General features: G+C 43.3%; 3 protein-coding genes across 13 annotated transcripts; 2 read left to right on the top strand and 1 right to left on the bottom strand.

Annotated features, from left to right (window-relative positions):
* Positions 1-17450: 17450 nt before the first annotated feature.
* Positions 17451-27552, top strand: LOC143512205 (histamine N-methyltransferase-like). 2 transcript variants are annotated; one of them, XM_077002243.1, is made up of 3 exons: positions 17451-17625; positions 20598-20691; positions 26346-27552. In XM_077002243.1, exons 1-3 carry the CDS (start codon positions 17557-17559, stop codon positions 26501-26503), a joined length of 321 nt encoding a protein of 106 aa, XP_076858358.1. In that variant the 5' UTR covers positions 17451-17556; the 3' UTR covers positions 26504-27552. The 2 variants fall into 2 exon arrangements, with proteins under 2 accessions (XP_076858358.1, XP_076858359.1); XM_077002244.1 differs by lacking the exon at positions 17451-17625 and adding an exon at positions 20009-20071.
* LOC143512204 (histamine N-methyltransferase-like) lies at positions 26113-33223 on the bottom strand. Of its 2 annotated transcripts, none has more exons than XM_077002241.1 (7): positions 33079-33223; positions 32251-32391; positions 32043-32095; positions 31822-31929; positions 29840-29970; positions 29595-29688; positions 26113-27959 (listed from the first exon to the last, which is right to left on the bottom strand). In XM_077002241.1, the coding sequence occupies exons 2-7, from the start codon at positions 32385-32387 to the stop codon at positions 27568-27570; spliced, it is 915 nt and encodes a 304-aa protein (XP_076858356.1). In that variant the 5' UTR covers positions 32388-32391; positions 33079-33223; the 3' UTR covers positions 26113-27567. The 2 variants fall into 2 exon arrangements, with proteins under 2 accessions (XP_076858356.1, XP_076858357.1); XM_077002242.1 differs by lacking the exon at positions 33079-33223 and adding an exon at positions 32839-33044.
* Positions 33224-41531: 8308 nt separating this feature from the next.
* LOC143512203 (histamine N-methyltransferase-like) lies at positions 41532-57758 on the top strand. Of its 9 annotated transcripts, none has more exons than XM_077002234.1 (8): positions 41532-41654; positions 54526-54560; positions 55513-55654; positions 55768-55820; positions 55916-56023; positions 56409-56539; positions 56666-56759; positions 57187-57758. In XM_077002234.1, exons 1-8 carry the CDS (start codon positions 41551-41553, stop codon positions 57534-57536), a joined length of 1017 nt encoding a protein of 338 aa, XP_076858349.1. In that variant the 5' UTR covers positions 41532-41550; the 3' UTR covers positions 57537-57758. The 9 variants fall into 9 exon arrangements, 6 of the variants coding, with proteins under 6 accessions (XP_076858349.1, XP_076858352.1, XP_076858350.1 ...); XM_077002237.1 differs by lacking the exon at positions 41532-41654 and adding an exon at positions 43231-43268; XM_077002235.1 differs by lacking the exon at positions 41532-41654 and adding an exon at positions 43983-44044.
* The last annotated feature ends 14331 nt before the right edge of the window (positions 57759-72089 follow it).

The following is a 72089-nucleotide window of genomic DNA, read 5'->3' as shown; positions in this document are numbered from 1 at the left end:
GAAAGGGAAAATAAAAAAAGAAAATTTAATGCCAAATGGCTGACGGGCCGTGAATGGCTAGTGTCCGACAATGAAAATGTGCTAATGTTTTGTCAAAATTGCCGCACTTACGGTAAAGAAAAGAATAAAACGAACAATTTTGTGGTTGGAACCAATCATTTTAAAATAGAATCTATAAAGGACCATGAGAAAGCACAAAGCCATCAGGAGAGCCTACGAATTAAGGCTGCAAAGACAGGTCCTATCGAAGAGAGCCTTGCTGGGAAAAGCCTCACTTTATTGAACGCATCGGAGATGGAAAAGATGCAGTTACTTTTTCGAAATGCCCACGCCCTCGGAAAAAAAGGCACGCCTTTCACCGACTTCGAATGGATGTGTGAGTAAGTAAATTAACGTTACTATTCATATTTCTATTCTTTACTATTCAGAGTGCTTCTATACTACATGCTACTATTAGTGGCTTCATTTACAAGAAAAATTATTTCAGGGTGGACAGGAAGAAAGGCTTGAACATAGGAGAGACATACACAAATGCCTACCAGGCAAAAGAGTTTATTCACTACATTGCAGAGGATGAGAGAAGAAATATGAGGGCAAGATTATCAGATGGCAAGTTCATCTCGGTCATGTCAGATGGATCCCTGGACAGTGCAGTGATGGAAGAAGAAATGGTTTACGTTAGGAGTTCCAGTGAGGGAAAGGTCAAAGTTGATTTTGTTGGGGTAAAAGCTGTCTCAAAGCCAGATGCTACAAATATAGCTGAAGCAGTGTGTAGTATAATGGAACGTGAAGTCGGTACTGATTGGAAGAACAAGCTAGTGGCAATCACCACAGATGGAGCATCTGTAATGACAGGAGTAAACAACGGTGTAGTCACAAAACTGCGTGCAGACAGACCAAATGTGCTGGGGATTCACTGCATGGCCCATAAGCTAGAGCTAGCCTTTGCAGACGCATTAAGGAAAAATGTGATGGCCAGGAAAGTTGAGGACCTGTTGAGTGGACTCTACACTTTATATCACAAGAGTGGTGTGAACAGAGCCAGTCTAAAGCAAAACTTCCAAGAGCTGCACATGAAGGCTTTGATACCAACCAGAGTAGGTGGAACCCGGTGGCTACCACATCTCTTCAAAGCACTTGACTATTTTCTCAGGGGATATGCTGGCATTATACACAACTTAGAGGAGAAGGTATGTAAATGAACAGCATACTAAAACCAGCAATGTAAATGGGTTATTTAATGTTTGCTTTCTTTATTCATCAGTGTTAAATGCTGTCTCATATAATACAGTTATTTTGTTGTAGTCCCAGGAGTCCACGAACATCAATGCTGTTCTGAGGGCAAAAGCCAAGGGGTTCCTTAACATAGGGAAGAATGGTGGAGTGCTCAGGTTTTGCTGCCTTCTCCATGACACCATCTATCAACTGAGCAATCTCTCCAAGTTACTGCAGAGGTCAGTGTCAACCCTGGCTGAAGCACAGAGCTGCCTGTCCTCCACTCAGGCTGTCATAGAAAAGTACAAGTCAAGGTATGATTTTAGGCTGTGTTGGTGTGTTTTTAACTCAGTATAAATAAAAAGGGAATGAAAAGATGCTCATTCATCCGTCTATCTCTGCACAACTGTAGACCTGGGCCTAAGCTGAAAGCAGTGCTGGACAGAGACACCTATGAGGGAGTCCTCCTGAAGTCTACTGATGCCGACCAGCATGACAAGGCAAAGAATAAGCTAATCGATTCCCTGTGCCGGTGCATCACTGCTAGATTTAGTCATGTGAACAGTGGCGTCCTGCAGGCTATGCGGCTGACCAGTTTCCAGTGCTGGCCAGAGGCAGACACAAGTTCAGGTTAGGAATTCAAATGTAATTAACAAATCATTACACATTTTATGTTTTAAGACAACTGCTTAACATTATGTCAATGTTTTCCTGTTCTGAGATTTTGGTGATGGAGAGGTAGACAAACTCATCAATCATTTCCGACCTCTTTTACTGTCTGCTGGAGTGGATGTGGAGTTGATCCATGATCAATGGACAATTCTCAAGACTGAACTGTACACAGCAGGATTTAGCCAAGGTACTTGGAGGATAGATAGATAGATAGATAGATAGATAGATAGATAGATAGATAGATAGATAGATAGATAGATAGATAGATAGATAGATAGATAGATAGATAGATACTTTATGCACATGTCTACTATTGTGTTTAACTTTACTTTTTCAGGAAGCAGAGTAAATGTCATTTGTTAAAGGCAATCCAAATTTGATGCCATCTTTTAATAACTAAAGTTGAATCAGAAAAGGTGTCATTGCAAGTGCATAATGCATATTGTCTGTCTCACCCTGCTACAGGAAATTATGAGAAGACCTGGCCTACTGTGAACAGAATGCTGCGACATCGGTGTCCTGATATCCTCGATCTTTTTGATGTTCTCCTCACAATCCCTGCAACAACAGCTGACTGCGAAAGAGGGTTCAGTGTCATGAAGCAGGTGAAAAGTGACTGGCGCTCATGCCTTAAAGATGATACCCTCTCTGACCTCTTGAAAATACAGTTGTGCTCACCTGACATAACTAACTTTGACCCGTCCAAAGCCATTGATATATGGCATGCTGATGGGGTGTGCTCACGCAGGCCTAACTTTGTGTGCGAACGTGCCGCAAAAAATCAGAGTAGCTCGGATTCCGATGCCACTTCTGAAGAAGAGCTCTGAATTCAAATAATATCTGATATAATAATATTTCGGTGTATATATTATGGTATGTTTTTCATGCAATGTTAATAAAATTATCAAATGCATTCAGTGGTACTCATTTCTCTTATTTTTATTGCATATAATTGGGTAGTTGAAGTTCTGATTGGCCGGTAACTTTAGAGAGTTACTAGCCACATTGGCTAGTGGTCAAAAAAGTAAATTTAGAGCCCTGCCGACAACCCCTGGTTCCTTGAAAACTGCAACAGTGCAAGTCAAAATGTTAAAAGGTTGCACACACACACACACACACACACATACACACACTTTATTTTTACTATTCCTAATAAAATTATTACACAAAAGACAAGAACCATATAATACTAGCAGTAATTACAGACATATAAATGAACAACATGACATAGACAAACAAAGGCACAAGAAATAAACATGTGCACATACACACCGTAAAGTGACAATGTAACGTATTGACCAGGCGGAGAGGGATCCAAATGCGGAAGAATACCGCTTTTATTTAAATGAAAGGTTTCGCAAAGGTGCAAAATATGGATGGACAAGTTTTTCACTGTCAGCAGGAGAGAGCATATCTCGGACCTTAGCGATGTTTCGAAGGTAAAAGTAAGCTGTCATGCATGTAGTCATGATGTGTGATTTGAAGCTGAGCTTATTATCAAAGGTGATGCCCAGGTTCTTAACACATTGTCTGGCATTCAGATTCATTTGATTTAAGTCTGGACATCATTAAGATATAAGTCTGGACATCATTCCTTTGTGAATCACTGCCAAGAACAGGAACCTCTGTCTTCTGTTTATTTAACTGCAGAAAATTGTCAGACATCCATGTCTGTATATCATCTATGCAGTCAAACAGTGAGCAAATTGATTTTAGGGCTTTAGGTTCTAGCGAAATATAAAGTTGAGTGTCATCTGCATATTGATGATAACTAATACCATGTTTATTAATGATATGTGGTAATGGAAGCATATATAGGTTGAATAGTAATGGCCCAAGAATTGATCCTTGGGGGACGCCACAAGTTATTTTTTGACGTGTGGAGGAAGAGGTACCTAATGCTACATAGTAATCACGCCCAGTTAGGTACGATCTAAACCAGTCTAAGACTAAGCCACTAAGGCCTACCCAGCTCTGTAGTCGATCAAGAAGTATTTCATGATCAACGGTGTCAAAAGCGACGCTTAAATCTAGCAGAAAAAGGACTGAGAGTTTGCCTGCATCCTTATTCAATCTCAAGTCATTTACTACCTTAACTAGGGCTGTTTCAGTGCTGTGGAGAGCTCTGAAACCAGATTGAAAAGTGTCATTTATTTGATTTACTTTGACATTGTCACGGTCACAGCTCCGAACCCTTCCCTGTGGGCGTGCCGCTACGTTGTCTGCGTGCTGTTATGTCCATATTAGTGCTTCCGTGGGTGTGGGTTGTCTGTGAGCGTGTTCGTAGTCGCACCTGTGCCTTGTCTCGAGATCACGAGGGTTTGTGTTAATCACCTATTTAATGTGCGTTCGCGCAGTGTCTTGTGCTCGTCTTTGTCTAAAGTTTCATGCCTGTGTGAGAGGTGTTGTACGTTTGCACTCCGCACGGAGCTTCACATGTCTATTTGTTCGAATTAAACGTTGTTGTTTGCACCACTTGACGCTCGTCATGCCTCCTCCGTCCAGCGTTACAGACATAGTAATTCAAATGAATTGACACTAATGCCAGTGTGCACCAGAATGCACAGGGAACTAATAACTAGAGCAGAGCAGGGTAAGGAGTACTCACAAACACACAATGACCGACATGGGGGTGAAACACCACGGGGATTATATACACAGAAAACAAGATGGTGAAATGAGATGCATGTGGCGTGGCAGACAGGGGGAGAAACCATAGGAACAGGGAAACTAGGCTGGACCAGGGAGGAGGGAGGGGCTGGACATGACAGCCTAACTCTTCCTCCTCTAGTAAAATGGTGTTGATGTCCTGCAGACTGTGGTGTGTGTCCTGCTTCTGAACTTCAGTCGACTGACTCAACCTACTTCTCAAAAAGTAGTTGTCGATGCAAATTCCCTTCTTTAGACACCCTCTTTTGCCCTGATGTATTTTCAGGCCTCAGATGGAAGTAACCTTCGACGTACACAGTTCTGGAGTTTATGTCCTATTGTAGCTGTTGGAGCCTCAGGTATGCTGATCATCAATCTCATAGTCTGTTCCGTTCCTGTGTTCGTTGCCGGGTTGTCTGCTGATGATTTGTGTAAATACAAAATATTTTGGCACAAAATAAGTAATATTTTCTTTGCAAAAAAATAGTGGTTCGACCTGCTGCTATCTTGAATAGGGCTATCTTGAATAGTGACTCTGCTATCTTGAATAGTAAATAGTGGTGTAATTATTATTATTTGATCCTATATATTTGTTCCTATATATCTCACTTGGCAGAATTGGAAAAGGGAAACCTACTCTCAATGTGATGGGGGTGGGAAGTGGTTCAGGTATAACTCTTCATATCTGCATTAGTTAACTCCATTATAACTGCATCATACAGTCATTATAAGTGGGTTATGCACATTCTGATGGCGTGTTGCATACCTGATTCTATTACCAGGTGAGATCGACCTAGAAATCCTCTGCCAGATACAGTTACAACACCCTAAGGCCAAAGTGGACAATGAGGTGGTGGAGCCCAACAGTGACATGCTGGACAAGTATAAAGCTGCAGACTGACACGCTGGATCATTTTTGACCATCTGTGCTCGGTTCTTGCTTTTCAAATTCATCTGATATTCAGTGCACCAAATTATTATTTTTTGAGTGTTATACAATTATGTACACAAGTGTACAATTAACCAAACAGCTTTACTATTAGTACACTGGGGTGTTTATATCTGTCATGTTGAGGACCCCGGCCCCTCCCTTTTGGGCGTGTGTAAACGTTGTCCACGTGCTCTGTTTGCGTTTTCGGAACTCCGTGGTGATAGCTTTGTTGTGTGAATAATGTGTGTCACCTGTGAATCGTCTCGTAATCACATGGGGCTAATGTGGTCTGTCTATTTAATGTGCGCTCGCACAGTGTCCTGTGCTCGTCGTTGTCTACAGTCTACATGTTGCTGTGTTAGTGTTTTCTGTTTTCCGTGCGCTATTGCACAATATCTGTTTATTAAAGTGACGTCAGTTGCTACAAGGAAGGATTCAGTGTCTCGTCCTTCACGCCGCACCCACCGTCACAATATCAGTATTAGTACACTGGGGCAGGGGCGCAGATGGCACTGGGGACGAGGGGGACATGTCCCCTCCAGATTTATACTGACCCCATCTGAAATCTAGCATCTACAAGCATATATATATATATATATATATATATATATATATATATATATATATATATATATATATATATATATATATATATATATATATATACACAGTATATATTGTACAGCTTGGTCCCCCTCACTTCAGAATTTCCATCTGCGCCCATGCACTGGGGTGTCTAGTTCTGTATTAGTACTGGGACAGCAAGAGTGAATGAAGGGACTTTATGGCCAATCAAAGAACAGGACAATATCTGGAGAGATATATTCTGTAATCTTTTCTTTGTTTACACTGTAAACCCGAACAGTATTGTTAACTTATACTCTTTATTGGTATAACACTCAAATCTTGTTATTTAGTTAACCCAGCATTAAGGTTTTGCGCTGTCTTTTAACTTTTTATTATGTTTTAAGTTTAAATGAGTACATATTTTTGAGTAATGACTGTCACTAACATTATAATTTATGAGTATCCAAAGTCACGCAGCGTCTGACGTCACCAACATGCCCGGTGTCCCGGATTTACTTTTTACAGTGGTCACAATGGCGGCGTGTCATGGCTTGGTGGTTAGGGAACTGAGCGTGAGACACACGCATTTGACTGTCTTCACCCGCTCACACACCATACATCTGATTTCTCACGCTTGTCGCTCTAGATAAGAGCGTCTGCTAAATGCCGTAAATGTAAATGTAAATGTCTTGTGACCGGAGGGAGTCACGTAGGGCAACGCCCCCTCTCGTAGCTGTCACTCTGGGTTCCCTTATGTCCGTGTTCCCTGCCTGTTCATCCCGCCCAGCTCGTTTGTCTTTGTGATTCCTCGTATGTTACCACGCCCCTGTATTATCGTTCACACCTGTCCCTCGTTTTCAGTCCCTTGTATATAAGCCCCTGAGTCTCCCTTGTCCTTTGTCTGGTATTTTGACTGTTTGGATGTTTGTACATGCTGTTAGTTTGTGTACCTGATCCCATGCTTTCGTTTTTCTGTGTTTCGCCCGTTTATTTCTTGTTCTCTGTGTCTCCCTACCTGGTTGTGTTTCCTCGTGTTCATTATGCCCATCTATGCCTGTTTCTCTGACTGCCCTCCCGTTATGGACCCGGACTGGTTTTCTGACGATGATGATGGAATATCCTTTAATAAATCTCGCTCTTCTCAGCGATTGTGTCCGCCTCCTCGCTCCGTGGCGCAAGCCACATTACAGAGGGTCATGGGTTCGATTCCCAGACCTGAGGCCATGACTGAGGTGCCCCTGAGCAAGGCCCTTAACCCTCAATTGCTCACTTGTATAAAAAAAAAAAACAAGATAAAATGTAAGTTGCTCTGTATAAGAGCGTCTGCCAAATGCCATAAAAAAAAAAAAAAAAAAAATGGTTAAATTGTGGGAAATTATTAGGGGTGGGCATAGATTAATTTTTTTAATCTAGATTAATCTCACTGAAATCTTGAAATTAATCTAGATTAATCTAGATTAGGCTAATCTATATTAAAATGGTTCATATGCGTGCTACCCAAGTAATGACTAAAAGTCAGTTTTTGAGATAGGGTTTCTTAATACAGGGGGTGCGTTAGACCAGGGGCTCATCTCCTGTTTCCAAAATGCATCAATGACTGCTTGAGGAAGCTGTTCTACTTTGATACTTGAAGAAAAAAAACATGCTCAAAATGTAGGCTACTCGTGTTCAATGGTTTATTCAGTTAAACATGAATTTGTAAGCCTACATACTGTACATTAAAAGGGGTTGATAACATGTTTATTCAGCTAAACATGATATTTGAAATGTAAGCCAACATTTAGTACATTTAACCTCACGGACGTAATTTGTAATTACGTAATTTTTTTCAAAAGCCGGTTTTGGTCCTCTGCAGTTTTAAACGGTTAAAAATAAATATTTAAATAGCGACGAATCTAGCGCTAGGACCAGAGGCGGACAAAGTACTCAATTTCATTACTTGAGTCAAAGTACAGATACCACTGGTCAAATGCTACTCCGATACAAGTGAAAGTTGCATGTTCAAAATCTTACTTAAGTGAAAGTACTGAAGTACTTGCTTTTAAAAATACTTAAGTATTAAAGTACACCTTCCGTCACATTTGTAAAAAAGTTATAGTTTAAAAGTATTATACATCCTACCAAATCCTCTTTGGGCATAATAATCATACAGTCTTTGATAATAATCCATAAGGCATATTCCAATGATGTACATCATTCAGGTAGTGGTAGCAGAAAAGTTTAACTTACACTTTAGTTTAAGGAACAAAAACATTTTCTAAAACCACAATTCACTGATTAGCCTAGCCTAACCTGTTTAAGCAAATTATGTTACCATATTAAAAGTCAATAATAAAATGATGGTTTTCTCTCTTTGCTAGTTAGGTATTCAGTCATCCAATACAACATTATGCTACAGTCAATATTAACAAAGACAAAGTAAAATTAGCAGTGTGGCATCTTGGTAGTCTAACCTTGCTACAACCTTTTGCAGTATGGCTAAAGCCCGCCAACTCCATGCCACCCAACATGCTAACAAACTCTTTTCAAACTAAAAATCACAGCCACATTAGAATTATTGACATTAATTCTACACTGACATTAGAATGGAAACATTATTTGACAAGATTCGATTAACCCACACGGTTTCCCTTATTGATGTTTCCATAGTTTGAATTACTTGCCAATATAATGTTAACATTATTTATAGTGATCCTAGCAGACCTAGCAGTGGACTGAGCAGGCAAAGTCATTTCACTAGCCTTACTGCAAAGCTCTTCTGACTACATAGTCACTTAACAAAACATTTAGGCTGCATACCGTAATATACTTCCCTAGGTGGGACGGTGATTTTTTGTATGCAGTGATATAGTTTGTTTTTGGCAAACAAAGCATGCATTTAAAACGATAGGAATGATTCATCCGTTCAGAAAACTGGAACATTTTGTCGAGATACGGCCATGGGTGCAAAAGAGCATGCCAGGGTTGCCAGCTCTCACGCATTGAGCGTGAGACACACGCATTTGACCGTTTTCACACGCTCTCACGCCACAGTTCCGATATCTCACGCCGAAAAAAAATCTATTTTATTTACCTCTGATCTATATCTATCAACCACCGGCGATCGCGATTTAATACTTAATTTGTGTCCATTTTTCACCGCCCCGGTAACGTTCGCCACCCCCCTGATCAACAATTTACACTCGCCACCAAGTCCAGGTTCAAATCTCCCTCCAAGCGATCTTGAAAAGTTGGCAACCCTGGCATGCTCCATCACCGCCATCTCCATGTTGCTGTTATTTAGGAAAAGAACGACTAGCGACACCGAACTTGATTTTACACCTCACAGACACATCCTTGTTTGCTGATAGGCTGTCACCTGTGAAAATACTATCGGGGGAGGAGAGGAGAGTTGTGTGTGGAAGTAACGAGTAACGAGAGCTGGACAGAAATGTAGTGGAGTGATAAGTACTGTATTTGTTATTCAACTGTAGTGAAGTGAAAGTCAAGTATTTTTTAAAAAATCAACTTAAGTAAAGTACAAATACTCAAGAACTGTACAGTTCAGTACTTAAGTACAGTACAGTACTTAAGTAAATGTACTTCGTTACTGCCCACCTCTGGCTAGGACCATGCAGAAAACGACCGCTCCGAGCTCCGCTCCGGTAACACTTTACGTTCCTAAAAATGAATTTTCCATGAAGCAAACCTGGCGACTTCGTGTCTGCATCCATGTAAACACACGTACGATTTGTAATTCACAGGTTTGAAAACTCGTTCTCGCCCCTACTGTGCAATTTGGTTAGGAATACAGCCGAGCTAAACTATCAAGTTGAAAGTCATCATAGATTGCTTACCCATTTTGACCCAGTTCCCAACCCAACTTTAAGAATAGTGTAACGAGGCTTGCGCCACGGAGCGAGGAGACGGACACAATCGCTGAGAAGAGCGAGATTTATTCAGGGGAATACCGTAATCATCGTCGGATAGCCAGGCAGGGTCGATAACAGGAGGGCAGTCCGTAAAACATGCAAAGACAGGCATCACAACACAGGGAGCACGGGAAACAGGAGAAACACGAAACGGTCAGGCACAGAGAACAGCGATGGGACAGACACGATCACAAATAAATTCAAAATACCGGACAAAGGACAAGGGAGACTCAGGGCTTAAATACATGGAAACTAACTACGAGCAGGTGTAGACAATGATACAGGGGCGTGGCAATAAACAAGGGAATTACGAGACAAACGAGCGGGGCGGGATGAACAGATACGGAACACAGACACGAGGGGTTTGGAGTGGCAGCTAACGGAGGGGGGCACGGTCATACGTGACAGTACTCCCCCTCAAGGCGTGCCACTCCGGGGCACGCAAGGGCAGACAGGGCAGGGGACCACGGGACACAGGACAAGGGACCAGGGGCATGGCAGGGACTGGAGACAGGGGAGCAGAGCCTGGCCAGGAGCCGGGTAGGGACTGGGCAGAACAGGGGACACAATGAGACCCGACAGGGCCAGGGCGAGGAATAGGGGCAGGGCCAGACGAGACAGGACCGGGAACAGACACGGGAGCGGGGCACGGGGACAGGGCGGAGGCAAACACAGAGGCAAAGACACCATGAACAACGGAGACAGGCACTGGCACAAGGTGGGTGACAACTTGGGGAACAGACATGGGGACAGGGACAGAGATGACACCACAGGAAACAGACACAGGAACAGGAACATGGACACGAACAGACACAACCACGGGGACAGGGACCAAAACAAAACCAGGGATGGGACCAGGGAGCAAGGGGAACACGGGCAACGGAACATAGGAGGCACATGGCGGAGCAGGGGGAACACAAAGTCCATGCCCAACAGGGGGCAGCACAGTCCCAAGGGCAACAGGCGGGGTCCGCTGGCGGGCAGCGGGGACAGGCGGGGTCCACTGGCGGGCAGCGGGGACAGGCGGGGTCCGCTGGCGGGCAGCGGGGACAGGAGCCGGCAGGCGGGCAGCGGGAACAGGAGCCGGCAGGCGGGCAGCGGGAACAGGAGCCGGCAGGCGGGCAGCGGGAACAGGAGCCGGCGTGGACTGCCGACGGGCAGCGGGGACAGGAACCGGCGTGGACGACCTCCTCGGGATCGCGGGAACAGGCCGCAGACGTGACATGACGTCCTCGGGGGGCGGAGTCGCCACACTGACGTCCTCGGGGGGCGGAACCGCCTCACTGACGTCCTCGGGGGGCGGAGTCGCCGCACTGACGTCCTCGGGGGGCGGAGTCGCCGCACTGACGTCCTCGGGGGGCGGAGTCGCCGCACTGACGTCCTCGGGGGGCGGAGTCGCCGCACTGACGTCCTCGGGGGGCGGAGTCGCCGCACTGACGTCCTCGGGGGGCAGAGTCGCCGCACTGACGTCATCGGAGGGCGGAGTCGCCGCACTGACGTCCTCGGGGGGCGGAGTCGCCGCACTGACGTCCTCGGGGGGCGGAGTCGCCGCACTGACGTCATCGGGGGGCGGAGTCGCCGCACTGACGTCCTCGGGGGGCGGAGTCGCCACACTGACGTCCTCGGGGGGCGTGTCCGCCATACTGACGTCATCGGGGGGCGTGTCCGCCATACTGACGTCATCGGGGGGCGTGACCGCCTTACTGACGTCCTCGGGGGGCGTGACCGCCATACTGACGTCACCGGGGGTCCGAGCCGGCCACTCCTGGGTTGAGTGGCTAGTACTCCCCCCCAAAAATTTCTTGGGGGGCCTTCGGGGAGCGGCTTCCGGGAGGACGACGATGTCATGCGCTGTGGCGACGGGGCTCTGAGTCGGAGGCGTGGTCTTTCTTCCCCGGTCTGGTCTGCGCCTGGAAGAACATACAGACACAACTGCTTCTCGGTGGCTTTCATTGTGACTCCACCTCGTCGGAGGTATCGGGAGCTCACAATGGCTTTTGAAAGCCAACCGAGAGCCAAGCCAACGCTCGTCTGCACATTCATTCCGTCTACCCGAATCTCGCGCTACAGGTTGCTCCTCCCTGTAGCGTGTGTCGAGTCGGGCAGACACGTAGCGCTTATCAGGGAGCTCATCGCTAAAGCTAGAAACCGAAAGTGATTTCGCCTTGTTTTTATAGCGACGAGACTCCCCTGCACCCACAGCGCAAGGGGAATTCCTGTCTCTGGTTCATTCACGCTGTAATACCGGAGAGTCGAACCGAATTAAACCAGCCAACATCTCATTACAGCGATTGAACTTACCAGAGTCTCGCTCTCTCGCTGTGTCCTTGTAAGGTCTGGTATTATGTAACGAGGCTTGCGCCACGGAGCGAGGAGACGGACACAATCGCTGAGAAGAGCGAGATTTATTCAGGGGAATACCGTAATCATCGTCGGATAGCCAGGCAGGGTCGATAACAGGAGGGCAGTCCGTAAAACATGCAAAGACAGGCATCACAACACAGGGAGCACGGGAAACAGGAGAAACATGAAACGGTCAGGCACAGAGAACAGCGATGGGACAGACACGATCACAAATAAATTCAAAATACCGGACAAAGGACAAGGGAGACTCAGGGCTTAAATACATGGAAACTAACTACGAGCAGGTGTAGACAATGATACAGGGGCGTGGCAATAAACAAGGGAATTACGAGACAAACGAGCGGGGCGGGATGAACAGATACGGAACACAGACACGAGGGGTTTGGAGTGGCAGCTAACGGAGGGGGGCACGGTCATACGTGACAAATAGATTAACGGCGATAATTTTTATATCGCCCGATAAGAGTATCAAATTAATGAACGCCGTTAACGGCCCACCACTAGAAATTATATTAATTATATAATTATTACTAAAAGTATTGTAGTATGCAGTACTTATATATATATATATATATATATATATATATATACAGTGATGCCGGTAACGCGTTACTTAGTTTACTGTAGTCGGACTACTTTTTTCAGTAACGAGTAGTCTAACGCAACTACTATTTAAAAACTAGTAGTCAGATTAAAGTTACTTATCTAAAACATCGTGCGTTACTATTTCTGCATTTCGGGGGAACGTAGGTTATATTTATTCATTCTTATTTTTTGGCTACACGTTTCTTACGCGGTTACGTCATCTCTGCTCTGCGGCGCCAAAGTCAGATGGAAGGAGAGGTTCGCCTTTAGCAGCTGGAAATACAGGCATTATTTTGATTTTATTTCGGCTAAGGAAGACAATATTAAGGTCCGTTGTACACTCTGTCCTGGCGACAGAGTGCTGTCTACTTTCAAAAACACAACGTCAAACATGAAAAAAAAAACCGGGGCTTGGCGGCGAACGTAAATTGTTACCGGGGTGTAAAATGGACTAAATTCAGTATTATATCGCGATCGATCGATCGCCGGTGGTTGGCCCCAGATCGAACTAGTAACTCATTGAATCATATATGTGGATCAGAGGTAAATAAACTAGATTTTTTTTCGGCGTGAGATATCGGAAGTGTGGCGTGTAAGCGTGTGAAGACAGTCAAATGCGTGTGTCTCAATGCGTGAGAGTTGACAACCCTGTAAGTGGGCGGAGTTGAACAGAAAGACTGTCTTATTTATTTATTTAAAAAACATGTAAGCCTATTTCAAGAAAAAGTTTACAAATGCCAGTGTCATTTTTTATGTTCCGGTTAAAATACATGTCAATAAAGTGAGTATTGGCAGAACTGGTAGTCATTTTCATGTTATAGGGGCGAGGGATCAGCCTCTGCTGAAAGTAACTAAAAGTAATCTAACTTAATTATCGCCGTTAATCTATTCTTAAAGTTGGTTTGGGAACTGGGTCAAAATGGGTAAGCAAACTATGATGACTTTCAACTTGATAGTTTAGCTCTGGTGTATTCCTAACCAAATTGCACAGTAGGGGCGAGAACGAGTTTTCAAACCTGTGAATTACACTGATAATAATAATTATAATAAAATTGAATTATTCAATCACACGAATCTTTTTTCATTGACTCAATCCAAAAAACTAAATTCATTTAGTCATGAATTTAGTTTTTTAGATTGAGTCAATGAAAAAAAATCGTGTGATTGATTAATTCAATTTTATTACATTGAGCCAATGCTTAATTTTTTTCAGTGAAGTCGCCAGGTTTGCTTCATGGAAAATTCATTTTTAGGAACGTAAAGTGTTACCGGAGCTCGGAGCGGTCGTTTTCTGCATGGTCCTAGTGCTAGATTCGTCCAAAACCGGCTTTTGAAAAAGTACCCCCCCCCCCCCCCCCCAAATTACGTCCGTGAAGTTAAATGTACTAAATGTTGGCTTACATTTCAAATATCATGTTTAGCTGAATAAACGTGTTATCAACCCCTTTTAATGTAGAGTATGTAGGCTTAACTGAATAAACTGTTGAACACGAGTAGCCTACATTTTATTGAGCATGTTTTTTCAAGTATCAAAGTAGAACAGCTTTCTCAAGCAGTCATTGATGCATTTTGGAAACAGGAGATGAGCCCCTGGTTTAATGCACCCTCTGTATTAAGAAACCCTATTTCAAAGACTTTTAGTTATTACTTGGGTAGCACACATATGAGCCATTTAAAGATTTCAGTGAGATTAATCTAGATTAAAAAAATTAATCTATGCCCACCCCTAATATATATATATATATATATATATATATATATATATATATATATATATATATATATATATATATATATATATATATATATATATTTTTTTTTTTAATTAAGATTTTCCTAAACTTATATATTTTATTTAAAGTTTTATTTTTTTTTAAGTTAACTGTTAACTTAAAAATTATATTACTGTAACGCTGCTCGCGGAGCGAGAGGACGGACACAATTGCTGAGAAGAGCGAGATTTATTCAGGGGAATACCATACTCATCATCGCTAAGCCAGTCCGGGTTCATAATGGGAGGGCAGTCCGAAAAGCAAGCGTACACAGGCATGACAAAACAGAAACACGAGAAATGAACAAAGAATCAATAACCAGGGGGGTGTTCCAGAAAAGGGGTTAAGTGACTAACTCAGGGTTTGTTAACTCTGAGTTCACTAAAACCCGGAGTTTCCTGTTCCAGAAAGCGGGTTAAAACAAACTCTATGTCAGTTGCTATAGCAACTTACGCTCTGAACCTAACCTGCTCGCTGGCAGGTTAACTTGGACCTGACCCAGAGTTACAAACACGTCATCATGACGTGTCCTTTCCTCGAAGATCATGTGGATATTGAAGCTCAGTTTATTCGCTGAGTTCTTCGTCGGGAACGCCTTATAAAACCCCGAATAGACATAGGCCTACTATCATTTTCGGATTATTTTTTTAATGAACGTTATCGTTTTCAGCACAATCCATTACTTACATCAATAACTTTATTATTATAATAACATTTCAAATATTACACATCGCGGATCAGCCCTAAATTCTCTCCAGATTGTTATATATCGGTCTTCGTTTTTTGCTAGTGGAAGTTTTCTTTATAGTGTAGGAGATGCGGAATCTGTCAGCAAAACTACTGTATGTCGGTCTGTCCAAAAACTATGTCCGGCATTAAAATGACTAGTGCCCGGTTTTGTGGTGTTTCCTGGGCTTAAGCCAGTTATGGACATCAAAGAGGAATTCCACAGCATCATTGGTTTGTCTTTAATTCACACGGACAATAAAGAAATTAAGCAAAGGAGAAGCAATATATAACGAACTTAATTCCATTTACATTTTAAGGATTTCCTAGAGTGATTGGCTGTATTGATGGAACCTACATATGCTACCTATTCCAGCATCATTAGAACATGAAAATTCATCCATAGCATTAATGTACAGGTACTAACCTTTATAATCCTTAATGAATAATGTACTTATCTTTAATGGTAACAAAAATAACGTAGCTATTGTAACTGACCGTTCTTCCCATCAAGATCATATGTGATGCTTCCCACCTTATCACAAATGTTGAAGCCAGATGGCCAGGATCCGTATATGATTCCACACTGTACAACAAATCTGAACAGAGTAGGCCTGCGGTAGTTTTGCTAGTTGTTCACATGCAGTGTAATAGTTAAATCATTGCAAACCCTAGTGAGATTGATAGGACATGACGGCCTCCTTCATGGAGACAGAGGGTATCCCTGCCTGTCCTATAGGCCTACCTTATGACTACCTATTCAGATCCTGCACCTGGACCACAGTCCCACTACAATCAGGCCCACAGCAAAACCAGGGCAAGAATTTAAATGACCCTAGGAATTCTCGAGGCCAGGTTCCAGTGCCTGAAGGGGCTCAGAGTAACCCCTGATAGGGCGTGCCACATAATAATGGCATATGTGGTATTACACAACATTGCAACCATCGAGGAAGAGCGACAGCCTACCATCTCTGACATGCCCACAGACGAGGAACCTTACATGCATGTGGGTGACAACAGAGATGGTGGAGTTGTCAGAGACTCCATCTGCAATCACTGCTTTCCACATTAAATCATGCACCATCCCCCACCCACCACACCATCCACCCTGTAACCTTTTAATATACATTACAGTCAAATTCACTGTTATGTTTCATTATTTCATTTTTCCTGTAAATAAATATATTTTATAATGTATTTTAAGAATAAGATATAGTACAGCCATACCACTTTGTACAATATTCTTATACTTCATTTTTATCTGATGCCATGTGTGATTCACACCACTCAGATTAGACCTGGAATTAGTAAGTGTTCAATAAAAAATATTTAAAAACTCAATACAGTATTATAAAGGTGGAGAAAATAATAATATAATCGCACCCTTCTGCTAAATATAAAAATATCATTTTCACTCACGCATTAACTCTGTTGGCAATTTTTTGACATGCTGACTGCCTTTCTCTAGCAGCTACCGCAGTATTACATTTACGTTTAATAATATCTAAATATTCTGCATACGCAGTCATTAATACTTCAAGCTACAGTGGTGTGAAATACGATGTTCGGCTGATTTTCGCGTTTAAGTCCATGATAAATCCTATTTATCTGCGTTCCATTAAGAATGCCTTTCATAGTTACGCGTGAACGCGCTTCTGTCTGGGTCAACCTACTCAGAGTTGAGCGACCCTGATTACTTTAACTCCGATCCGCCGTTTTGGAACCGAAAACTCTGAGTATGTCAGATCGGGGTAAGACAACTCCGAGTTCAGGGTTAAGTTTAGAGTTTGTTAAACCCGCTTCTTGGAATACCCCCCAGGAAACACACCACGGGCAATAGAAACAATGAAACATTCAAACATCCAAAACAATCGACAAGGGACACTCAGGGACTATATATACAGAACTTTAAACAGGGAACAGGTGAGGGCAATGACACAGGGGTGTGGTAACAAATGAGGAATCACGGAGACAAACGAGCAGGGCGGGATAAACAAGCTAGGAGAGGGGGCGTTGCCATAAGTGACAATTACATTAACTTAAAATTTCTTAGGTAAACGGTTACAACAAAACTTTTGAGTTTAATGAACTTGTTGGGTTTTACAGTGTAGATTTAGTGTCAAAGACATCAGACCTTGAACACGTGACCTTCACCTGGAATAACATGAAAGCATCTGAGTTTGAGAAGACCTGGGGGGGTGTTCCAAGAAGCGGGTTAAGCGAGAAAACCCGGGTAAGTTAACTCAGAGTTCACGGAAACTCGAGGTTTTCCGTTCCAGAAACCGAGCTTAGAGAGAACCGTAGTCAGTTACTATAGCAACTTATGCTCTGAAGCTAACCTGCTCGCTGGCAGGTTAACTTGGACCTGACCCAGAGTTACAAACACGTCATCATGACGTGTCCTTTCCTCGAAGATCATGTGGATATTTAAACTCAGTTTATTCGCTGAGTTCTTCATCGGGAACGCCTTATGAAACCCCGAATAGACATAGGCCTACTATCATTTTCGGATTATTTTTTAATGAACGTTATCGTTTTTCAGCACAATCCAATACTTACATCAATAAAATTATTAAGCGTCACATTTAAAATATTACACATCGCGGATCAGCCCTAAATTCTCTCCAGATTGTTATACGTCGCTCTTCGTTTTTTGCTAGTGGAAGTTTTTTTTTTTTATAGTGTAGAAGATGCGGGATCTGTCAGCAAAGCTACTGTATGTCGGTCTGTCCGAAAACTATGTCTGGCATTAAATTGACTAGTACCCAGTTTTGTGGTGTTTCCTGGGCATAAGCCAGTTATGGACATCAAAGAGGAATTCCACAGCATCGTTGGTTTGTCTTTAATTCACACGGACAATAAAGAAATTAAGCAAAGGAGAAGCAGTATATAACAAACTTAATTCCATTTACATTTTAAGGATTTCCTAGAGTGGTTGGCTGCATTGATGGAACCTACATATGCTACCTATTCCAGCACCATTAGAACATGAAGGCGATTACATAAACAGAAAATCCATCCATAGCATTAATGTACAGGTACTAACCTTTATAATACTTAATGAATAATGTACTTATCTTTAATGGCAACAAAACTAACGTAGCTCTTGCCACCAGCCACTTTCCCTCAAACTGGACATATATAGACTTACCTCCCCCTGACTATATCTCAGATTTGCCACCAGTCCAGAGACCAGTCCACCAGCCCTTTGGCACCATGCACCATGCACTTTATCCCTGTCCCATTTACCTACCTCACACACACTGTACATACTGTACTTATATTTTTATATTTCATACCTTATACTGTTATCTATTTTACATTTTTTACCTTGCTTATTTAATGTCTATTGCCTGGCTTGCACCATGACCGTCTTGCACTATGTTGTCCTGCACTATGTTGCATGTAATTGCTGCTGTGATATTTTGTAGTATGTAATTGCACTGAGGCCTAGCCTAAATGTGTTTCATTGTGCTGTACAACCCTGTTTCAGCATAATGATAATAAAGTTGAATTGACTTGAACTGACCGTTCTCCCCCATCAAGATCATATGTGATGCTTCCCACCTCATCACAAATGTTGAAGCCAGATGGCCAGGATCCGTGTATGATTCCACACTGTACAACAAATCTGAATAGAGTAGGCCTGAGGTAGTGCAGTGTAATAGTTAAATCAGTGTAATGCAGTGTAATAGTTAAATCATTGCAAACCCTAGGTGTGATTATAGGACACTATGACGGCCTCCTTCATGGAGACAGAGGGTATCCCTGCCTGTCCTATAGGCCTACCTTATGACTCCCTATTCAGATCCTGCACCTGGACCACAGTCCCGCTACAATCAGGCCCACAGCAAAACCAGGGCAAGAATTTAAATGACCCTAGGAATCCTCAAGGCCAGGTTCCAGTGCCTGAAGGGGCTCAGAGTAACCCCTGATAGGGTGTGCCACATAATAATGGCATATGTGGTATTACACAACATTGCAACCATCCAGGAAGAGCGACAGCCTACCATCTTTGACATGCCCACAGATGAGGAACCTTACATGCATGTGGGTGACAACAGAGATGGTGAAGTTGTCAGAGACTCCATCTGCAATCACTGCTTTCCACATTAATTCATGCACCACCACCCACCCCACCCCACCATCCACCCTGTAACCTTTTAATATACATTACAGTCAAATTCACTGTTATGTTTCATTATTTCATTTTTCTTGTAAATAAATAGATTTTAGAATATATTTTAAGAATAAGATATAGTTATATACAGCCATACCACTTTGTACTATATTCTTATACTTCATTTTTATCTGATGCCATAAAATATTCTGCATACGCAGTCATTAATACTCCTAAGCTACAGTAGTGTGAAATACGATGCTCGGCTGATTTTCGCGTTTAAGTCCATGATAAATCCTATTTATCTGCGTTCCATTAAGAATGCCTTTTATAGTTACGCGTGAACGCGCTTCTGTCTGGGTCAACCTACTCAGAGTTGAGCGACCCTGATTACTTTAACTCCGATCAGCCGTTTTGGAACCGAAAACTCTGTCAGATCGGGGTAAGACAACTCAGAGTTCAGGGTTAAGTTTAGAGTTTGTTAACCCCGCTTTCTGGAATACCCCCCTGGAAAGAGAGGAACCCTGATATAAAGATGGATTTCATCCACATGATTCAGGTTCAGATCAGTTGTGGAGTAGTGCTCCAGTGGTCTTACCACCACAGTTCAGTAATGTTTCACGTAACATTAGTCCAGATCAAAATGGCTGAGATGTTGCTTTCAGAGCATTATCCCAACATCACTAACTGTTCCTGTTACAGGAACTGTTACATCCGATTTATCACGCTGAAAAAAAATCTAGTTTATTTATCTCTGATCTACATCTATGATTCAATGAGTTACTATTTCGCTCTGGCGCCAACCACCGGCGATCGATCGCTTTAGGCGCAGCAGAGAGGAGTTTCCTTTTCATACAGAAAAAGGCAGAGAGGAGTTTCCTTTTCATACAACCCCCCCCCCCCCCCCCATCCACAAAAAAGTACAGAGGAGTTTCGTTTTCATATCCCCCCTGTCCACACACACACACAAAAAAACAAATCTCACTCCGAGTGATTTTGAAAAGTTGGCAACCCTGCTGTTCCACTGAGAAATGTACCTACATATCCTAATGCCACATGTTTTGTTTGTTTCATTTGTTTGCCAGGCCTTGTACTACGTGGATGATCCCGAAGCTGCCATTTTGTTCTTCCAGAGGTTATTACAGAAGAATGGCAAACTCCTCCTCATCCTGGTCTCAGGTGAGTTAATCATATTATCATAATATAATTATATTGAAGTTTAGGTCCGTCCCTGTGAATTAACTATGGGGCTTTTTGGGAAATAACTGACAAATGACCTCTGGGTGTTTACAGAATTGGATTATTAATGAAAATGTTTTTTATCACCAGTTCAGTGCTATGATAATGTATTATATTTGTTTGTTAATCCTGAATTATGCAAATTATTTTATCCTAAATTGGCACTGGGTATTTACAAGGTAATTGTTCAAATTTAAATATTTTGGTTTCTTGCTATGAAAGAACAACCATCACCCAATCAGGTGTCAGTATCATCTTGCTGCATGACTGTGACTGTTATAATAGGGGGGTTAAGGTCCAGATGTTCCTGGGGTGACCACAAGGTGGCAGCACCTCCTACACTTAATGGGTCCTTAGTTTGTTCATGCTGTTGGTCTGTTCCTGTTCGCCGTGAGTTCTGCCGTGTTGTTTGCGTTTTGGTTTACCCGTCCTCCGTGTGTTTTGCCTGCCCTTCCGTTGTTAGCCTGCCTCGTTGTTTCCCTTGTCTGTGATCATGCCCATTTACGTTTCATGTCTGGATAGCCTGCACGTTATGACCCCTGCCTGTATATACGACTCCGAGTTCGGTATTCTCATGAATAAATCTCGCTCATCTCAGCGTTTGTGTCCGTCTCCTCGCTCCGTTGCGTATGCAACGTTACACACAGTAGGCTACAGACTAAACATAGACACAGAACACAGACACAAATCACAGACACAGAACACAGACACAGAACACAGACACGGAACACAGACACGGAACACAGAACATAGACACGGAACACAGACACAGAACACAGAACAGACTAAACACAGACACAGAACACAGACACAGAACTCAATACAGACTAACTGCAGACAGAACACCGACACAACACAGTACAGACTAGACAGACATGATTCATGTCTACTTAACAGCGTGCTGCCAAACGTAGTTTAGGTTTTAAAACATCTTGAAAGCACCCGTTTTGTAGCAGGCAGCAAGTCCTCTAAAAAAACTTCATTTGACTTAGTTTTCTCTATGAACAACAGTCCACAGGTTGCATAATGATGGCAAATTGTTTAGCTGTTGTTGAGTGTTGGCCCTCGAGACATAACCTGCGTGAACTGTATAAGGGTGGGAACTCACTCTTCAAGTGGTGGCATGTGAACTCGTTAAGTCTGACTTTGTAATGTGCACCCGGTTCATTTGGTACCCAGATGTTTAACATTGCTTAACAAGTCATGCTTGACATGCTTTACAAGTCAAAAAGGAGAGATTTAAGTAGGGGCGGATGTGTCAAGGCCTATTCAGTGACATCCAGAACTGTGCTTGGTAAGTTGGCTGCATTTGTTTGGGTCTCTTAGTATATTCGGATAATTAAATATTTAGGTCCTAACAGTTCTGGTGGCGTGTGTTGGTTGGTGGTGGCGTGTGTTGGTAGGTGGTGGCGTGTGTTGGTTGGTGGTGGCGTGTGTTGGTAGGTGGTGGCGTGTGTTGGTAGGTGGTGGCGTGTGTTGGTAGGTGGTGGCGTGTGTTGATTGGTGGTGGCGTGTGTTGGTAGGTGGTGGCGTGTGTTGGTTGGTGGTGGCGTGTGTTGATTGGTGGTGGCGTGTGTTGGTTGGTGGTGGCGTGTGTTGGTGGTGGCATGTGTTGGTTGGTGGTGGCGTGTGTTGGTTGGTGGTGGCGTGTGTTGGTAGGTGGTGGCGTGTGTTGGTTGGTGGTGGCGTGTGTTGGTAGGTGGTGGCGTGTGTTGGTAGGTGGTGGCGTGTGTTGGTTGGTGGTGGCGTGTGTTGGTTGGTGGTGGCGTGTGTTGGTTGGTGGTGGCGTGTGTTGGTTGGTGGTGGCGTGTGTTGGTAGGTGGTGGCGTGTGTTGATTGGTGGTGGCGTGTGTTGGTTGGTGGTGGCGTGTGTTGATTGGTGGTGGCGTGTGTTGGTTGGTGGTGGCGTGTGTTGGTAGGTGGTGGCGTGTGTTGGTAGGTGGTGGCGTGTGTTGGTAGGTGGTGGCGTGTGTTGATTGGTGGTGGCGTGTGTTGGTTGGTGGTGGCGTGTGTTGGTTGGTGGTGGCGTGTGTTGGTTGGTGGTGACGTGTGTTGGTTGGTGGTGACGTGTGTTGATTGGTGGTGGCGTGTGTTGGTTGGTGGTGACGTGTGTTGATTGGTGGTGGCGTGTGTTGGTTGGTGGTGGTGTGTGTTGGTTGGTGGTGGTGTGTGTTGGTTGGTGGTGGCGAGTGTTGATTGGTGGTGGCGTGTGTTGGTTGGTGGTAGCGAGTGTTGGTTGGTGGTGGCATGTTGGTTGGTGGTGGCATGTTGGTTGGTGGTGGCGTGTGTTGGTTGGTGGTGGCATGTTAATTGGTGGTGGTGTGTGTTGGTTGGTGGTGGCGTGTGTTGGTTGGTGGTGGCGTGTCTTGGTTGGTGGTGGCATGTTGGTTGGTGGTGGCGTGTGTTGGTGGTGGTGTGTGTTGGTGGTAGCGTGTGTTGGTTGGTGGGGCACAATGTGTGCAAGCATGTGTTTGTTTTTTTAGGGATATTTGCATTTTGCATTTCTATGTCTATGAAACTCACGGTAAGGAATAGCCCCACAGGATTACAATCATTTTAATTGATTAAAATCACATTTAACTGAAACTTTCTGAAACTGATTTTAAAATCACATTAAAATATGTAATAATACCACAATATGACCTTTAACTGTTTCTGGCGACACTACTTTGAGATATGCAATGCCATCACCTTGACAACCATCCATTTGGAGAAAAGGCCTGTAAAAAGACTGTTGTTGATGTTATCATTAGTCATTTTCATTACAACTGAAATGGTTGCATGACTTCAGGGTGTGAGTTGTAGTCTCTAGTATTATGGAATTAATTAAGATGTCATAAAAGATGGAACAGGTAGCATTTTATGACCTTGTGGATGGAGCCAAATTATTAAATGCAGCTCATAAGATTGAGGTTAGAGGATTCCAAGGATAGAGGACTCCAAATGATGCTTGGAGATCAAGTTCTGAAGCAGCCTTCTATTTTTACACTTGTAAAGTTTGGATTTCTTTACTAATTCTAGGAAACTTGCCGCTGAGCTGTTATGGGGTCGACGTAAGAGTGGGAGTTTGGTATCCAGGAGATGCCAGGGAGGTTTAGAATTTGAGTTAACAGAAGATGAACACTCGTAGTCACTTTAGGGTGTCATGGTTACTTCAGGGTGTGGTTTTCGTCTGAGATGGAGCACTCAGGGTTGTGATGGAGGCACACAGTAGACACAGAGTGGTTGAGAAATGGCAGTACGTGGTTTACCCAGACAGTCCTGACATCCTGCAGGAGCAGAAGTGGAGAAGTGGATCTGTTATTGCATTAATAAAAGATAATAAAGGATAATAAAGAGTGGTGTGTAAGAGTGGGTGTAAGAACAGGAGAGGTGCTCGTCTACAGTTCACTGTTGTCTATAGGTGTATGTTTGATTTGTTTCTTGCATGTCTTCCATGGACTCTGAGTTGGTGACTGTAATAATTTCATTAATAATTGAGGCCATACTGGCTGCTGCTACTCACACTATTGTGGGTTTGTTTTTCTATATTGTAAATGTTGTGTATTCAGAACAAATAGGTACCTTTGTCAAAAAGGCCCACCTGCTATGGATTATTGTTGCACAAGGTATTTGACCAAGGCATAAAAAGTTAGCGTATGGATTCTGAGTGGATAGAAGAGTGTAGGCTGCTCACGTCAGGCATGGAGAACAGTAGAACTAGAACAACAAGACACTCAGCACGAAAGGAACCGCAAAGTCAAGAGGGGAAACCATGACGCCAGCTGAACACCTGTGGTCAAGCGCACTAGCTGTTCTGGTCGCTCTTCCGCTGTTTGTGTTGTGTTGATGTTTTTGTTGATGCTCTTCTGTGTTTACATAGTGGACATATTTACATTTAACATGTTACTGTTGTATGTAATGGTAACAATAGATAAGTGGATCTGTCAGTAAATACTGGCAAAATTTAAATTAAAGAAACAAAGTAGTAGTTTATTAGCAGGTCGACTGGTCACCAGGGGAATATCAGCAATGTAAGAGGAAACACTGGATCAGTCTCTAATGGCCTCTGAGGTAACCTGGCACTTTATACTACTGTAAGCGTTGTGTGTAGGAGAGGAATGGAACATCAGATAGTGTAGACAGGTGATGCTTCATAAAACATAATAATGGAGAAGTGATCTTGCATGAGTAGGAACAATACAGGCAAAAACTCAAAATCTAGCGATGCTGACTGAGCTACTGCAGCTGGTTAAGGAGAGAAATACCCACATGATAATTGTTCTGGGAGCTGCTGCAGCTGGTTAAGGAGAGACATACCCACATGATAACTGTTCTGGGAGCTGCTGCAGCTGGTTAAGGAGAGAAATACCCTCATGCTAACTGTTCTTGGAGCTTCTACGGCTTGTTAAGGAGAGAAATACCCATATCCATCAATCAGGCCAGGGCGCTACTAGAACACACGCGAATATTCAGGGAGTCCGGAGGGTAAGAAGAACAAAGAACCCTCTATGTTCGACTTGTACAACCTGATAAATGAGACGAGTGACAGAGTCCGACCCAAGGTGCCGTGTAATACAGCCGTAAGGTCTCTGGGAGGAAATTCAGTTACATTCTCAATGAAGTGAGTGACATCCGTGTTGAAGTTGGTGAATTAAGGCAGAAACGTGAGACCCACAGGCAGGAGTCTGTAATTAAAGAAGAAAAGAATGCAGAGTGCAGAATGTTCAGATTTGGTGTGTGTGGGCAGGCCATGCCTGACACAAACGTGATATTCATTATTCTGCGCTAACAGTGAATACTAACAATATACTAACAATAATTCAATTCTTACAGCGTGGAATGTATATGGGCCAACACCTCTGATCTGAAAGACTTTAGAATAAAGACCCTTATGCAGTGTGCCTTTATACTGAGCTCATCTTTGCATGTCCAGAACTCCCTCGAGTCTTGTTTGCACTTCAGAATATCAGCTTTAAGATGCATCTGGGTTTCTCACTGTGTGTGTCCTGATCAGTCACAATACATTATTATTATTATTATTATTATTATTATTATTATTATTAGGCCTTTCGTGTTGCAGTGTCACAATTATGTATTATATTTAAGGAGCAAACCTTAATTTCTTTCCAGCGATTCTCACATTTTGAAGCAGCCATTATACTGACATCTAGTGTCCTTGATGTGTCATAGATTCTGAATTAAATCTATTTTAAACATAGCTGCCTCAATCACCTCGACCTACTTTCTGTGGTGATGATGACTCATGAAATGAGTATCACTGACATATGCACGCGTGCACACACACACACACCCACAAACACACAAACAGGAACACATACACAAACGCACGTGCAAACACACATCTAATAACACATCACATCTAATAACGTATCACATTTAATAACGCATCACATTTAATAACGCATCACATATAATAACACATTACATTTAATAACACGTCACATTTAATAACACATCACATCTAATAACGCATCACATCTAATAACGCATCACATCTAATAACGCATCACATCAAATAATGCATCACAACTAATAACACATCACATCTAATAACACATCACATCTAATACATCTTGTGCTTTCCGTTGCAGATGTGTGGATGAACTGCTCAGAGAAGAGTTCTGGAGCCCTCACTCAGATTATGATCCAATCTATGTCTGAGGTTAAAGACTTTACCAGTGCCCTAGCCACATGGAAGGACACCACCACCTCCCATGGCTGGAGAGTGTGGGCTGATGATGATGCTTGAACCACAACCATCTGCAGAGACAACAGTGCAACAGACCCCAAAGAGTCTTCTTCTAATACAGACACAGATGAAGAAGAAGAGACCACAGAACAATATCTGGAGCGCTATGGATATGGCAGTATATCCACTATAGTGGTAGTCAGGGACAGAAAGAGCACACGTGAGATTGGCACACGTGAGATTGGAACCCAGTGCATGTGAACCCCTGTAGCCACAATGCCACATCATCCAAACGAAGAGATCTACTTTGTCCACTGATAATATAAATACACTGGTCTGATAATGTAAATAATCTGGTCTGATAAAGTAAATAAACTGGTCTGATAATGTAAATGATCTGGTTTGTCTCTAAATGTAAAGGAGGACTAAGATGAATTGTTATGGAGTGAAAAGGATTCACAAGCTGTCCGCTAAGGATTATAATGACAATCGTTCTCTTGTTTTTTTCATATTGTTAATTGAGTTTTTTTAATTCAGCAGACACTTGAACATACTTCTCAAGAGACAATTTGTTCCAAGTTTAAAAGATGCAGTGAACCAAAAGTATTTGAATATAAATCTGTCATGTTGGCCAACTCCTCCCTCGGGTTCGTTGGTGTTTGTGTTCACGTTTGTGTGTCCGTTTGTGCAGGTGTGTGTAAATTTATGTTATTCGTGTCACCTGTCCACTTCTTGGTGAGACACACCTCTGCTGCATGCACTATGTCCTCCGAGCAAAACTTCATGTACATATACCAATTTCACAGAGGATTAAACTGTATGTAAACTGTATGTGTTCTTCCATGACACCCTGTCTGTCTAGATCTGGCTCATGTCTACATATTAATATTACTTTTTAAACCTCTGTTCTAAATCATATTTATTTCAACATAGCTCTATTTCATTTTTGCTGATTCTCATCCTGATATGTAATTTTCATTATTAAGAGAATACTCAATAAGATAATAAAAGATTCAATCATCTTCATTCATTTATTCTTCTTATTACATGGTTGATTTTTCATATGCTTATGCTGTTCTACCGTGTGAAACTGCACATAAATGTATGAAGATGACTTAAAAAAACTAAGAAACAGAACAACATGGGTGATGGGTCCTGGGTGATGGGTCAACCACTAAGGCCTCCGTGGTGGAATTAAATAAGATTCTGCCATCCACCTCCTGACTGCAGTCTGGACTTCTGAGCTTGGTCATTACGGCTTCCCTCAGTTCTGGGGGGGCAGTTTTACTGAACTCCTTCACTTCAGTCAGGAGGTCCAGTACATGCTGGCCTTTCTCATCCCCAGGTATGAAACACTTGGTGATGTCCACGTACGCCGGTATCTTATAGCTCTGGTAGGTGATTCCTCTTGCATCCAGGAAGTTCTTCATGTTCTCCACTGTAATCCCCTGGTTAAGCTGGCGTTTGCCAAAATGGGCTCCATAGGCATCCCACAGCCCTGCGAAACCACCATCTCCTACAGTGGCACAGTTTGTTAGACAAAAAACGATTATCTGCTACTGCTACCTCTACAGTGCTTCAGTTCTGAAAGCAGAGTGTCTACAGCTCGTCCTGTGGACACACTGCCATGGTGTCCTGATTTCTTGACACTTGAGCTTGGGCTCCAATTAGTAACCAATCTGTGTTAACGAGGGTGGACTGGTTGGCAGGTTCCCAGCACTGCAGGTGAGAAGAACTGCACTACCAATTAAACGTGTCTAGGAGTGTCTGGGAGCCTACCAAAGTGTGATCAAGTGTGTGGTCACACAAGTTCACAACATGGTAGTGACAGTGGAGCAAGCACTAACAAATCGTTCAAAATGTCTATTGTTGTGTCAAGTTGTGAACCATATTTACCAGTGCAATAGGCTTTGAAAATGTACCTTTTTCTGACTGTAACCATGGTGTTGCAACACAAATCATTGGCTTAGGAAATCTGGGTTCAACCTTGCAATCAAAGGAAGCAATGAAAGAAAGAGACAGTTGAGCCTGTTGCACTGGCATGGTGCTGGTTCCATAATCTCCAACAGCTTCACTTTCACACCAGAATATCACAGATTCTATGCCCAACAAATTGGTGCTGTTTGACCCGCAAATCTTGCTTGTCTGGAAACTAGGACAGAAGTGGCTGTAGGTTGGGTCCTAGCATCACTGTGTGAAGCTTACTCACCATTTACAATGAAAAACACAAGAACCACAGCAAAGACAGCAGTGACAAATCATCAGTGGATTGTGGAAGAAACAAATGCATATCACCATGGAGTTTATACAAATGTCTGTTTGGTTAGCAAACCACTGGAAATGTGGATGTGTTCTTCAAAAGGTTGCTAAGGGCCGAGCATCAGGGCATCAGAGTGAGCACCAGTTATTTGTTGGTGGGAAAGTAGTAAATGAAATGTGAAATGTGCCATATTTGTCAATTGTGATTTTTCGCCGCAATCGAAATTTGTCCTCTGTGCAATTAGAACACGCGCACACACACACACACACTAGTGATTACTAGGGGGCTGTGATGCACACATGCCCAGAGCGGTGGGCAGCCCTAGCCCCGGCGCCCGGGGAGCAGTTGGGTTAGGTGCCTTGCTCAGGGGCACCTCAGTCCTGTGAATCGAACCCACGACCCTCCGGTCACAAGACCAGTTCCCTACCACAGGACCATGACTGCCCCAGTCATAAAAGTAAGTGGAGAAGGTGCTGCCACCCTGTGGTCACCCCAGGACCATCTGGACCTTAAACCGCCTATTCTGATACTGAGGAGTCTGAGTCAAACTGTAGAAAGACACTAAAAACATCTGTGATCTGTATATGGCACCCACTAGAATAGCATTCACCTTAACAGCACCTGATTCACCTTAGCAGCACCCGGTAGCCAAGAAATGCAGTACAACAAGTGATGAAACAAACACAAATTTCAGGCTACATTAGGAACAAATTAGGCACATTTTCAGCATCACCACAAAAATGTGTAATTTAGTCTTTTACAACAATAAACATCAATTTGAACAATAGTCTTGTAAATATCCATTACCAATTAGTCAATTATTTCCTCTAAATATCACTAATAAAATTACAGGTGGCACAATTTAAACATGACATGACGTTTATAGTTTACCTGTGTCCAGAATAATGAGCAGTTTGCCATTTTTGCGTAACAAACTTCGGAAGAACAAAACTGCGGCGCCTGGATCCTCCAAATAGTACAACATCTGAGGAGAGAGAAAGTGAACTATGTACTGTATGTGCTATCTGGAGAACAATCAGTCCAGCTCGATAGATTAAGATTACTGAAACATTATTGAAATATACTGAACTATGGTGAGATGACTAGGAGAACTACTACAGAGCTGATCTGAGAACCTGAATCATGTGGATGAAATCCATTTTTTTCTTAGGGTTCCTCTCTTTCCAGGTCTTCTCAAACTCGGTTGTTTTCATGTTATTCCACGTGAAGGTAACGTGATCAAGACCTGATGTCTTCGACACTAAATCTAAACAAAGAGAATATGTCTTATTACAAGAATTTGTAAAATGATGATCCTTATACACAGGCACATAGGTCCTTCAAAATAAAAGTCTTGGAATAATGGCGGAATCTACTCCTTACCCTGTCCCTTTGAACAGTGCCTAGGCAGATAGTTACAAAAGCCATCTTTTCTCCTATTTCTAGGGTGAGTTTCCTTATATAACTGATGTGATCCTGATAATTAAGATTGTAATGCGGAGCATTACAAAACAGATATGTACACTGAGATGATGGAGATCTGTTGGGCAAATCCATTGCCATCAATATGGTCCTGGGTCAGTTTACCAATGTGTAAGATACCAAAAGGTGTTGAGAGAATGCTTAGTCCAGCTAGCTGGGATATTCATTAAAATCTTCAACCTGTCTCTGACACAGTCTGCTGTCCTATTAGTTTAAAGACGTCCACTGTAGTCCCTATACCCAAGAATTCCACCGTATCCAGCCTCTATGATTACCGGCCTACTGCGCTCACACCACTGAAGTGCTTTGAAAAACTGATTAGAAGTCACATCCTGACATTCCTAACCCCAAATACTGACCCGTACCAATTTGCCTACATGGCTAACAGGTCAACAGAAGCAACCAGGGAACTACGTCTGTCTCCTCTTTGTGGATTCAAGTTCAACTTTTAACACCATCCTCCCCCACAGTCTCATGAATAACCTGCTGAACCTCAGTCTACCTCATTCCACATGCCTTTGGATTAAGGACTTTTTGTCTGACCACTCACAGAGGGTCAGAATTGGCCCCCACATCTCCACAGCTCTCACACTCAGCACCAGTTCCCCTCGAGGGGCAGCATGCTGAGCCCCTTGTTCTTCAGTCTCTAGACCTCTGACTGCACCCCCATTCACACCAGGAACACCTTCATTAAGTATGTGGATGACACAACAGAGTCGTTTCAATGGAGGAGATGAGTTTGCCTACCGGAATGAAGTGGAACAGCTGACAGTATTGTGCAAGTAAAACAATGTGCTCCCGAACACATCCAAAACCAAAGAGCTAATCACTGACTTCAGGAGAAACAAAACAGACGTTCAGCCCATTCTGACTGGTGGGACCTCTGTGGAAAGGGTCAGGGACTTCTGTGTCCACATAGAGGGAACACTGACCATGGACAGGAGCACCACATAAAAAAGGCAAAGAAAGCACAGCAAGAAGTATCCTCAGGAAGTATAACCTCAACCAGAGACTGCTTGTGACTTTTTACCGTTCCACCATCCTTACATTTTGCCTCTGTACGTGGTTTGCCAGCTGCACTAATATGGCAGAGAAGATCATTGAGTGCCCTCTACCTACACTGGAGGATCTTCATGGTTCTTACAGTCATAGAACAGCCACCAAACTTAAGGACTCATCCCATCTTGGCCGTTCTCTGCACGGGCCACTGCCGTCAGGCAGACAGTACAGGGCCATCAGAGCTAGACAAAAAGACTGAATAGCAGCTTCTACATGACCTGCTGTTAGAGCTTTGAATGCCATTAAATAAAATATATGCCATATGCTACATTAAAATTAGTGCACTATATATGCCAGTGTGCAACACCTACTGCCACTGTGCAATACCCACTGGGAAACATCCACAGTTCTGCACAGTCCTCTGTAAACTTTACATTTTTTTTACACTTATTTGACACCACGTACCAAATAACTTAAGGCTTATACATACTTCCATCTGTAAAATTGCTCTTCTGTATATTTTGTATATTTATATTATCCTTCTTTGTTGTTTATTTAAAGTTGTATACACACACTGGAAAGGCCTGTGAAAATAAAAGGCAGATAAACAAGTGTGATCCAGCGTGTCAGTCTGCACCTTTATACTTGACCAGCATGTCACTGCTGGGCTCCACCACCTCATTGTCCACTTTGGCCTTAGGGTGTCGTAACTGTATCTGGCGGATGATTTCCAGGTCCATCTCACCTGGTAATAGAATCAGGTGTGCAACACACCATCAGAATGTGCATAGCACTCTTATAATGACTGTATAATGCAGTTATAATGGAGTTAACTAATGCAGATATGAAGAGTTATACCTGAACCACTTCCCACCCCGATCACGTTGAGTGTAGGTTTCCCTTTTCCAATTCTGCAGGCGAGAGATAGACAGGTGACATTATTGATTCATGTAATAACAATTATTATGGCTCTGCTAACTGCAGAGTAGGTGAATAGTTTGCACGTTTTAAAGACTTTGACAGGCCCAGTGTACCTGTGCATACATGATCACGAAAAAACATGTACCTGCCCAATATGCCTCGGAGAGGACCTTCAACAAATGTTTTTACACTCTGGTGTTCAGTGGAACTGTCCAAAAAAGCCTGGAATGCTTTTGAGTATCCAGGATCATCGTCCATCAAGCTGGGCAAAGTGGCTGCCATTTTTCTAAAAGAGAAAAATATTGCACAGACTTTTGCATCACTTCAGATCTCTAGCGAAATCCACAGCAAGTGACGCGTTCACAAACAAGCTGGAAGAGCTGGTCTAAACGCTCGCACGTGTCGCCTCAGGGCTGTGGAGACTTCAGCTTCATTGACATTTTTAAAAATCAGTGTTTGAACTATCTGTGTGTTTAGCTCCAACTTTCTGACAATGAACTTGACAACATAATGTTATGAATCATATGTGAATCTAGGATCTCTGCAGACAAATCTGTGATCTCCTAAGACTAGTATTACAGTCTATGTTATGATATACTCACAAAGCTGGAGCTCTTAAAACTTAACAAAGAACTAATAAATAAAAGTACTACCCAAGTGACGTTTGGCATGATGACAAATTTCTTTTAAAGTCAGGCATGGAGAGAGAACTGTTAATGTGTCAGTTTCATACCTAACATACCAGTGTTGCTGTTACTAACTTTATTTAAAAATAGGTTAGTGATGCTTTTGATGATTCTTGATTGATGCCTCTAATTTCTACTAGCAAAAGACAACTCTAGGGTATTGAGACACTGTGCAAAGAAAAACATTAAAATTGTAACATTGTAAGATTTCCACAGGACAATAATGAGAAGTCTTATTTTCATACATACTGAATTACCATTTGTGATTTAATATCAGCAGGACTTACCTCTGCCTCTTGTGAGTGGTGAGTACTAACTAATCCAACCACACCCACTACGGATCCTGCAGAGGTACAGGTAGCTTCGAACACACAGCCGTGTTACAGGTTTATGAGGATGGGATGTGAACTCGCTTAAATTCCTGAGAAGGGTTTGGCTGCTGTGTTCTTGCAACACATGCCAGTTACTACAAAAATGCATATACCACCCTCAGGCTCATCCCAAACAACAGCGCCTGGAAAGTAATGTCAGAGTTTTATGAAGTTTGTTAGCAGTCCTGTGAGAAACAAATATCAGGCAGCTAGCAAAGCGACGTGGGAACGTGACCGTGATGGGAGCTGTGTGCTCGGCCTTCTTGTTTTTTATGCACAACTTCGTTGCCAGAGAGACAGTTGAAGTAACTTTGGTAATGCTAAGTCAAGGTTAAGTGTTGGCATAAAACTGTTTATGTCTGTTTATTTCTGTTCCTATTTGTAGAAACATGAATAGGAAATATGTCAAGGTGGTTCACACTTGAATGAAAACAGGGCAATGAACCCCATGTGTCACACATTTTATTGTACAATCGGTGGATCTGTTCACCGTCTGTTCACCATCCCGCCTCACACTGGGTTTCAGAGGTTGGTTTCAGAGGTTGGTTGGATTGGTTGGCGAATATACATATCGTCTGTAAAATAAAACAGAACAACTGAGCAACGCACACTTATAATAATTTAATGCCTACCCTCAGAAAATTCCAGACATTTTAAGACATTTTTAGGCCTTGAATATGGAAACTAAATTTAAGACATTTTAAGACTTTTTAAGGACCCGCGGGTACCCTGGGTGTACACTGACCATCTGCTTAACTGAAGATGTCTGTTTAGATGTCTCCAGAATGTCGACTGATGACGTTTATATGACATCTTTCAAAGGCAAATATGTAGGCCAGGATTCTTTGAATACTGAGACACTGGTTGGCTGAAAACTCTCCTAATCTACATCTTCTCTGAATTCCTCTCTGATTTCCTCTCTGCTTGTGCCTCTGCAGTAGACATGACTTTCATACTCTCATTCCGATCCTCATGCAGTCAAAAAAGATGTTTATCTCACTTTTAGCTACACATTTCACAACCCAGATGGTACAAAAACAAACTAACACAACACAATGGTAAACATTTAGTAAAACACACAAAAACAAGGCCTTTTATGCAGAAAATATCAACACAACTGAAAATCATTTAATGTCTTTATTGGAGTAGAAACTATTAAACTGCTCACAAGTTCTCTTACATATGGAATTTTAACTACCTGTGCCTGCATGCTTTCCATAACTGTTCAAAGAGCTTAAAAACCCACTAAAAGCCTTTACTGGAACAGCAAGGGTCAAATGTCAAGCCAACACCTCATTCCAGACAATAGAAGAGAGAGGAGTTTGTATAGAGGGTGTGAGGGAACGCCCACTATGAAGTAATTGTCCATGGTGGACCGCAGAGGGTCCGCGGTGATATTATTCGGCTGTTCTGATTATCTATAAGGTCTCTGATATCAATTGCAAAGTGATCACCTCCCACTTTCCTGAAGTCAGCCACCATCTCATTAGATGTTGAATGTTTGGATGTTGAACTGAAGTCTATTAACATCTTGATGTGGTTGAAGGGCCACATGGGTAAGAGCCACAAGGGTAAGGGCCAGATGGGTAAGGGCCACATTGGTAAGAGCCACATGGGTAAGGGCCAGATGGGTAAGAGCCACATGGGTAAGGGCCAGATGGGTAAGGGACACATGGGTAAGAGCCACATGGGTAAGGAACACAGGGTGGCAGCACTGGCATCTGTTGATTGGTTGAGGCAATATGCAAAGTGCAGGGGCTCCATTGAAGGGGCAGCAGTGTCTTAACGACAACTTCATGCTGATGTTGAGGCACTGAAGACATCGGCACTTGGACAAAAGGGGTGGCTTTGAAGCACAGAGGGACGGTGGTGTTGGTCAGAGATGTTGTTTGCTCCTCCCAGTTGATGGATTCACTGACAGTTACATCTTCCATAAATGTGCCCCAGGCAGCGTGCTCTAAACAATCCTGAAGAACGTGGATGGTCAGGTCTTCACCTGTTTCAGAACTGGTTTGGAGTGTCTGACAAGCGGTCTGTGTGCTGATGTTATCATAGCAGAGATGTGGTCTGAGTGTGAGAGGGGGCGTGGCTCTGTTGAGTATGTATTTGGGATGTTTGTTTAAACAAGATCCAACATGTTCACCCATCTTGTTGCAAACTTTACATGTTACATAGGAGAATGTGTGTACAGTTCACCAATAGAACCACACAGTTAATAGGGCACCTCTTTCACATTGCTCTTGGGGGAATGTACACATTTACATTTACATTTATGGCATTTGGCAGACGCCTTTATCCAGAGCGACTTACATTTTTATCTCATTTTTTTTTATACAAGTGAGCAATTGAGGGTTAAGGGCCTTGCTCAGGGGCACCACAGTCATGGCCTGGGGATCGAACCTGCGACCCTCCGGTCACAAGACCAGTTCCCTAACTGCTAGGCCATGACTGCCCTGTACACCACAACTACAGCACAGAAGTGAATAACCACAGTAGATAAGATGAGATGAACGTAGTCTAGCTGGTTGTCCAGGAGCAGGAATTTCAGAACAAAATGGATGGTGGAGCTCTTCTGCTAGGGTTAGCATAGCATGGACTCCTAGGGTTAGCCTAGCATGGTCTCCTAGGGTTAGCCTAGCATGGTCTCCTAGGGTTAGCCTAGCATGGACTCCTAGGGGTAGCCTAGCATGGACTCCTAGGGGTAGCCTAGCATGGACTCCTAGGGTTAGCCTAGCATGGTCTCCTAGGGTTAGCCTAGCATGGACTCCTAGGGGTAGCCTAGCATGGACTCCTAGGGGTAGCCTAGCATGGACTCCTAGGTCCATGCTTCTGTTATCTTGTGAATCACTAGTGACGTCCTCTCCTCTAACTGCCAATTGTGATTTGTCACACATCGGAATTTGTCCTTTGCATTTACAGTTTTTTACAACTGCTAACATCTTGTTGTCCAATCTGTAGTCACATTTTCAAAACTCTAAACACAGTAAACAATATCAGTCTTCAGCAGTGTTGCGAATAACACCGTTAAAAATAACGGCGTTAGGTAACGGCGTCATTTTGTCAGTAACGCAGACCTGGGCAAACTACAGGCCGTGGGCCACATCCGGCCCGTTGTGCGTCCCTGTCCGGCCCGCGAGAGGCCAATCATAAATGAACCAAATATCTATGTCGTGCGTGCAATAAAACTGTGACGCTTTTATTTTGAAAGCACTACGTTTGTGTTAATTCCGTGTGGACGTACCTGCGTGTGTGCGTGAGCTGTGTGAGAAACACTGTAGGTGATCAGCGACAAGTTAAGGCTGAATTTATACTTTCGGGAGTGAACGTTGCACCTCGCGCGAACCTCCGCAAACGGCGGAAAATTTATGTGACGAATTTTAATTGTGCATTGTGTTCCAGGTTTGAAAAGTGCTGGAATGTTGGCTAAAGTACTTGAAAATGCTTGAAATTGTAACTATTTCGATTCACAACAAATAGCTGACTGAACAGGGGGTATTCCAGAAAGCGGATTCAGTGAAGAAACCGGGTAAGTAAACTCAGAGTTAACGAAAACTCAGGGTTTTCCGTTCCAGAAACCGAGCTTAGAGAGAACCTGAGTCAGCTGGGAAATATTGAAATGGACCTTGAAAGTGCCGTAGAAGTGCTTTAAAGCTAGGTTTAAGCCAGGTTTATACTTGACGCGGCGCGAGGGCCCGCGCGGCGAAAATTATGTAATCGCGGTGGCGGAGGGCCTCACGCGCTGTTGATTCGCAAGGTCATGCACCTCTCAAATTTTGTAACTTTGCGCGCGCGCTGCGCTTCAGCGCAATGAACAAAGTCATGTTTGCAGGGTTCATACACCTTTATAAGGTGGAATTAAAGCACTTGTACGTCACTTTCAAGGTCCATTTCAATATTTCCCAGCACGTTAAACTTAAGTTAAATATTTATACATATATTTGAAATGATCCGAAATAATTCACTTTTTTATCACATTATTTAATTGTTGTTTATTTTCAAAACGCCCAATCTTAACGTCTTCACATTCTCTCATGTTTTGTCCTGGAATTACAAAACGTAATACAAGAAAACTGTTCATTCAGATGTGTATGTGATGTGATGATGCTCATTCAGCTATTTGTTGTGAAACGAAGTAGTTACAATTTCAATCATTTTCAAGTATTTAGCCTAAATTCCAGCACTTTTCAAATCTGAAACAAAAAGCAACATTAAAATTGGTCAGGTAAATGTTTCTTCCCCTGTTTTTGAGGGGTGTTTCTTTATACCAACACACATCGTTTCGGAGAACACTGCACAGAATGTGACGCGGCAAGTATAAACGTCTCCGCCGTTCGCGGAAGTTTGCGTGAGGTGGGCGGAGCCACTGGGATGACGTCATTATTGTTTGTGTGGCCCTCTGACACAATTCAGGTTTCTCATGTGGCCCCTTGTAAAAATTAATTGCCCACCCCTGCAGTAACGGGATAATATAATTAATTACTTTTCCTGTCATTACAACGCCGTTGACGTTACTGGTCATTGAAAGCGGTGCGTTACTATATATTGATATACTAACAGTAATGCGACCGGACCCCTGCCCAGGCTAGTGAGGAGTAACAGATCTCGATAGGTCACAGTTCTCGGTGTAACACCTGTTTAACTTAACAAGTCAGTAAGCGATTGGCTAAGGCAGCGTTATGGTAGTCAATCAGAACCAGTGTTTTTACACGGTGCAGAAGCACATCAGTGACATGACACAAACGAGGCAGAAATGGAAAGTCAGGAGCAAGCTGAAGAAAAATTTGCATTTTCAAGGTGGCGATATAAACATTATTTAAGTTCCTGAATGTCTACCAGACTGGGTATTTGATTTATTTAATTAAGAACAGAGGTTTTTTTTTGTTAAGTTTACTTCTGTTGTGAACAAACCAGTTGTCTCAGGTTGAGAGAATTTAATTTAATTTAATAGATGTAAATGCACTTTATATAGTGTAACTTTTTTTTTTTACACAAAGATTTGGGATTTTAAAGGATTTTATCCTGCACTGGTCTGTGGATGTGCAATAAACATCAAAAGTTAAACACCTTTCTGATCTACTCATTTCAACTGACTGTGAAAACTGCTTTTTCAAAAAATCCTTATTCATTGGCATATAACTTTTTTTTACTGTAATGCAAATAGTTACTTTCCCTGGTAACGAGTTACTTTTATTATAGAGTAATTCAGTTACTAACTCAGTTACTTTTGTGAACAAGTAGTGAGTAACTATAACTAATTACTTTTTTTAAGTAACGTTCCCAACACTGGACTTCAGTGGCTATACAATTACTACAATTCATGTTGTTTTTGCACAGAATGCATTCATTTAACATGTTTCTACGTTGCTTACATTTTCTATACACACAAGATTATCCAATAAAAAATTCTAGATCATTTTTGTCTTATTTACAAATGCTTGCACACAGCATGTCAAAAATGAAAACCTAAGGTTCAAAACCTTAAATATTGTATAAAATGCAAAGCTCTGCAAAAACAAAGGCAGCTGAAAAGCTATTACTGTAATACACATTTTTGCACATATAGATCAATTAAATAAAATGAAGTACAGTAATGTACCGGGTCAGAGAGGAGCAAATATAACAATTTGTCCTGCAATCTCAAGTGCCGGTTTGGTCCTTCACAAATGCCAGATTGGTCCCTATAACAGTGATGTCCTTCTTTCATTTTTGAATGAAGCAGAAAGGGAACAGGTGGTAGGAAACACGAGGACATTTGTGATGGGACAATGTAGCATTCTGTCATTCTCATGTCATCACAAACGGGTTTATAGACCATCCAAGAGTGATGTCCCTTTTCCTCCCGCCCTACTCGCCTTTCCTCAACCCCACTAAGGAACTTTTTTCAGTCTGGAGGTGGAAGGTGTATGATCATCGGCCCCATGACCAAATGTCCCTCCTGGATGCAATGGATCCCGGCTGCAGAGACATTTCAGCTGAAGACTGCCAGGGGTGAATAAGGCATACCAAGCTTTTCTATCCCAAGTGCATGGCAAGAGCTAACATCAGATGTGATGTGGATGAAAACATGTGGCCAACTGCTGAAGACCGTTTAGATTACACGTAGCAAGACTGTTCAGTTTTGTACCCTGTTTTTTCCCCCTTGTGTGGATTTTTTTGTATATGTGTATTTTTACACATATGGGACCATGGCTAATTATGTTTACAATTACAGTAATTATACAGTAAATATTTGGGTTAGGCTACAATTTACAGTAATGTCGCTTTTACAGTAAAATATAACCTTTACTGCAAAACTGTTACTGACTCCTTTTTTGTCTAATCTACTCTTTGTGTAGACAGTATGTTGCCAAAAATGCACACATTTGAAAAAAGGTCCAAATGAAGTGGATTACAGTAAAAATTAACTGACTAAGAAAACAACAGATGTTACTGTAAAATGTCTGTTGTTTGCAGGAAGAGAGTAAAATATTACATGTAATACTGTTTCTATATTGCCATCAAATGTTAGTTTTTTGACAGTGGTTGGGCAGTGATTGACTATGTTCATCTCGAATAGGGAATCTGTGCTAGTGTTTGAAAGAATGATTGGATACTGAACAAGGTGTGCTGTGTTTTAACAAAGTTGGTGTATAAAGAGTTTGGCTATTTGTATGAGGTAAATGTGTTGCTGTGTTGCTGAGTTTTGAAAATGTATCTCAAGTATTGGGAAACGCATGTTAGCAGTCGTAAAATACTGTAATCCATCCATGCAGTAAGAACACACACACACACACTAGTAAACACTATGGGGCTATGAGTACACACACGCACACACACAGACACACACACAGACACACACACACACACACACACACACACACACACACACACACACACACACACACACACTATTGAACACTATGAGTTCACACATGCCCAGAGCGGTGGGGCCATTCTCAGATGGGTTATGCGGGGATGAGGACTCGAGTTCTCTTCTTCAGATTTTCATGTCTCACAGGCACCATACCACAGAGAAAGACTCACGGACATTCAGAAAAATACAGAAGTACAAATTACTATGAAGCAGTCACAAAATAAAACCAGCACGTATAGATTCCTTCACCCTTATAACATGTCTCCATCTACTGGTTGATCCTTTCAGATCAGCTGATTTAAAATCCTGACATTCATTTAAAATATTTAGTAAAATTTTACTAAACATTTTTAAACAGACCTGACAATTCTGTGAATCTGCTTCTCTGACTCCTTTCAAATCACTGGCAGGAAAACCCTTAGACACTCATATCAGTCCATTTGAAATGAAATTTGAATCTGGCTTCAAGTGGCTCACAGCCATGGCCAAAATATGCAATTATCCTATAGGATTCTAATATAAAAGTCCTAAGGGATACTTACTGGATTTCCAGTATATTTTGGAATAAATCTTACAGGATTCCTATTGAACATCCAATGAGATCCTATTGGAAATATGATGGGAATCCTGCTAGACATCTTATAGGAAACAAACCCATATCATGTTGATAACACTGATATTATGTTGATTGATTTATATCACATTGATATCATAATGACATTCTTTAGGAATCTTCACAGTCCCTTCACAGAAATGTTCACAGTCCCTTCGCTCAAGGGGGAAACACACCCACACAAGCACACATGCCACACCCTTCACCCGTCACTCACAATCACACTTCACCCCTCCCTCACTCACACACTCTGTTCTGTTTCTCTACATAGTTTGATAGCCTCTACTGGAACCCTGGTGCCCAGATATTGTTGGACCAGTCTCAGCACTGATACAGTAGTACTTTGTGTGGTGTATACAGCTATTAGAGGTGAACTTAGTTAATTTTTTTCAAGGAATGAAGCCAAATAAAACCTACCAATGAAAACCTAGTTTCAAACAGATGTTCTTAATAACTAGAAAAAAGTTAAAAGTGACAGTGCAGATGATAATGTTAGTAAGTTCAGTCATCATTGAGTGCTTTGGTTTCTTTGACCAGTCTTCAAGAGCCCTCCAATGCCGTTGATTTGCCTTGTCATGAAGCCCACCTGAAGCAGGTATTCAGTGTTCTTATAGGCTTGGCTCATGTGTGTTGAGATACATTCAGACTGAGAAGTACTGGGAGGCCCTTAGGATTGTGGTTGAGGTTTATGCCATATTCCATAATGTTACTGTCAGCACCATGAGTCCATAAATCAGTCAGGCTTTGGGTGCCTGTGATTTGGTCTTCTTCATGCCAGACACGCTTGGATTGTTCTCCAATCACTTTCATTTAGAGACTTGTGGGTGTAATTATAGATGGGTACGTCTTGGAAATTTCCCAGCCATACACTTTTCAAGATTTTAACATTTCATGTTTTAAGATCTGCACAAACCTGTGGTGCATGTGCTTGCTAGGACTTGCATCAATAAGATTTGATGAATCGCAAAGAAATAAAAAGCGATCGTTTCCAAACCGGTTCCCACTCATCACTCTTAAGAGGCAGAGGTAAGTCTTTATTGGTTATATTATGCTGCTAAGAATTTAAGAGGCATTTTGCATTCACTCAGGGCACCATTTCTCAAAATGCCGAGTAGTTAAATGTGTGTGTGTGTGAATGTGTGTTTGTGTAAAAAATAATCTATGTTAAGATGTTTGAGCAACCAATCCCTGCTCAAACCGCTGGTTTGGGGAAATTGATTCTGCTCACCACAGTTATGTGGCATGCAAGGGTAGCGTTTTAATTAAGAACCCCGACATCTGATTACACCACCTACATAAAAATGTTTGAAAAATTACAAAAAAATATTTTGTAAAAAAAATATTCAAATATTATGGGCATGCCTGTGTGTGGCTACGTTCGTCCTTGTCCATATATGTACGTCCACGTGTTTCCCATGTTGTGTGTGTGTGTGTGTGTGTGTGTGTGTCTCGTCCTTTCGTAATGTTCTGCAGGTGTTGTTCATTGTCTTCCGTGTACTTAAGTGTGTGCCTCGCTGTCGTTGTTGGTCAGTTGTTGTTTAGAATATGTGACGTGCTTCTTGTGTGTCTGTAACCTGCACTATTAAAAGTTGTTCTGCACTTTGCCTTCGTCTCTGTGTTTGGCTCATTCTGCAGCATCACACACACACACAACCACACACACCCTATGTGATTAAGAAATGGGGGTAACACTGGGGGTAACTGTGAATGGTAGTAACACTGAATGCTTGTTGATAAAGCAGCTCTAACCACTGCCGCATTTGCACAATATGGTGACTGACTGCATTTGCCTTTTTCTTTCTTTTTTCTTGCTACTGTTACTGTTTGCTTCTGGTAGGGCATGTACCAATGTGTTTTTACTTTGAATGTTCTGTGATATAGTCAAGTGTGTGTGTGTGTGTGTGTGTGTGTGTATGTGTGTGTGTGTGTGTGTGTGTGTGTCTTTCAGGGCTGGATTTAATTAGTTTGAATCCCCAGGCAAAAGTCAGAAATGGGTTCCCACCCAAGGGTGTGACAGATGTGTACTAGATATAATCTCTAGAGTACTGAATACCAGTGCTTTTAATTTAGTTTTAAGACAAATGAAATAGGTAATATAACTGTCTCACATGAAGTGCAGTTAGATCCTTAAATGATCATATTCACATCTTCAGATCATATTTACTTAGTTTAGAGTTAGATCCAGACCTTGCATACCTAAATATTTCTTTAACTCTCATATTTGAAATAATATTGGCTAGTTTGAAAATGATTCAATGCAAGTAAATGAAGAGCCATTCAAAACCTCAAAGCACTCTTACTGGTGAGCGGAGCAAACGTCTCTCTAAAAGAGGCGTGGCCATTTAAGGCATGACCATTTAAGGCAGGGTTGGGAACTTTTTTGGCTGAGAGACCTATAAAATCCACATGTTTTAAAATGCATTTACGTGAGAGCCATACAATTTTTTAAAACATTGAATACAACTAAATGCGTTGTATTTTTAAGCAAGACCAACAATTGGTGAGTATAATAAGTCAAAATTTCTTCCTGCTGTTCCACGATGGTTATTTCGATGCAGATGTAGCCTGGTGTGTGTCAATTAGGGATGGGGAGATGTGAATCGGTGATTCGGCACACATGTCTGCGATTCAACTGCACAGGTAGATTCAACGTGCATCGGGTTTCATTTGCGGGCGAATTTACGGTGCATCTCCTCTAGCCTTTTTGTATCGGCAAATACCATGGTTAAATCGGGTGTTTTGTTTTCCAGTGTCTATTCCTTATTCTAACATATTTTCAGAGGCAACATATTTTTATTGATTTCTTTTTTTTTTTTTGAGGCAACATAAATGCACCATCGTGTCCTCAGGTACTGACGCAAGCACGCAGACGTACACAATAGTGATGGGAATTTCGGCTCTTTTTAGGGAGCCGGACCTTTTGGCTCAGCTCCTCATAAAGAGTCGGCTCTTTCGGCTCCCAAATGGCTCCTTATTTGAGGGGGTGGCGAACGTAATTTGTTGATGGGGGGTGGCGAACGTAATTTGTTGACCGGGGGGTGGCGACGAACGTACTTTGTTGACCGGGGGGGGGGGGGGGGTGTCTTAGAGGGGAACCAGCTCTCATCGTTCACTTAAAAGAGCTGACTCTTTGAACCGGTTCGTTCGTGACTGACACATCACTAGTACACAACAAAGATGGAGGGAAACGAGAGCATCAGCAACGACAAAGAGATATTTAATGCACCAAAAAAGACACAAAAATCATATGTGTGGCAATATTTCGGATTTTTTAAGTGAGGTGGTCAACTTGACAAGACGCACGCAATCTGCAAAGAATGCCGTGGGGCTATCAAATACGTTAGTAGCACAACGAACCTGGCGACACACATGAAAAGACGGCACAGTGTGAACATCTCTGCGGCCGCTACCCCCTCGTAAGTCTAGCAGACAATAGTGTTGCAGATCATAATTTTCACTATGCACCTTGTTAATACAGTACTTTTAAAAACTGTTCATCTTATGTTTTAAACATTTTGTATAAATATAGATAACTGAATAATTCAGTTGAATAAATTAATGCTCTGTCTGAATATACTGAATTATGCATTTTTTATATTATGTTTTGGTTTTGCTCTATTGAAAACAACCAGATGCATACATCAATTAAATTGTTCGAGAGTAATGTAGAATTGTGCTACTGAGTTAAGAAAACTGATGGGTTAGGCCAATACATCCTCAAACCTCAACTAACTGTATCGAATGATCACTTATCAAACCGAATAATAAGTCATATCGTTATCAAATCATTTTTGAATCACATCATATCGTGAACAGGAGTGATTTGTATCACATCGTATCGACAAGGGGTTTCAGAGTATCGATATTTGACCGTTTCATCGATGAGATTTTTTAATTGCATAGCCTATTAAACACACTGCAGAACTTGCAAACAGAAATTGTAACTGTATTTCGTTTCACAACAAATAGCTACCTTGCTGAATCGGTCGATTATGTTGCGTTTAAAAATACAAGCCTCTTATAATTCCAGCGGGAAATATGAGAGAACGTGAAGAGATTAAGATTGGGCGTTTTGAAAATACACATCTGTTAAATAAAATGCCCTAGGTGAGATTTTGGTTTGTGCCCCCTGCATCATCAATCATTGGGTTGATTGTATCAATCAATCATCAATCAAATTTTATTTATATAGCGCTTTTTACAACAGTTGTTGTCACAAAGCAGCTTTACAAGTGCCGAGTCCTAGCCCCCAGTGAGCAAGCCAAAGGCGACAGTGGCAAGGAAAAACTCCCTAGTTTTTTGCATGAGGAAGAAACCTTGAGAGGAACCAAGACTCAGGGGGGGAGCCCATCCTCCTCTGGCCGACACCGGTCACCATGACAACAACAACAATATAGACAGAATGTAGACAGAATGTAAAAGATGCAATAATGTCCATTTAGACCGAATATAAAAGATGTAATATCAGTACAGTATTGTTGTCACGGTGACAGCTCCGGACCCCTCCCTGTGGGCGTGTCATGACGTCGTCTGCGTGCCGTTATGTCCATGTTTGTACTTCCGTGGGTGTGGGTTGTTTGTGAGCGTGTTCGTTTGTTACACCTGTGCCTTGTCTCGAGGTCACATGGGTCTGTGTAACTCACCTATTTAATGTGCGTTCGCGCAGTGTCGTGTGCTCGTCTTTGTCTAAGTTTCATGCCAGTGTGAGTGTTACATTGTTGTGCTTGCGCCTCCGCAGTGAAGCTGCGTCTTTATTGTCAAAGTAAAGTTCGTGTTTGCACCTATCTGCTACGTGTCGTGTCCGTTCCTCCGCACGTCACAGAAAGACGAGCCAAAAATAAAGAGGTATGCCTGGATACGCCACCCGGGCGCCTAAAGGGAAGAGAAGGAGCCGTCGCCACCACGGCTCTTCCCCGGTCCGTCACCACGAAGCCCCTGTCTCCGAGCAGGAGATGATGGGGAACCCGTTGTGCGCGTACATGCTCTGCGCGGCTCGGGAAGCGGAGGACACGGAGATGGCAGAACACCTACGTCAATCCGCGGTCCGCATGTGGAGGGACCAGAACCTCGCCGCGTCCCTAGAACCCCCGCACGCGTCTTCTCCCGTGCCAGTGCCCGAGAGCGCAGAGCAGGGAGAGGATAGCGCACTGCTCTCGGTCTTCCCCGAGGAAGAAGAGACCGATGAGCCGTTTTGGGTGGGCATGGGCGCCTTTTCCCTCACCCCTCCCGAGGAGGAGGAGTCCTATCCCCCCTCAATGTGTTCGAAGAGCACGGTTGATTACGGAGGTGAGGAGGACAGTCTCCCACCGTCGGAGGGCGAGACGGAGGGGACGGACTCCGAGGAGGAGGAGTATTCCCCGTCAGTGTGCTCACGGAGCACGGTCTGCTACGGGGAGGAAGACGTCAGTGCTCCGCCATCTGAGAGTGAGGCGACAGAGGTGGACTCGGAGGCAGAGGGGTACTCCCCGTCGGTTTGCTCGGAGAGCACCGTTCGCTACGGAGGGGATGACGTCAGTCCCCTTCCCTCCGACTACGGCGAGGAGAGCGAGGGGGAGAGCCCTCCGTCGGTGTGTTCGCTCCCGACAGTATACAAGGGAGGCGGGAGCGGACCGGACAGTTCGATCGCATCGGAGAGTGGGGATTCCTGCGAGGAGGAGCCCATGGAACACTCCCGATGCGAGACCCCCGCTCGGTCCATGGACTGGAGCGTGGCCGAGGAGGAGGAGCCGGAGATGGACACCACCCCCGATACCGGCTCCAGAGGGGGCTGGCCTGGCAACGGAGGGGGCCGCGGACCCAGGGGGTGGGTCGCCGCGAGCCCCGCCGGTTTCGCTGCATCCAAACGGGCCGCAAGCCGCGCTGCACCTCGCGCGTTCGCCCGAAACACGGCCCCCAAGCGGTCGGACAGTCACGCTGCACCTCGAGCGCCCGCCAGAGGGACCGCCCCCAAGCGGTCGGCCAGTCACGCTGCACCTCGAGCGCCCGCCAGAGGTACTGCCCCCAAGCGGTCGGACAGTCACGCTGCACCCCGAGCGCCCGCCAGAGGGACTGCCCCAAAGCGGTCGACCAGTCGCGCTCCACCCAGCGCGTCCGCTGGCCGTGCGGCACCTGGCGGCGAGCAGGCGCAACAGGCGGGAGGAGCACCGCCTGCTGCAGCGTCTCCAGCCCCCGGAGCCTTCGCGACGCTACCGGCGTTGCCTCAGGCGGGAAGCCTGGCTTCGGGGCTGAATGTTTGTGTTCCGGTGTTTCTGTCTGTCCCCTTGTGTCTCCCTAACCCACTGTTCCCTTTTGTGCCATTGGTGTTTCATGTTCCAGTGTGTGTGTTTGTCAGCGTGCCATTGTTTAATGTTTTCTCCCCTGTCTTCCCAGGGAGGGTGTGCTAGAGCTGTTCGCGGCGGTTCCCGCCGTCGGGGGTGACGGCTCTCGGAGGCTCACGATCCCGGCGGCTCCGGACCTGCCCCGTCGGTGTTGGTTCGGGGCTTCCCGGCTACGCGGGACGCTCCGGGAGTAGCGAGCCCCTGGCGGAGGGTTCTGTCACGGTGACAGCTCCGGACCCTTCCCTGTGGGCGTGTCATGACGTCGTCTGCGTGCCGTTATGTCCATGTTTGTACTTCCGTGGGTGTGGGTTGTTTGTGAGCGTGTTCGTTTGTTACACCTGTGCCTTGTCTCGAGGTCACATGGGTCTGTGTAACTCACCTATTTAATGTGCGTTCGCGCAGTGTCGTGTGCTCGTCTTTGTCTAAGTTTCATGCCAGTGTGAGTGTTACATTGTTGTGCTTGCGCCTCCGCAGTGAAGCTGCGTCTTTATTGTCAAAGTAAAGTTCGTGTTTGCACCTATCTGCTACGTGTCGTGTCCGTTCCTCCGCACGTCACAATTGTATCAGTATTAAAGAAAAAAAAAGGAAATGAATTATAAATATTACCATATAAGTAGAAATAAATATAAAGGTGTTGCACAAAAAATATTTTAAAACTATTTTACATAAGGTAGTACAGAGAACAACATTGAAATATTATTAATAAATAAAAAAACTACCAAAAAAACTACCACCAGTGCAAATCAGTGCAATTTTCCTACTGCAACATTGTTATTATTTCAAACGTGCATCTGAAATTAACAGAGGAGTTTTTTAATATATATTTATTTTTAAAACTTACTAGAGCTAAGCTAATAATAGCACCTACTAGGATTGGGCAATATGATGACGGTGTTGTAAAATTGTGGCAGTATATTAACCACGTGATGTGACGCAACGTGCCAAATCTTGTCTTGGCATCTTGTCTTTTCAAATTTCTTTAATGAGTTTAGGGAAGGGGGTAACTGACACTATCACTCGCTAGCTAGTAACTACCTTTCTGAAGAGAACTTTTACAGTACAACATACAGTAGGGTTTTTCTGACTTTCTTCCTCCTCTTTTCTCCTTTTTCTGCCCTGGGCAGACTTCTGCCTTTCTGACATCTTTACGGGGAGATGTCACTCACTCTGTGGGGTTGTCTTTTTTCCCACAGAGAAACAGTAACGAGATTGCTCTGTGTCTAATCTTATATTTTGTTGTCTTCTTTCTAGGTGTCAGCACTGGCAACTGTTTATGGCAGTGCTTGAGCTCGAGTAGTTTGGACTTAAACCTGTTTATACTAGATAGAGATGCATATTCTGACTAAACACTTAGCACTTTTGTAAGTCGTTCTGGATAAGAGCGTCTGCTAAATGCCGTAAATGTATAAATACATATTTGTATAAATATGTAACTTAATAAACTTAATAAAGCTATAAGGTGCTGTAAATAGTGAAAATGGACCTCAAAAGTACTTGAAATCCACCTTGTTATGGTGTATACCTGCAAACATGACTTCGTTCATTCCGCTGAATTAGTCACTCCAGGTGTAGTTTCGCCCTGGTCTAAGGTGTGAATTAAGGGGCGGATACTGCACTGACTAAAACAGATAAATTAGGACAACTCCGCTACAGATGCTATGCAGTAAATTTCTACACTTTTTGATTCATCTACTTTCCTCCATAGACACTGAATCTCTAACCCAGCTAAGTCTCAATTTATTCTGCAATTTTATTTCCCTGCTAGTATTCATAAAGCTTGTTTTTATTCCACAATGTGTCTGCCAATTCCTGTGCATGTATCTCACAGAGCTCATAGATACCATCATAGACATCGCAACACCAGGAACCTAACTTACCCACAATGTTCACCACAAACTCCAATCACAGTGACTGGAGGACTCTGGAATTGCCAATCTGCTGTCCAGAAGGCTGACTTCATCTCAGCTCTTGCATCCCTCCACTCGCTACACTTCTTGGCTCTGACCGAAACCTGGATCACTCCAGAGAACTCTGTAACTCCGGCTGCTCTGTCCTCTGCCTTCTCATTCTCCCATTCCCCACAATGCCTTGGAAGGGGAGGTGGCACAGGTCTACTTTTATCTCCAGAGTGACGTTTCACCCAACTCTCCTTTTCAGCTCTTTCAATTTCTTCCTTTGAGTTCCATGCTATCACTGTGTCCTACCCCACTATTCTTCACATCATTGTGATTTATCTCCCTCCAGGTTCCCTTGAGAACTTCATTGACGAACTTGATACCCTCCTTAGTCAATTCACCATTGAAGCAAACCCGCTCATTCTCCTTGGAGACTTCAACCTTCCATCCGACAAACTTAAATCATCTTGCATCCTTCCATTGCTGTCGTCATTTGACCTCACCATCAACCCATCCACTGCAACTCATAGAGCAGGCCACATTCTGGACCTGGTCTTTACACGTGACACCAGAACATCGGACATCACAGTCACCCCACTCCTCCTGTCAGACCATCACTTTATCCTTTTCTTTCCCCCTCCCTGCCATCTCCACTCACACTTCCCCTGTACATTCTTCTTACTTTCACCCAAGTTTGCGCTCCATCAATCCCTCAACCCCACTATTTTGTCCTCCATTCCTCATCAGAATTGTCTGTCTTCTCTCTCGCTGGACACAATTACTGATACTTTCCTCTCTATGCTCTCTTCATCCATAAATCTTCTGTGTTCTCCCTCCCCCAGGCTTAAGAGATCTGTTCCATCCACCCCCTGGCTAACTGAAGTGCTTCACAGCCACAGGAGAGATCTAAGAACTGCAGAGAGGAGGTGGAAGAGTAGTCGCCTACATTCAGACCTCCGCTCATATCAATCTCTCCTTTCAAAGTTCTCACTAGAAGTCACATCAGCAAAGACGGCCTGCTACAGAAAGAAATTTGAATCATCTGCATCCAACCCACGCAAGCTATTCAGTATTTTTTCTTCACTCCTTAACCCTCCCTCACCCCTCCTCCATCCTCTCTCACTCCTGAGGATTTTGTCATCTTCTTTGAAGAGAAGATTGCAGCAGTCCGTCAGTCCTTCTCCCCAGCTCCCACCCTTCCTACTAGTACCCCTAACCCAACACTCAACTCCTTGGCTTCTTTCTCCCCTCTCTCCTCAGACAAGATACATCAACTTCTGACTTCTAGCAATCTTACTACATGCCCACTGGACCCAATTCCTTCCACTCTTTTCCAGAATATGTCAAGAGAACTCCTTCCGTTCATCTCGGCAATCATCAACAACTCCTTAGTTTTGGGTCATGTGCCTACCATGTTCAAGATGGCAAGGGTGGTATCAATCCTGAAAAAAGCAACACTTGACACCTCTGACATGAACAACTACAGACCTGTATCACTTCTTTCTTTTCTATCAAAAACTCTGTAGCGAGCAGTCTATGACCAATTATCTCTCTCCATGTTCCTATCAGGTAACATGGAGAGGATCTACATCCAATCCATGTAAACTTTCCACTGGAGTCCCCCAAGGCTCGGTCCTAGGCCCTCTTCTCTTCTCTTTATATACTTGTTCCCTTGGTGACATTATTTTGTCTCATGGTTTCTATTATCATTGCTATGCTGATGACACCCAGCTAATTCTTTCCTTCCCTCATTCTGACACCCAGGTCTCTAGGCGTATCTCGGCATGCTTGACAGATATTGCTTCATGGATGACTACTCACCACTTGAAGCTCAACCCTAGCAAAACTGAGCTTTTGTACATTCCAGGAACCCCAAACCCACACAACAACCTCACAGTTTCCTTTGAGAACATCTTGTTAACACCATCAGAAACTGCTCGAAGCCTGGGTGTAACGTTGGACAACGAGTTGTCCTTCTCAACACATGTTTCAAAGCTGACCAGATCCTGCAGATTTTTCCTCTGCAACATACGGAGAATACGACCCTTCCTTTCACAGGAAGCTACTCAAGTGCTTGTGCAGTCTCTAGTAATCTCTAAGCTGTACTACTGTAATTCCCTACTTGCAGGTCTTCCTCTACGGGTCATCAGACCTCTACAACTAATTCAGAATGCTGCAGCACGACTGGTCTTCACTCTACCCAAGTTCTCACATGTGACTCCTCTACTACGCTCTCTTCACTGGCTTCCAATAGCGGCACGCATCAGATATAAAACCTTGATCCTTGCTTACAAAGCCAAAAATGGACTGGCCCCTCCCTACATGATGTCCATGGTAAAAAGCCGATCTGTACAGCGAACACTTAGAACCTCAAGCTTGGCTCGACTTGAAACTCCATGCTTAAAGTCTCATGGAAGACAAAGCTCCAGACTATTCTCCGTCCTGGCTCCAAGATGGTGGAACGATCTTCCATTAGCCAGTCCCACCAGGATTTCGCGGGCCTTTTTTGTGATTGTTGTGGGCTAAAATGTTTGATGTTGCGGGTGTTTTTCAAAAAAATTGCGATGGAAGTTGCGGTGTGTTTTTGCTTTTTTGTGAGTACATTACAATAGGGAGTAAATGTTGTATGGTTTCCTCTATTTAGTAGTCCATTTTAATTATCTATTTACCTATTTATTCAGGGTTGCCAACTTTTCAAGATCGCTTGAAGTGAGATTTGAACCTGGGGGGAGGGAGGGGTGGGGTTAGCGAACGTAAGTTGTTACCGGGCGGCCTGTAAAATGGACACAAATTAAGTATTATATCGAGATCGATCGCCAGTGGTTGGCACCAGAGCGAACTAGTAACTCATAGATATGGATCAGAGATAAATAAACTTTATCTCTGACTTTAAACTTAATCTCAGATCAAAGTTTAAACTTATAAACTTTATCTCAGACCCTCGCCGCTTGCGTGAGCTGCAGTGACTTCGCGGGCTACCGTTGCATTGTGGGGAATGTAGTGTTTGTGCGTGCAAAACACCATTGGGCGGCTGTGGCCTGCGGGCCGGTTCTAATCAGGGCCGGCGCCACGGGGGGGCGAATGGGGGCGTCGCCCCCTCAGGCGAGGTGTCCCGCCCCCTCAATGTAAAAAATAAGATCCATTTATTTTACAACAATCGCTACATGGTGCCGCTCGACAATCGTTACACGCAACCCCCCCCCCCCGCTCAACAACAACTTACGTTCGCCCCCCCGAAATTTTCTGACGCCCCCTCACTGTATATGTTCTGGCGCCGGCCCTGGTTCTAATAGTAATTAAATATCATCCAGGGGGCCATAGATAATCAATTCGTGGGACGGATCTGGACAGTTTATCCCCGCTTTCATGTAGTGTACCGGGATACTGCTTTTCCGTTATTTTCGTCGCTCATGCTGCTTTCAGTCTGCTCCTCTTGAACGTATATACGGAGGTAAGGCGGGAGTTTGTCGACGTCACATCAAGACGACATCAGTGATTGGTCAAATTTGCGGGAAAGTTGTGGTGATTGGCTGAAGTTGCAACATCGCCCTGAATTCGCGGGGTTTGCTTGAAGTTGCGTTGAAGTTGCAAATCGCAACATCGCGACTTTCTAGAGGGTCTGATTAGCTGCTAGAACTGCAGAGTCTATTACTATCTTCAAGCGTAGACTGAAGACTAGGGGTGACCTGCAGTAGTCGCTGATTCGACTATAGTCGACTATACCCCCTAGTCGACTATGAACGTCATAGTCGATTGTACCATTCTAATTGCATGAGGGTGCCCAAGGATGCAGCTAAGCATTAGTTGTTGCATGAAATATCTTTGTTTTCGTTATATATAACCTTTTGTCAAAAAAATCATCCTAATTTCTGTTAATAAATATTTAAAAATGATGTTTGCGCATTAACAATAGGCATCTTCCTTACTACACATTAATAAATCACACCCTGCTGTTGCACAATCCAAACGAGCGGAACTGAACACGCTACAGAATACCCGCAGCATCTGCCGAGATTATAATGGCTACTAAAAACTTCAAAAGTATTTTGAAAAACATAAAGATGAATCAAACAAAGTAAAGTGCAAGTGCAAGTTATGTCATCAACGTCTTTCATTTCGCACGACAACAACCAACATGGCATACCATTTAAAACGCGTAAGGCGAAAAAAAACGTTTGTCGTTTTAGTCGTGTCGTATCGTCTCGTCGCGGTGCGTCTCGGCAAGTAGGCCTATAAACATTTTTTGTTGTTGTTTGCTTTTAAATCCCATTACTTGAACCTTTGCTTGTATTTTTTTTTTTTTTTTTTGCTGTTGTGGGGCAATTTTTTATATTTTCAGGCAGGCATATTTTATTTAAAATATTTTTGACATTTTGCACAGTGCCTGTCTGACAGTTCGATATGCGCAATGCGCACTGACGGTTAATGTTCTCTAACGTTTCATAAAAAAATAAATAAGTAAATAAATAAAAGCTGAATAAAGCCAACCTACCGTGTTTATTCATTTATCTGACTGTTTTAGGTTTTTACTTTGAAGAGGAAAAAAGTCCTGAATGAGAACGGGATCCCGTTTAAGGTGCTCTAAATAAAAAATAATAATAAACCCGATTCGACTATTAGTCGACTAAAGGGAAAAGCTGACGAATCAGATTCGACTATGAAAATCCTTAGTTGAATACACCCCTACTGAAGACTCACCTGTTTGTTGAGTTCTTACCAGAGCACTAATTCAGCTGATACCACTTGCCGTTGTTCTTAAATTGTATGTCTGTTTATGGTTTTGTGTTTCTAGGCAAATGTCTAACTTGCAAAACACTAGGTAATGATACTGACTACTGTAGTTTAGTAGTAGTCTGACTCAATGGTGTCTTGAATTCTGGCCTATTTGTACTATTTCCTAGGATGTATTCTGTGATCAGAAGCAAAGCACTTTGTAAGTCGCTCTGGATAAGAGCGTCTGCTAAATGCCGTAAATGTAAATGTAAGTGTAAGTGCGGGGCCAGCGCGCATGGGCGGAGCCACCACGATTGCATCATTTTTGACGTGCGGACCCTCGCGCCAGTCGCAACACGTCAAATTTAAACCTAGAGACCGTTCAGCAAATGAGCAGCGCAGGAAAATGTTCTTTAGTAAATTTTTGTTTTAGTGTTTCTAATTGTTTTTTATGTTTGAAGTGTAGGCCCAGTTTGGCCCTAAAACCGATTATTTATTTATTATATAACTTTATTTATTTACAATTATTTTAAAACAATTTCATTGTTTAACCATTGCTATTAAAATATGCTTGTCAATTTTAATACTTATGAAATATTTTTTCTCATTTTAGTGTTTGAATTAGGCCTACATTTAGTGCAAGGATAGCAAAACGTGCATAATTGTTCACCATTGATATTAATATCAAGGTTGTCTAATAGTTCACCCAGTAGCGTCTCCTGCCTTCGTTAAAGGTTTTTTTTTTTTTTTTGAACGGCTCTTTAAAAGGAATGGAGCCAAAGGATCCGGCTCCATTCAAAGAGTTCACTAACTGACAACCAGCCAGGAAAACAAAGAAAGCAAATCTAAAAAAAAAAAAAAAAGAGGAGTGTCCAGTTTTAAATATAAGGAGCTTTTTAACTTTTTAGTACTGATTCAAGTAAAGCTAAACGAAGACGCTAACACTTACTGTGACTTTTTTTTCTTTTTCAGACACGGACTCATTCACCTACTCACGTGGACAATAGGTGAGCTTAAACCATAAAAAACGGCTCCCCCTTCTGGGCGGTTCTGAAACAACCGGGTCCAACAGTACACGAGGTGTACTCCTGCTGGGTCATAGTGCCCCTATTCATACTAAATGCTAGTGTTCTTGTTATCAGCGTTATTTTGTGACAATAGCTCAGGTTATTAACATACCTTTAGTGTGATAATTAACGGTGCCTGGGTTTCTGCAGATACTAGTACACTGATGGTCCTCATGACTGTAAATGGTTGGATGTGAAGATCATTTAACTAGTTATGCTTTATAATATAACTAAATGATCACATTCGCGCTGGTTTAAAAACCAAAAAATAAAAATAAAAATATTTAAAACATCTGTGGAGCATGTGCACCTGTTTAGCTGATTGGTTCATTTTGTTTTCCCAGCCATGCTTGTGAAGATGTGTGTCATGGTTAGCTCCACCCCCTTTGTCAATCTGTCTTTGTTCGTGTTTTGGTTTCCCTATGTGTTCCCTGGCCTCGCCCATGTCATTTGTAACCCCGCCCCCTGATCATCATTCACACCTGTCTTGGGTTCCTCATTTAGTCTTGTGTATTTAAGTCCTGTGTTTGGTCTCTTGTGTTATTGGTTATTGTAAGTACTGTGTGTTCTCTGTATAGCTGGTAGTTTTGCTATTTTATGTCTTTATTGCTCTTTAGCTTGTATGTCTTCCCAGTTTGTTGTCTTAGTGTTTTCGCTCAGTGTTAGTGTTCTTGGTTAATGTTTGGTTGTGCTAGTTCTTTGTCAGTATACTGTGTGTGTAACTTGTTAGTTTTGTTAATAAATCTATCTCTTCACCGTCTGCACCTGCGTCCAGCCTCCCACAACTCCGCACTACAATGTGTGTGTTTTTAGCAGCGTATATTTAAGTATTTAATGTTTATGTATAAACATTAGAGACACGTGGATCAGGCTTTAATGTGTCTCTGTTTAGGAAACATGGCAGCTACCCTCAACAGCTTGATGGACAGTAACCCCAGATACTTGGAGGCATTTGATGAATGTTTGAAGAACTCCACTGAACACCAGTGTATGATCACTTTCATTCAGGGTCCTCTACAAGACGCACTGACCAGGTATTTTCTCGTGTGTACACAGGTACCTTTGTTCCTTCATAAAATTTAAATGTGTGAACTGTTTTGTTTGTAAATTCTCAAGTCCTTTCTCTCTCTCTCTTCCCCTACTGCAGTATCGGAGAGGGCAAAACTTCTCTCAATGTGATGGGGGTGGGAAGTGGTTTAGGTATAACTCTTCATATCTGCATCAACTCCATTATAACTGCATTATGCAGTTATGCACATTCTGATGGCGTGTTGCACACCTCATTCTATCACCAGGTCAAATCGACCTGGAAATCATCCGCCAGCTCCGTTTACTCCACCCTAAGGCCAAAGTGGACAATGAGGTGGTGGAGCCCAGCAGTGACATGCTGGATAAGTATAAAGGTGCAGACTGACATGCTGGATCATTGACCATCTGCGCTCTGTTCTAGCTCATCAAATTCATCTGACATTCATTTTACCTGCCAGTTAACTTTTATTAGAATTTGTATTAGTATAGTCATGTTCACAACTCTACAGTATAACAAATTGCATTAATGTGCAATGAAGCCAAAATTGAGCTATATGAACTCCACCCTACAGCAAACTACTGTATAGCATTGTGTATCAGATATAATGTAAGATATAATAAAATCCAATAAGATGGAACACTGAAAACCAGATTAACGCAGCATGCTAGCAAAAGTACATAAACTCTCTGTACAATACGTTGGATAGTGGGAATGTGTTGACTTGCAGTATTTCAACAGAATAATCTGCTGTATTTTAGATTTGGTGTCAAAGACATCAGACCTTGATCACGTTACCTTCACCTGGAATAACATGAAAACATCTGAGTTTGAGAAGGCTTGGAAAGAGAGGAACCCTGATAAAAAGATGGATTTCATCCACATGATTCAGGTTCAAATCAGTTGTGGAGTAGTGCTCCAGTGGTCTTACCACCACAGTTCAGTAATGTTTCAGTAACCTGAACCCCCTGAAATTGTTTCCACTGACGTCCAAAGCTGCATTCACACTGTTCCACAGATGCTGTACTACGTGGAGGATTCAGACGCCACGCTTTTGTTCTTCAGGAGTCTGTTGAGGAAGAATGGCAAACTCCTCATCATTTTGCTCCCAGGTACACAAAGCCATCCTGTTAAGATACTGCTGAGTGTAGTTTAGTGTAACAGGGAATAACAATTAAACAAAAATAATTCCTGGACAGGTTTAATACCTGCATTGGTTGAATTCCAGCACTGGTTTCATCATGTGGTGTGAGCTTGTTTGACCACACTCTTGATCACACTGTGGGAGGCTCCTAGACACATTTAATTCTCACCTGCAGTGCTGGGAACCTGCCAACCAGTCCACCCTCATTAACACCGACTGGTTACTAATTGGAGCCCAAGTTCAAGTCTTATGTAGAGAAACCAGGACACCATGGCAGTGTCCACAGAACTGGAGCTGGACACTGCTTTCAGAACCGAGGCACTGTAGAGGTAGAAGGAGCAGATGTCGGTTGCTGATGTGTTAAGAACCTCTCTACCTTACTGCTCCCCCTGCAGGAGACACTTTTGATACAATGCTGTGGGAAACCTATGGGGCCCATTTCTGCAAAAGTGGCATGAATCAGTTCCTTACCGCTAAAGATGTGAAGAACTTCATGGACACCAAAGGGATCTCCTACCAGAGTTACAGCCTGCCCTCGTACATGGATGTCACCAGCTGTTTCATTCCTGGGGATGTGAAGGGCGAGTTGCTATTGGACAGCATGACCGAAGTGCAGAACTTCAGTAAGAACGCCTCTCCAGAACTGATGGAAGGAGTGCTGAAGCTGCTCAGGGACTACATCAAGCAGGAGGATGGCAAAAGCATGCTCGACACTAGCATAGAGGCCTTACTCATAGACCCATAGCTTGATCAACACTAGCATAGCGTAGAAGTCTTATTCATTGACCCATAGCTTGCATAGTTCACATTGGTTCAAAAAACACTAACAACTCCAATCCCTAACATGCCTCACACTCAGACAGCAAATACCTCAGACATGCCATTTTCACACCTACCCTGTTAACACACCACACCTGTAATCTTAACCTGCTTTCTTGTTCTCTGAATAAAGACTTTTAAACTTGCACTTCCCCTGTGATTAATACATGTGACAGGTAAATGTGCAAAATACTTACCCAAGCTGCATGCTCATTTTGATTGGTTACATTAGATCATGGATAATAGGAGCACATGTAGCAATGGGTAGGATCGGCTATTAAAATGTTTGTCTACTCATGTTCGGTGTGTTAGTTACATTCTATATGTGTATAACTGATGTTGCCAGTGTCCACCCTCTCAGAGAGATAGTGTACTGTGGTCTTATCAGCTGGGTGCATCTAACATTGATGTTCTGTGTGAATATTCTCACATACAGAGCATTCTTACTGAACTCAAACACTTTCATTCAACTTTATAATAATTTGGACAATGTCTTGTTGAGTAAGTATTGTGCCTGACATTGTGTAGAGTGCATTACAGTAAGACAAAAATAAACTCTTGGAGACATCAGAAGGCAATACATTCTGTTAACATCACTACACATACAAATGAATGTTAAATAGAAACAATTGCAAATGAATAGTTTTCAACTGCAATTAAGACGTCATGCTACTTCAGGTGTGTTCAGGATGCCAGGTAGTGCATGTTCAGGTTAGGTGAGTCCACACAGTCCAACATGGGAATATCCAGATGTTATATAGTTAGTGTGCATTGATTTAACCAAAGGCCTAGATAAACAGGTGGGATGTTGCCTGGTTTTAAAGATCGACACACTATGTTGGCTCTGCCCCCTCAGGTAGTTCCATATTTCTGGGTTTTAATAGGGAGCCTATTTGTAGTATAGGCTGTGCAGGCTGTGCTGAACTGTGAGCTCTCTTAAGAGCAAGATCACCTTGAGGTTAATAACAATATTCTGTAGTCAATCACCACTTGGAATGACTGTTCAAATGGTTTGGGTTTTGTTCAACTTTTAGACCTGCATTTCCTGTCCTCTAGAGTGAGTTAGGAGTTGCCTTCCTAGATGCAGTCTGTCAGAATTATTCTGCAATTATTGTTTGTGTGTGTGTGTGTGTGTGTGTGTGTGTTTACATGAGCTTCCTATACCTTATACCACTATCTACTGGCTGTTCAGCTTAAATTCCTGAGACATAAACATTAATAATTTAGTTAAATGACTTTTCTATCAATAGGTAAATGCTTTGTATAACTATTTCACTTAAAACTCGGGACGGCAGGACAGGATGATGCAGACCTCTGATCCTTCACAAACCACGTGAGCAGGAGTGGATTAGTGGAGAAGGCTCCTGATACACAGAGCTTCTCAGCTTTGGCTCGGCCCACAGCACAGAGAAGCAAGTCTGTCCAGGGACACGCACCCCTGTGGGTTTTTGGAGAAACTATGCAGGTTAGGGAAACGTTCCCATATAGCACACAGAGTTCCCATAGTTTGCGTGTCCTCCAGAGTGGTTACTGTAAGGGTTGGCCGCGGCGCCATACCACCACCGTCCACCAGAGTTAAACCAACGTCCACCGTCCACCAACGGGTTAAATCGAGCCAAACGAGCTACACTGGTCTCGGGATGTTTTTTCTCTTCCACTAAAAGCTGTTGCCTTTTAATCTAATGAACAAGTTTGTTTCCATCTTCCTTGTTTTCTTTTTGCTACTCTTTTTGTTGGGGAGTTTATTTAATTTTTGTGCCTCGCTGTATGAGAGAGCCAGTCCTTACCCCGGCATCATTTGTTCTGTTTTCACTGCAACCTTTTGTTTTCTCCTCCACCTTCGTCTCTACCTTCTCCTGACTGTTCTTTTTGCCCGTTTTCTGTTTTCTTTCTCCCAGTTGTAGTTAAATTCAATAATTGAACTCCTATCTACCCCAAAATCCCATGGTGGCTCACATGGTTCACCCTTGGCCAGCCACACAGTTACAGTTACGTTGCCCTTTCCTTAAATTTCATCATTTAGTGACTTTTATCCTACACAACCGGATGCAGTATTATGCCGTAGATTACAGTAAGTATCCTTTTCAAACATGTAATGCAAAGTGATGAAACTACCTGCAACACGTCTTACGGAGAAAAGCGTTTCTTCAGTGGTCTATATAAAGATATTCAGCAATGAATCTGCTGTCCCACATGTAGATACAACAGCCTTTCTCTGGGTATAATAACTAACAATACAGATTTAAGAGGTGTTAACTGTTGAGTACATAGATCTGTGTACAGTCAATGCATGCAGTCCAAATTCACACTGGTTTTCAGTTTAAGATGTAGTCACAAACACGGTCAGCAGGTGGCAGTATAAGGCAACTAAGCTTGTTCTCCGGTACGCGATTAATTAGTGTTTGACACACAGCGGATCAGTCTGTAGGTAGATTTACTCACCTTGGGCCAAATGACGCAGTGGACAACACCTGATCAACACTTCAGTCGTACTAGTTTAGCAATTAATTAAGTCTTTGCCGACATTAAACGTCTTGCAGTTGGGAAAACACCCACCTGTTTGTCCTTATTGTATTATATCGTATCACGTTCTATATCACGCAAACTTGGCAGTGACCGACTGGGTTCCTGTTGCTTCCCTGGAAAACAGTCTTGGATTAGTTTGAGAAATGTGACTAATTAGACGGTCTTTTTTGTTTGTTTTTGGACGACAGCAGCTTTAGTGGAGTGCTGTGAACATACACACGTTCATTACTTGAATGAATGTGACAAGCAGGCAAACTGAATCTTTCGTCTCAGAAGCTTCAGCCGAACTAGCGTTGCTGTCGGAGCCTCAGGCTGCAGTTCTCCAGCCCAGGAGGACGGAGCGCAGAAGCCATGTTGTCAGTCTCATAATTTGCTTCAACTAATTACATGCTTATTATAGACGCAAAACAGTAGTAGTCATCATGCTTTTTCAGTTAAAACTGGCTTAATTTAGCATTTTTCCTGTGTGTGCACGTGCACATCCAAACCTGTTTTACTATTTAGGCCGATAGGATTTGTTAATCTGTGCATATTAGATTTATATAAGATCTATTTATATATTAGGATATTGTATGTTAAACAGATTATTATTTAAGATCTTTTGTAAAACGTTTTAGGGAATTTAATGTACACATTGGCATTCAAAAATTTGTTTAGAAAAGAAAAAATAGGAAGATAGGAAGGCAGCAGAGAGCATTGTGTGGGGAATCCTTTGAGAGTGTTCAACAGTCTCAGGTGTGGGACACAAACACACAGGACTCTGGGCTTAAACGTCACACATCTTAACAAAATATGGGTGTGGACCCCTTTCCACCCAGAGACGACTCAGCCTCACGGTCCATATTTCATACGCTTCACGCCCTGTAACATCTTTTAACGTGACCTAATAAGTCTTACGACTCTCACCATTACACATCATTTTTCTTCAGCCTCTCTCTCCTACCTTATCCATCAGTCCTGCATCGCCCGTCATGTGTGAGTGTCTTGGGCAGGACAGGCACTGACCCTCTCGATGCATCACAGAGTGTTTGATGGGTAAAAGCCAACGCACGACCTTGAGATATGGGTGCAGGACCGCTGTGGCCAGGACGTATTTCATTCAGGCGGAATCGGGTCTGTTTAGTGGGCATAGCTGTATCACGACCCCACTCCGGCAGGACGCTGCGTCCCAGGTCCCTGATCGATGACTGCTGATGTCCTCTTTGGCTGGTCTATTGCTGGATGTCAGTTAAATCAGGCCCTGTTGGGATCTGAGCGATTCTCTGGAATTTCAGAGCGTTTGGAGGAGGTGCTTCAATGATCTGCAGGTGATTGAAAGGCTGGAATAAGTTCTCCTGCTAAACAGAATACAAGAGGATGGAATTACGGGGGTCTACAGCCATAATCAAGATTACCTCTGACTAGCTCATTAATCTAGAGACAGATCATTGAAAAGCATTCATTTTTAGGAGAGTGGGGATGAATGGGGAGATGACTGCAGATAGCAGTGATATATGATTTGTTAATGATATTTCACACCTCGATGTCCTTATTAAACTGTACACGGGACATATTTAATCTGTCAGTTTAAATGGAATCATTGCAGAAATAATATTAATTGGCTAAATCCATCTTTTGATAAATATCATGAAATTCTACGTTGTTTTATGAATTCTCCAGCTCGTGAGTTTTTTTGTTCTGTGTGGCCACATGGTAAGTCCTCTCTGGAGGAACGCTCATGCACGTGATAGGTGTGTGACAGGGGTGGTGAAGTTAATTAGCAAAGGCTTTGGGCCAGATTCTTAAGGCAAACCGGTATGCACTGGCTTAATTAAGACACAGTGTCAGCTGTTCTGTTAGTCAACAGGGCTAAAGGCCCCATGTTCTCCGTTAGCCCCGAGTACTTCAGATTTCCCTCAAATTCATATTTTTCCAGCTGTCCCTTCACATATTACAGAAAATTCGGGCCATCGTGATACAGATATTCACTGTCATTCTTTTTCACTGACAGCTGCAACCGGGCGTATGTTATTATATTTCTCTGCGTAATCGTATTCAACAGCAAGGCGCTCCGATCCTCATCTCTGTTCATCAGAACCGGACTCTATTCAGCAGAGGGCCGTATCAGTTTCAGAGAGATCTCATAATCAAGCTCTTCTTTTTCCTGGATCCACAGGAGGTGCGTTTCATTGTATTAATCAAGTTATGTTTTAACTCTGGCTATATTAAAAAGCCATTTCTAGCGTTGTCCGTCCTGTCGATCTTAAGTCTATTGTCCCTCATGAAGCATAATTGTGTGTAAGAAAGGTTTCAAACTTAATGCAGTAGGCGCTGTTTTAAGAGGAAACACTAACGAGGTGATTCTGTGTCTTTAAAAGCCTCATCATGTTCCACTGGTTACAGTTTTAATTAAGAAAGCTTAAGAGTTGGCATATCTGTCAAGTTAGTCTTAAGGTAAACCAACATGTGCAGCCCTGTGCATTCCATGAAAATTGGGGATCACCACAAACGTTTTATCACAATTTTTTAGCACAAATGTGTCAGTTTGATGCTTTTCTTTAGCCTGAAAAATTGCCCTTTACAGATTATTTACTGTAATGCCTTTTCCACTGTCGAGTAGGAGGGAAGACGATTTATTTCTGAAACAACCCAGCATGTTTGAAAATTGCATTACTGCACCTCTGCTTCATTTAGCTTCAAGTGAACAACAGTCCAGTGAGGCCAGAGACCAGCACTTAATACATACTACTAGTCTGTTCTGTGTGTTGTCTGTTCTCCAGTCAGTCAATCCACCGATCAAACAGCCATAAAGGAAGATCACTCGTCTGGTCGCTTTTGTTAAACCCAACCTGGTTCTGTTATTTCAGCTGTGTTTTTATCACTCTTTGTTTCAGTTCTATATTTCACAATGTGCTACTTGCGGCCTCCTGTGTTCAGTAATGCACACGTGACCATTCAAGTCCACATAACCCTAATGAGTGCTGATGAACAGCTGATGCCTGCTGTTAGAGGAAGCGAACCTATTTGGTCCAGTTTGGAATTATCCATAGAGGAAGCAAATCTAATTGGTCCAGTTTGAGATGATCCATAGAGGAAGCAAATCTAATTGGTCCAGTTTGAAATGATTCATAGAGGAAGCAAATCTAATTGGTCCAGTTTGAGATGATCCATAGAGGACGCAAATCTAATTGGTCCAGTGTGAGATTATCCATAGAGGACGCAAATCTAATTGGTCCAGTTTGAGATTATCCATAGAGGAAGCAAATCTAATTGGTCCAGTTTGAGATGATCCATAGAGGAAGCAAATCTAATTGGTCCAGTTTGAGATGATCCATAGAGGAAGCAAATCTAATTGGTCCAGTTTGAGATGATCCATAGAGGAAGCAAATCTAATTGGTCCAGTTTGAGATGATCCATGCAGGTGTGGTAAAGATACTCCTGGTAGTTGTACTTTGGATGCTCCTGAGAAAGATGTTATTCATCACTAAAGCACAGTGCAGTAAGACTCCAGAGTAATGAGTCCTTCGTGGCTGCTGTCAGCAGTGCGTTGCTTTATAAAGGATGACACAATTTCACTTTACTAGCTCCCCAAAAATGCTGACAAGCTCTGGTTCAATAAAGCACAATTTCAACGGGCATTCTGTCTCCAGAGGTCATAGCTCATAGAGGGCACGGAGGAGCCCCAGCATGGCTCTGTTCTGCAAATAATAATAATGTGATGTGATTGTTATTATACCATGCAGGACACTCATGACTGTCAGTCGTTAGCTCTCTCTCCCTCTCTCTCTCTCTCTCTCTCTCTCTCTCTCTCTCTCTCTCTCACACACTTTTCCCTCTCCCTGTTTGTCACTTTCTTTATCTCCCCCTCCCTATCCTTCACTTTTCTCCCTCTTTCTGCAGGTCTGTGTGTGTGTGTGTGTGTGTGTGTGCGTGTGTGTGTGTGTGTGTGTGTGTGTGTGTGTGTGTGTGTGTGTCCTTTTACGCGAGTCACATGACGTGAGTGTGAAGTGTGTGTAAGCAGAGTCTGTCCCACATCAGCTCAGTGAAGAGTATGAACACCCCAGGCTTTTCACGCTATATCACTGCTGTTCTGGCTCTGCTAAACGAAGCATTTACAAACAGGCATCGCAATGGACAACAGCAGCAATTTAGTGTTGACTAAATTAATACTGGCTCACTTTCAAAAGCTTTTGCATAAACCTACAAACATTTATTCCACTGTCATATAGATCACAAAGGTAAAATAAATAGCTCTGATATTACCCCCTTTTTAAGGTGTTTTTTTCTAGAGTTTTCAATGTGTTTAGATGCATATTTATGAACACACGCACACACAGAGGTCAAAGCGTGGGACCAAATTAGTTTGTGTCAACATTCATCTGGTTTGAATGGTAGGCTGAGAATAAATGGATAAATTAAAACACTAGCAATATTTCACGAGCTGCTCGTCATTAGAAAAGCTGATTGTTTTTTTCTTGAGTAATGATAAAACATTATGCCGTGAACGTATTCCGTTTTAATTATGGCATTACGCAGAGGTGCAGTCATACTGCGCAGGGCCGTGATGAAGGTGAAAGTGGTATGCGCTACGCGGTCTTAACGGTAATAATGAAATGTGTTGCCGTTCATCGTCAGGCCTGGTGCGTGGGCAAACGCCGCAGTACCGCTTAACTTGTTTATTTATTAAAGGAGGAACAGTCCGCTTTCCTGCTATCAGTGAGGCTTGTCAGCTCCACGAGCCAGGTGATGCATGAGCCAATATGTGGACTAGAGAGGACTCGACATCGCACATCAGTATGAAAATCAGTTTCCTCCAGAAATAGCCGCCGGCTGTACATTCTGCCGGAAAACGCCGCTAATCTGCGGATCGTAAACCTGCGCGGGACGCCTGGGGTATTTTCAAAAGATGGAATTCAGAAATTTCATGATTTTCCATCCCACAAGCTGCACGGACATATTCCCCGCATTGGTGGGCATGCTTTAATAGCCTGTGAAATGGCGGTGTGCTATAGCCAAGTCAGAGTGAACGTATAAGGCTGGAGAGGTGACCCTGGTGTTTACTGCTCAGAGCTCGCGGCGCAAAGGTAGTCCCCAGGCTGCGCGCGCGCTCGGAGCAGTCGCCGTCCTCTAGCGCTGATCTCAAATGTATGCAGATGAACTGCAGTAAATTTGATGCCTCTCCTGTACTTTGCGCATGATCTCATAAGACGTTATTTACCCGATGTAGCCTACTTCACAAAGCTTTAATGGAAATGTAATTTGGTTACTTCATGTGGAGAAATCGCGGTGTTGGATTTATGTAGCTAACTAGGCTTGCTTTTTGAGCTTTGTATAAAAAAAATTATCTTGTCATTTTCGGGATCTCCAAAACTACACCCAGCCATGCGAAACCCAAGTCTACTGTGTTGTTCCGTAAGAAATCAGCGTGTATGTGTGTGTAAGATCCAGATCCGTCAACGAGGCAACCAGGCAGACTCGTCCCAACTAGTGTATTACAGATAAGAACCTGGTTTAATTACAGACTCCGCCTCTCAAGGGCTCCACAACGGCAGCAAAACCGATTCATTCACGATGAACGCGACACAATGGACTTAAAATCCTGCGTCTGGGCTGGTATCGCTCGTCTCGCGCCGCTCACAGTGAGGGAAGTCGGCACGCGCTGTAATTATGATTGCGTAACTTCAGGACGAGTCCTTGACCCAGTTGAAGTGCCTTATCACAGCGGCCTGTGCTGTCAAGATTACGTTTTAAACTTACGGTAGAAGCAGGGATCGATGAGACGAATTCAAAACAAACTAATGTTATTTTCACAAGTGTGGCATAAATGCGTAGTTTACAGTCATTTAGACACCAGAAATTTGCCAGTGCCCAGGTGATTCCATGCTTCTGATCTACAGCAAGTCCCCAAAGAGGACTGGAGAAACCCAGGCGTCCGTTTGGTTGTCCTGGGGACGTCATTCTTTTACCCCATGTGGTTGAGTGTGTAGGTAAACTGCCATGGGATGCCAGAAGCTGTCCTCATATGTTCATATGTGTCTGAGTGTGTAGGGCCTCTGATCCTCTCTCTTCTCACTACTCTTGTGTGCATAAAGAGTTCAGTGTTAGTTAACAGCAAGCACTGTAGACCCACACTGGTGAAAAAGTGATTAAACTCTGTTTAAATGTATTGAGCCCGGATAATGACAGTGGGCCCTTGTGCACATTTACCTTGTGCACAGGAAGCATGTGGGCAGTGTCTTCGGATACAGAGTGTACGGCCTATTCCACAGTACTGACAGTACTGACACAGCTTTAGTTAAGGTTTTAAATGACTTACTAGTGTCTGCGGATGCTGGTACACTCGATAATCTCTTCTGGACAGAAGAGCTGCCTTTGCTATGGTTGACCGTTCCATCCTCCTACCAGGGTTGTATGAACGTGGCACTGTAGGTACTGGCCTGAACTGGTTTTCATCTTATCTAGTGGACAGAAAACAACTCCTCACACTCTGTGGCTGCTCCTCCTTCATCACTGTGATCAAACAAGTATATATGATATTCATCATATATATTCTTCCTCTTGGGCGTATACTGAATTACATTAACACTGACTTTCACTATTATGTGGATGATACCCAGTACCTTAGCACCAGTTCAGTGTTATACGGATTACATCCAGATCTACCTTAGTACCAGTTCAGTGTTATGTGGATGACACCCAGTACCTTAGCATCAGTTTGGTTAACAATCCCTTCAATTACTCACTTGGAAAACTGTTTATCTGAGATCCAAAACGGGAGGAAGGGAAATGTTTGTGTGTTAAACACTAAGATGATATATCCTGTCTGGCCCCAACTCTTAGCCAAACTCCCCCTCTCTCAACATTGGTGATGTAGTAATGTCTCCCTCTATCATTGTCCGTAGTCTAGGTGCCTTCCTTGACTCCATAACCCACATAAACTCTGTGGTAAAAACTGCAATCTTTCACCAGCTCACCGACGACCAATCAAAACTCAGCCATCCCTCTCAGTCTGCTGCTGAAATCCTTATTCACGCCTTCATCACACTAGACTACAGTCGCTCCTTGCTGACATTAGCACACTTATAACCACACCACACCTGTTCTCCTATTTTCTTCAGATTCCAAAGTCTCTTGCTCCTCCTTATCTGTTCAAACTTCTTCCTCACATGTCATCTGGTTCTCGTACTTGTACTGCGTAGTTGTACTGCACGGTTGTGCTCCCAACTGTGGTCAATCTTCCTCTCTTTCTGTCTTTAAATGGAATCTGAAGAATCACCTCTTCTCTCTCGTCTATGGCCTTTTCCTGCTGCTTAAATTACTCTGTTACTCATTGCTGATGTTTAGTTGTAATATTATTTATTGTTGTTATATATGTTGATGTTTCTCATAACTGTCGAACCTTTACTCTCTGTGGGTGTCCAGTCTATGTACTAATGATTGGAAGAATCCCAGGTATTAGAAAAGTCATGTTCATGTTCTGCATCATGTTCAGGACTCTCCACAAACATAGGACAGTGTACGTTAGTCTCAGGACAAAACTGCTGTACCTCATGGTTGTTCAGAGCTTGGGTAGCCATGGTAACTTCCATGTGCTGTTTTTAAGGCAGTAAATCAAGATGGACATCCACCAACCTCCGAAATCAATTTTCCACCTCTCACCCCCCTCACCCCTCACCCTCCTCACCTCCTCACCCCTCACTCCTCACCTCTCATCCCCCTCACCTCTCACCCCTCACCCCCTCACCTCTCACCCCTCACCTCATCCCCCTCACCCTCTCATCCCTCACCCCCTCACCTCTCACCCCCTCACCCCTCATCCCCCTCACCTCTCACCCCTCACCCCCTCACCTCTCACCCCTCATCCCCCTCACCCCCTCACCTCTCACCCCTCATCCCCCTCACCCCTCATCCCTCACCCCTCACCTCTCACCCCTCACCCCTCACCCCCTCACCTCTCATCCCACTCACCACTCACCCTCATCCCCCTCACCCTCTCACCCCTCACCTCCCTCACCCCTCATCCCCCTCACCCCTCACCCCCTCACCTCTCACCCCTTACCCCCTCACCTCTCACCCCTCACCCCCTCACCCCCTCACCTCTCACCCCTCATCCCCCTCATCCCTCACCCCCTCACCTCTCACCCCATCACCCCTCACCCTCACCCCCTCTCACCCCTCACCCACCTCACCCCTCACCCCCTCACCTCTCACCCCCCTCACCACTCACCCCCTCATCCCTCACCCCCTCACCTCTCACCCCTCATCCCCTCATCCCTCACCTCTCACCCCTCACCCGCCTCACCTCTCACCCCTCACCTGCCTCACCTCTCACCCCCCTCACCTCTTACCCCCTCACCCCTCACCCCCTCACCACTCACACCCCTCACCGGAATAAACATCAAGACTTTGATTACTGAACATTGTCCACTTCATGCTTCATCTTGTGGTAAATAAAGTAAAAAATGAAAATGTGAAGATATGTTCTGAACTGAGGTGTCTAGGGAAGAACACTATGAGCAGGGTGCGTGTCAGAGGGTGTGTGTGTGTGTGTGTGTGTGTCAGAGGGTGTGTGTGTGTGGGTGTGTGTGTGTGTGTGTGTGTGTGTGTGTGTGTGTGTGTGTGTGTGTGTGTGCGTGCCAGAGGGTGTGCGTGCGTCAGGCTGGATGGACCTGGATAGTTGGCAATTGCTAAGTTAAGTTGTATTTCATTTGGCCATTTTACAGCGGAAATAGGTTATTCTGTCCCACTCAGCTCACTCAGTTAGGTGTCTCAGTCAAGGGACCCACAGCGCTGTGCTAGTGTCCAGGGTCTAGGTTCTAACAGTGCAGGTTCCAGGTTCTAACAGTCCTGGTTCCAACAGTGCAGGTTCCAGGTTCTAACAGTCCAGGGTCCAGGTTCTAACAGTCCAGGGTCCCAATTCTAACAGTCCAGAGTCCAGGTTCTAACAGTCTTCTACTCACCAATCAGGGATATGCAGTCAGTCCTAGTATAGTATTTAATCCAGCCACACAGCTGTTTGAATGATGAGATGAGCAGTTAGGCCAGAGAGCAGAGTGTCACTGTTTCTCATCAGTTTATTCTTTTCCTGTTGCTTTGGGTAAGTTTTATGTTGTCTTGAACACCTACAGCCGCGGAGAGAAGGATTAGGCCAGACTCGTGGGTTAGAGTCCAGGTGCAGGACACTGAGTGCTGCTCTTATAGATAATTAGAAAAATGATCTCATCAGCCAAGGACAAGTGGGGAGATGCACCCACTGCCCCCCCTGCTGGCAGACATGCTAATCTCTGGCTGGTCTGTTCTAGGTCCACCTGCGATCTGTCTCCGTCAGAGCCCCTGACAGTCGCCTCCAGCCCTGAGAGATCCAGTCTGTTGGCCCACTGTGACTCGACTCCTAATGAAAACGGAGGAGAGAAATGCTCCCCTCTACACTCCTGTAGAACCAGCACTCTCTTACCTCCTGCCTCTCCTGTTCTCCCCTCCTTTATCCCTCTCTTTCTCCTCTCTCCCCCCTCTCTCCTTCTCTCCCCCTCTCTCTCTCTCCTCTCTTGCCCTCTCTCCCATCTCTGTACTCCTCCCCCTCTCTCCCTCTCCCCTCTCTCCACCCTCTCTCATCCTCCTCTCTCCCCCTCTCTCCTTCACTCTCTTCCTCTTTCTCCTCTCTCTCTCTCCCTCCCTTTCTCACCCCCTCTCTCTCCCCTCACTCTCCCTCTCTCTTCTCTCCCTCCTCTCTCCCCCTCTCTCCCCATCTCTCTCTTTCACTCTCTCCCTCTTTCTCCTCCTCCTTCTCTCTCTCTCCCTCCCTCTCTCTTCCCTTCACTCTCTCCTCTCTCTCTCTCTCTCTCTCCCTCTCTCTCTCCTTCACTCTCTCCCTCTCTCTCTCCCCCCCTCTCTCTCCCCTCCTCTTTGTTGTCCTCCATCAGTGTGCAGAATGCCAGACTACTTGAAGTGGAACATCCTTCAATCATTCTTTCACTCTGTTTTTCTCTCTTTCTCTCTCTTCTCCTCTATTCCTCCTCACCGTGGTATCCTCCTCTAGTCTCCCCTCTGCTTCTCTCCATCCCTCTCCTTCTATTCCTATCACTCCTTTTCATCCTTCTCTTTTTGTCTCTCTCTGCATCTCTCTTTCTCTCTCTCTCATGCACACTTATTTCATCCCTTCTTTCTGTTTCTGGCTCAGTCAATATCATCTTCTGTCTCCCTCACTCTATCAAAGTCATATTTCTCTCTCTCTTTCTCTCTCTCTCTCCATCTCTCCATGCAATGCTCTGATGACCCAAAGAGTATGGTTTACATTTCACGCTATAGGACTAGCAATACAGAAATCCCATTATAATAAGAACAGATAGCAGTATGATGGGTATGAATAATTTTTGTTTGTCGACCCATGCGTTTGCCTTTACAGAAATGTGAGTGAGAATTGAAGAGAATAACAATTCTTCATATCTAACCTTGACAGTCACACCCCACCATCTGTATAATAGATGTATTCTTCAGGACTGCATGAATGTTCCTAATCTCTGTTTTGAACCCTGTTGTATACTGACCCGGAGGCTAAGCACTGAGTCACCCTCCACTGGAGAAATACTCTGTTCATAAGGTCACTCGTCTCCATAAGCAGATCTTTCCGTGAACGCCTAATTTGTGATCTGTGTTGGCATTTAGAGAATGCAGTCATCTTCTTTACTCATTTAACCAAGCAGGTCACTCTGGAGACAAAGATGTGAGTTAGGACATAAACCAGAAGGTAAGGGCAGGGTGTCTGAGCTGGAACCTCAGCCACTTGGATCTGACATGAATCCTTGGACAACTTATTACAAAAGTTTGTCATGAGAAAAATACTTCAGCCCCTGAAACACTAGTCATCTTCAACATCTTAAACATTCACACTGAAATGCAGACACTAAAAATAGTGCAGTGTAGTGTAGTCCCTGTATCCCTTTTGTCTTCTACCTATAATAAGGTGTAGGACTACTCCACCCTATTCCCCTACAGATCCACCATGAATGGACATTGCTTCACCGCTGCAGCAGTCTGTGGGAATGGGGCTATTTAAGTGATTGAGCATGTGTCTATAGCTGCTGTTCATACGTTCCAGTGAGGTGAGCGATTAGCAGAGCTAACAAGCTTTTGATGGGGAGGTAATGGTGTGCTTACATGTCATCAGAAATCAATGGTGCCCAGGTCAGAAGGCCGTGATTCAAGACTGCGGGGCTTTTGTTCAGAAGCGTGCGTGAGTGATATCAGGAGGATAATGAGGGTTACAGATTCACCACATGGTTTCGATATGTCTCCATACAAAGACTCCACACTCACCTAAATGTTACACAAATTCTTCTAGACCCATTTGTAATTTATTTGATATTTTTGTTCATTAGCTCAGCTAATTTTTTTCATTCTTCATTTCTTTTTCTTTAGCTACATACACTCATAATTTTTATATATATTTGTTTTTTTTTTCTTGTTTGCTGTAACTCCTTCTGCATCATTCATCAGAGGAAGAGCCACTGTATCATGTAACTTTCATGTGGCTGTCATGTGATACTCAAGTGACTGTAGCTCCATCTCAAACTGTACTTTAGGCACTGTACTCTTACAGTGTGTGACTACACACTTTACTACTGTAGTTGTATGGCATTTATGGTAACTCAGAACACAGAAATGATAATTGGCACATGTCATTTAACAGAACCACAGTAGCCTTGACACAAAGAACACAACCTACAGTGTTAAAATGAAACAGTTTGTTTTTCTAATGTGCGTCGATGTGGCAAAATATGTGCAGTTATATATATATTTTTTTGCAGTTCTAGGACATTTGATGTGCTCATAGTTCCCCATGTGAAAATGCCCCTCACACATACATGTGCATCACTGGATCCTCTCTACACTGATAGGCCATGTTTATAACATGGATCATATTTTCACCAGCAGTAAATTTGTTACTTTTGACAATTACTATTTGTTGGGTTCTAAT

This window comes from Brachyhypopomus gauderio, chromosome 4 (assembly GCF_052324685.1).
Source record: "Brachyhypopomus gauderio isolate BG-103 chromosome 4, BGAUD_0.2, whole genome shotgun sequence".
NCBI classification, from domain to species: domain Eukaryota; kingdom Metazoa; phylum Chordata; class Actinopteri; order Gymnotiformes; family Hypopomidae; genus Brachyhypopomus; species Brachyhypopomus gauderio.
The sequence above is the reverse complement of the archived record's forward strand: the minus strand, read 5'-3'. Positions and strand labels throughout refer to the sequence as shown.

Bases quoted from the DNA above. Each gene is read 5' to 3' on its own strand.
- LOC143512205 (XM_077002243.1), top strand. From the start codon at position 17,557: ATGAAAGCATCTGAGTTTGAGAAGACCTGGGGGGGTGTTCCAAGAAGC. The intron at 17,626-20,597 runs GTAAGTTAACTC...TTTGTTTGCCAG, and splicing joins GGTTAAGCGAGAAAACCCGG to GCCTTGTACTACGTGGATGA. The intron at 20,692-26,345 runs GTGAGTTAATCA...TTTCCGTTGCAG, and splicing joins CCTCCTCATCCTGGTCTCAG to ATGTGTGGATGAACTGCTCA.
- LOC143512204 (XM_077002241.1), bottom strand. From the start codon at position 32,387: ATGGCAGCCACTTTGCCCAGCTTGATGGACGATGATCCTGGATACTCA. The intron at 31,930-32,042 runs GTATAACTCTTC...TTCTATTACCAG, and splicing joins CGGGGTGGGAAGTGGTTCAG to GTGAGATGGACCTGGAAATC. The intron at 29,971-31,821 runs GTGCAGACTGAC...CTCTTTGTTTAG, and splicing joins CATGCTGGTCAAGTATAAAG to ATTTAGTGTCGAAGACATCA.
- LOC143512203 (XM_077002234.1), top strand. From the start codon at position 41,551: ATGTGCTTGCTAGGACTTGCATCAATAAGATTTGATGAATCGCAAAGA. The intron at 55,821-55,915 runs GTATAACTCTTC...TTCTATCACCAG, and splicing joins GGGGGTGGGAAGTGGTTTAG to GTCAAATCGACCTGGAAATC. The intron at 56,024-56,408 runs GTGCAGACTGAC...GCTGTATTTTAG, and splicing joins CATGCTGGATAAGTATAAAG to ATTTGGTGTCAAAGACATCA.